The following is a 72089-nucleotide window of genomic DNA, read 5'->3' as shown; positions in this document are numbered from 1 at the left end:
GCCAAAATTAAGATTTCTGTTTAGTTGGCTTAAAGTAAGTGCTTTATTAAATTCTAAATGTAGTAGAAATTAACTCAGTGCCTTTCAAAGTAAACGAGATGTGAATTAACCTATGTTAAATGAAAACTTGTTTAAGTTTGTTGGTTTGATTGAAAATAGTCTTCTTGTCAGAGTTGTCGGTATTTGCATAGTATGCAGGCATTCATCCTGGGTTTACTAGTCACATAAGTTCACGTTGTCTGTTAAATTTGTCAGCAAAATAATAGCTGTAAACGATGACCAGTTTTTTCAAATGCCTCATGAGGTTTCCGTAGGTAATCTGAACATAATTGTCGGAAAAAAATGGTTTAAATACATAAAACTCACAATAACTTTTACAGTCTGTATACTTGGGGAAAAAAACAGCTTCGAAATTCTTTTTGGTAACAATCTTGAGTTTTGCCAAGTTAAGTTAAATGATAAAAATCTGAATACCTGGGTCATTTTTGGATAGGATGAAACACTGAAACATTATTAATAAACATAGCTAAGTTATCTGATTTTGGCTTCTTAGTGAAGAGGCTAAAAGCGTTTGGGTGTATTAAGAAGCATGCCTTGTGTTTTGTTGTAAAGTACCACGTTTCTAAATTTATGAAGTGTTTAGAATGCTGATATAAAAGACAATTCATAATTGTTTACATTTTTAGTGTTTACTAGGTCTGTTAAGGTTTAAATGTTCTAATTAACCTATGGAATTAAAGCTACTGGAAATTAATAAGTAAAAGAGCTGTGTATTCAAGGAAGTTAAAATGGATGTTTTCAGTAAAAAAGGTATAAAGAATGGAAATATTATTGTTTGATAGGTTAAGAAACATAAATTTGTCGTGATGTACTAGAAAGGAAAAAGAAAGACTTTGGGACAAAGTTGTAGAATGCTTGTGAAGGAGAAATTCTGAAAGGAGTTTTATGCCTGGTCAAGTAGACTTAAGTAAGTTCAATTAAGTGCATGAGTTTGAATGTTAAAAATAAGTACGTGCAGAAATTCAAATTAGGTTTTCTCTGAAAGGATACTTTTTCTTGAACTTTGGATCTGCTCTTGATAAAGAGATTATAAAAGCTATTCCTTTGAGTAATTCTACCTAAGAGACAAATCTGTTTTGTGAAAATAATGACTGAGGTCACTCTTAAGATTTTTCACTCTTTCTGTTATCACTTTGAATAGATAGCTGAGCATTGTTTCACAGTGAGTGTTGTTTCCTATTTGAAGAAGCATTTTAAAAACTTTGGGTATGTTTTGACAAGTTTCTCCCTCAAAAATATTCAAATCCTGAATGAAGGCTTTCTTTTGACCTGGTAGACAGAAGAAAAATTACTCTGAGGATTTTCAGAGGCCCCCTGAGTCGTCTCAAAGAAATTTTCTCTCTCTTCCTATACGGAGGAAAATACCAAACTAACTAGGCTTATTTGGTCTATTAAATTACATGGGAAACATTGGGAAATAAATGAAGATAGACTATCTTAGGTGGTATTAGATGGGTAAATGTTATTGATATAGATGTCTTAAAATTATATGGCATTCTTAAGATTCTGATCTGTCCTGGTTATCAGTCATAAGTCCAATTATTATCTGGAAGTGTTATATGTCACAGAAGTAGCCAAGTTTCTTTGGCAATTGCCCTTTGGAGTCCTTTGTCCATTTGCAGATAGCTGTTGTTTTACTCTGATGCTTTTTTCTTTTGCAAATATCTTTCATCTTCCGAGAAATTCCTGGAAAGGATTCTGACACAGAGGTTCTAAACTACACGTTTCTGATAAACTTTCAGATTGTAAAACTGAGCTGAGTAAGAAATTACAGAATTCTACCAGCAACTAAGTTCATCGATCTGCTGACAGAAGATTCAGCTCAAGAGTTGATTATACAGGACTGTGTGAACTGATGAGGATGATTATAATTTTTTAGGACTTCTGTTTGAAATATTGTTGAGTTTTGATGTTTTGTTTTCTCACAATGAAGGAAATATTTTTTCTTTTCTCTTATGCTAACTTTGACTTACAGCCATTTGGTGAAATTATGCCTTTATGAGAAAAACTGAAACATTTATCTTTTTCTCCCTACCTTATCCCTCTGGAATTGGGAAACCCTTTGTGACCGAGTATGGTTATGTAGTGGCAATATTTGCATAAGTTCCATAAGAATCTGTTCTCCTTATAACAGGACACATTGGTTATACTACCAAGGCTTTGACTGGAATGTCACATTTGAAACACACAGGCTCAGATATGACAAGACAGCATTTCAGGAACAAAGATTGGACTTTCTGGAATACAGCCACTTGGAAACATGGGCCTGGTACCTTGTTTACAGAGATTCTGGCAATCTTACCCAGTAAGTAAGGAAGCTTGCTTATCTGACAGGTGTAAGGAACTCCGAATATTTTGGGGGACCTCAAAGAGAACACCACTCAAATCTGTAAGTACTGCAGGCCAAATCTGATGGCAAGTCCTTGGCTTGGCTTTTCTGGCCTTGCAAGGCCTTCACAGTTGAATCTGAGATTCCTCATAAAAAAGTCCAGCAAAGCAGATTTTAAAAAGCCTGTATAAGCAATTACTATTCTTGTTCCTCTTATGTAAATAATTGGAGCAAGTTGTATTGAAGCTACACTTTATTTGCAAACCAGTTCATCCTAATTTGGCTATCTTTTGTAAAAATGAGGGTGATTTAAGAGAGAAAAAATACGTTTATGTAAAAGCTATAGTAGGTATTCCTGGATATTAGATTCTAGCTGTTTTCTTTTACAAGATTCATCTATTGCTAATCATAATGTCTCCTTGTGGCCATCTATCTCTGACACCTGGGAGTTCCCTGGCCACCATCAAACATTTTCCTTCAATACTACTGCCCGAATACTAAATACATTTGCTTTGTCACAGGTGGATCCTAAACAACATGTTCCAAATTTAAAGTCCCCAGCTTATCAAGACACAGGATGGACCATATCAAATTTGGAATGAATATATTTGGTTCACTCCTACTAGTGGTCAACCCAGTAAAAGATCACTCTCTGTTGGGAACAAACCAATCACACCTGTGATACATGGCCTAATAGCACTCGACTTATGGGGAAAATTCCCTGTTATTTGTGTTCTCGTATCATAGCCTTAAAAAAAATACTGACTGGTCTGGGACTGACTGGGATAGACGGCACAGCACGTTTTGGTTAGCCCCTAATGGTGCTCAGTGTCGATGTGGGTCCACTTTATGGCCTTGGCTGCCACCTGGATGGATTGGATGATGCACCCTAGGCTTTGTCTGCATGCAAGGTAGAACTACATTTAATATATCTCCTCCTGCTAACCTACCCAACTGCAACAGTGCTGGACCAGCTGTGTCTTCCACTGGTATTTCCATCTTTACTCAATTATCCTTCACCAATTAGGAATTGAAAATGCTGTCTTGCACATGGAAGTCCTAATCAAATTCAGTAGGAAGGCATTAAATGACGCACAACATAGCATTTCGCTGCTCAATTTAGAAGTATCCCAAATGTGTAAGGCAGTTCTCCAAATCCAAATGGCACTGGATGTCTTGACAGCAGCACCAGGGGGCACCTGTGCCGTTATAAAAAGTGAATGTTTTGCCCATATTCTTGACTACCATCAAAATATTTCTGGCTTCCTATCCCAGCCACCAAATTAAATCCATGTCTGACCAACCCTAACTCTAAACGATTGGTTGAACTCCCAGTCAGTACCAGGTTTCTGCACTACTTCAAAACCTTATTCATTGGGTTAAACATACTGCTTGTATTTCTACTTGTAGTTTGTTGTCTGTTTCGTTGTTTATCTTCTGCATGCCAAAATATTTCACCTCTTGGAGCACATCTCGTCAAATGATTCTCTCCTCTCCAGGGGCTCTGTATAACTTAGCCTTGGACTCCACAGGTGAAGACTTCTGGTCCACTGAACTTCTACCTGTGCCTATGGCCCCATTTAGGGACACCTCTACAACATTGTACAGCCAGAAGTATTTACAGAAGAGTGAACATCGTCCATATCCTCAAATATTTCCAGTCCAAATGGGTTCGAGGGGGGTTATGTCGTGGATTGAGGCTGCTCCAGCTAGAAAAGCCCAAGGTGACCTGGCCTACATGCCAATCTATATGACCCGGTGGAGTTTTTGTTGATATGAATTAGGGCTGTCCCATGGAGAGCATCTCAGGGCATACTAACCTACATGGTAATATATATGGGCAGATTCGTATCCAAAGTTATATGACCGCACAATAACCAGACCCCATCTGCACTGAAATCATTTAAAGACATTGAACATCATCATTTCTTTTTCCAGTAAAAACAAGTCATGTACCCAGTCCTTATAAAATTATCACTAACCCTCAACTGAGGGATGCAGCAGGAGCTCTGATTGCTCATGGGTCCCATCCCCAGGGAGCAGCAGCAGCTTTTCACTGCCCATGGGTGCTGTCCCCATGCCATCCCGTACTATTCTCTAAATAAAAGAGCACCAATGCCAGACCTTGAGAGTCCAAGAAATCTTATATTTGAGTCTTCAGCTCGCCGAGCCCATAACAACAATTATACCATGGAAAAGAGAAAACGGTCACAGAAAATGGAAGGCACACAGAAATCACATCTGAATAATCCACAATGAAACAATTAAGTTTTAGTCATACTCTGAACGTTCGAAAGTCAGAGAAAGTCACATCCACAAAAACTGGAGCAAATGTCAAACTTAGCCTAATTGGCAAAGGTGAGTTATCACACTGCTAACATCGGGCTCTGAAAACCTGTGTCAATGAAGTGTGCCAGGACAGCAGAGACAGAATTCTGACAAATCTTCTGACATCACAGTGGAGAAGAAAAATAAACTGGCCTCATCTACACAGTGCCACATTTGGCCCAAGTAGCCCATTCAAGTCACATTCCACTCAACTGCAGGTTGCCAATGGAACATGAAAGGTGCCGGCCAGTGGTGTAGTGGTGAACACTGCATGTTGTGGTCAGCAGCCCCGGGCAGGCCATGCGGAATCCTGGGGGTGAACCTCATCACAGCTGGTCCAGCCATTGTGGGGCAGGCGTCTGAGGTAGTGTAGAGGCAGATGGGAAGCAACGTCAGGCAGCGTCAATCTTCCTCAGAAAGTACAGCATCATCGCCAGCAGATGTGAGCACAGCCATGAACATCTGCCAAAACAAAACCAATGAAAAGTTGCATAGGATAGAAAAACTGAACCTCAGAAAGAAAAAACATGCACGTAAGAACAATAGGATTTCTAGGAATTAGCTTAGACAAACAGGTGCAAGCAATGGAAACCGAAAACTAGCAAAGCTTTGGCGAAAGCAATACCAGAAGACACAAGAAAACGGAAGGGTATTCCATGCTTTCGGAATGTAAGAACTGAAATGGCCGTAAAGGATAAATCAATCTCTAGATTCCATGCAATCCCAGTCAAAGTTGCAGCAATCTTTCCCACAGAAATAGAAGAGAGAATCCTAAAGTCTCTATACAGCAGCAAGAACCCTGAATACCCAAAGGAATCCTGAGGAAAAAAGCAGGACGAACAAAGCAGGATGTAAAACACTTTCTGATTACAACATGTAGGACGAAGAGCTAGGTACCGAAACATAGCCTGCTCCCAAAAACAGGCAAACAGACCAATGGAACAGAATCCAGAGCCCAGAGGTCAACTCACCCATATATGAACAACTCATTTGCAACGAGGAAGGCAAGAGGAGACAGTGGAGAAAGGTGAGTCTCTAAAAGAAACGGTGCTGGGAAGCCTGCACAGCCACATGTAACACAATGAGAGTAGACCATGATGTTACACCAGGCACACACCCCACCTCGAAATGGATTAAACCCTTCAACTTAAGACTTGAAACAGTGAAACTTCTAGAATAAAACCCAGGGAGCTTGCTCTTTGCCATCTGGCGTAGCCACCTATTTGGAAGAAGCACGTGTGACTAGTCAAGGTCAACAATGGAAACAAGAAACAAACGGGACTCCATCCAATGCAGTAGGTTCTGTCCAGCCAAGGAAACCATCGACTCAATGCAAGGACAGCACAACAGCAGGAAGAGAATATTTCAAACCGCACATCGGAGAAGGGCCGAATAGCCAAAAGATCCAATGACCTCACACGTCTCGACAAGAGAAAAAACAACAAGCCCATTAAAACCTGGGCAAAAGATGGAAACAGAGATTTACACCAAGAAGACAGAAAGGTTGCTAACAGCTTTATGAACTCATGTTCATCATCATGGAGTCTAAGGCCAATGCAAATCCAAACGGCAATGAGATAGCAGCTCACTGTGGTCAGAATGGCTATAAAGAACAAGACAGGAAACAACAAGTGTCGGAGGGGAGGCAGAGAGATGGGAAGAGTTCTGCACCGCTGGTGGGAGTGCAAACCGGTGAAGGCACTAGGCATAGCCTTGTGGAATTGCCTCAGAAATTTCAAAATACATCTACCATATGGTCCAGCTATTCCTCTGCGGCGTGTTTATCCAAAGAAATTGGGAACACTACTGCACAGAGATCCGTGCAGCGCTGTGTTCACCACAGCCTTCCTCCCGATATGCAAGACATGGAAGTTCCTCTGGTGCCCATCAAGGGACCCATGGAGAAGGAAGGTGGGCCATATCCACACAATGGCCTAGCACTCAGCTGTAAGAAAGGGTGCAGTCCAGCCATTTGTGACACCAGAATGGCTCCTGCGGGTATGAGGGGAACTGAAACAACCCCCAGGGAGAATGTCAAATACCAAAGGATCTCACTTACAAGGAGAAGATTAAAATAGGGACCAACAAACATGTAGAACATGACATGGGATTGGTGGTTCCCAGAGGTAACGGGTGGCAGGGGACGGTGGGAGAAAGAGTTGTTTAGGCACAATTTTGTAGTGTGGGCCTGTAATTAGGCTTACAGTGGGGAAGATGATGTACCATACACAGAAGTCTAAATCTATGAGGATGTAAATCTGAAAGCTATAGGATGTTATAATGAAGGGTTAGGGAAATCAATTCACCTAAAATCAAAACTCCTTAAATGCAAGCAGGTTTATGGCATAAAGATTGCAGGCTGAAAGAATTTAGAGAAGATGAACTTCCAAGGATTGATAATCACCTCCAAATGCTTAACGATGCTACAGAAAATTAGACCATTGCAAAGAGATGAAGAGGAACACAACCAACACAGCACGTTCTGTGCTAAACTCATGAGCCAACGGAAAATGTTACCGTCCACCATGTTTTTACTAATTACATTTATGAATAATCAATACAGGCCAACATCTTCCCAAGTTCAAGCCAAAGGTTGGTCCAAAAGTCCAATTCAGGTCCGGCATTGTAGTGTAGCTGGTAAGTGCCCATGTTTCACTGGGGCGGCCTAGGCTTGGCAGGGTGGCATCACGGGTCTGGATCAGATTAGGAGCAGTAGGAAATATGGATTTCAAGGTATGGTGCCAACAGAGATCATGAAGAAGTAGAAATTGTGAGGATACCTTATGAATACACACCAGCAAATGAACCATGAGAATATTACAATCTATGAAGACATCAGGTACACTTCCCCAAATGATGAAGGAAGGAAAACATGTGACCTGCCAAGGTGGAATTGCCAGACTACTATGAGATGACACGATCATTGCTCATCAGAGGATTGCCTGGGTAACTTCAACTTTGCAGGGACTCCAGGACTTTCTGTGGGGAAAGTCCAGACATTTGGCCACCTCCACAAAAGATAAGAGATAAATCCCAGGATGGTCTTAAAGGAAAGAAACCAGTGTCTAGAAGGAATGTAGTAGACCTTTCAAGGTTCGAGGAGAAAGTTAGAAACCGACAAGAAGTCCCGTAAAAGGAAAACTGTCCTACCTGGAAAGGGAGAGTAGTCAGACTGGTATGAGATGGGTCTTAAACACTGTGTGCATGGAGGTTTTCAGCACAACTTAGAATTCTGAGGGTGTTTATGACATCATGGTGACCATGTCACCCAAGATGGTCCCAGGTTTCCATCCCGAGGATTTGCCTAGGCTAGGATATTCAAGTGAGAGATTCCCAGAAACAGCTTTTCCAAACAGAAACCGGGCACAGAAACTTGAAGAGATCCAACAGATGCGTATTCAAGGGATGAGAAAGGAATCACTGAAATGAAGCGACAATAGAGGGACAAGCACTCAGACTAGAACATTGTCATCTACTCACGTAGATGGGGAGGCCATGCTGATTCAAGCTTGAAACTTGTTTTGAGAAAAGAGGCCGTACCTGGGGCTTATCAGACCTACATTGTCCTTCTGCCTTACCCATAACCCAAAGTCAAGAATGATTACTTGAGGACATTGAAGAGAAGAAGCGAGGCCACCTTTCTTAGGCCTCAGCAAACATTGAAGACAAGTCTCCCTTTCCATAGCTCTCAAGTCACGGGGGCCCACTGGGTACATGCCAATGTGTCAGAAGAGATCTCATTGAAGCCTGGAAAGAATGGCCCCCTGCCATGCTTGGGTATGTCGCTTGGTTTGGAAGGGCTCTAGAAGTGTGCTGAAAAGCACCTTTTCCAGAGAGCTTTGTTCCTTTGTGAAGGCTGCCCTCCCAGGCTAGAGTGTTCAGTTGGGATCAATGAGATTCTCTCCACCCTCTCTTGCCGTACAAGGAATATTGATTACGAGTTTCGATACCACACGTAAGGAGGTTTGCTGAAAATTAGAACATTACCATTATATTTAAAGAAAAATAAACTCGCCACAGCTGAGGAGGTAAATCAAACACATAACAAAACCTGTAGAAACAAAGTAAGCCAGTATCTAGCCATAATCTAGTGGAAAGTTCAAGCATCAAGGGTGAAGTTTGAAACTTCCCAAATCCAGAATAGAGACAGAAGGTCTCTCACCTGGACAGAGGAATTCATCAGATTCATCTAATTTGTTTCAGAAGCATTGGGTTCCTGAAGGTGGTTGCCAGGACAACGTCGTACCTGGAGTTTCTCATCTCACAATGTCAAACGAACCCAGATGACCACGCGAACTCAGTGCTCAGTTGCACCTAGACTAAGAGAGCAAAGACTCCCTCAAGTGACCGATGGAAATTCAAAGACGACACCCAGGAATCACGAAAGCACTCACACATCGGCCTACAGAACATATGGTGATTAAAGAAATACAAAATTCCTAACTTGGAATGAAGGAGAATGTACTGACAAGCATCTCGAAGGGACATACCTCAGAAAGACCATGACGATTAGACTATGGAAAAGAAAACAGGGTCCCAGAAAATGGAAGCCCAACAGAAATCACACCTGAATGATCCACAGTGCAATACGTCAGTCTTTAGACAGACTATGCTTGAACGTTGGAAAGACCGAGAAGGTCACAACCCCAAAACTTGCAATGAAGGTCAAACCTGGGCTAACTGGGAAGGGTGAGTTACGAGACTGCTCCAAGCGGGCTCTGAAACCCTGTGTCCATGAAGCTTGCTGGGACAGCAGAGACACAATTCTGACAAATCCTCTGACATCACAGTGGACCGGATAGAAAACCAGGCCTAGTCTACACAGGGCCAGATTTGGGCTTATGTAGCATATTTAATTCACATTTCACTCAACAGCAGGTTGGCAATGGAACATGAAAGGGGCCAGCCCGTGTTGTAGCAGTGAAGTCCGTGCATTCTGGGTTGGAAGCCCGTGCTAGGCCACGTGGATTCCTGGGGGTGAGCCTCCTCACCGTTGGCCCAGCCATTCTGGGGCAGGCGTCCGAGGTAGTGCAGAGGCAGATGGGAAGCAACGTTAGACAGGGCCACTCTTCTTTAGCAAATACAGCTGCAGTGTCAGCAGATGTGAGCACAGCCATAAACGTTTGCCAAAACAGAACCAATTAAAAGGTGCAAAGAACATAAATACTGAACCTCAAAAACAGAAGCATACCAGTAAGAAGAATAAGATATCTATGAATGACCTTAACCAAACGGGTGCATGCTATGTAACACGAAAGGGAAGAAAGCTTTTGGGAAATAAATTCCAGAAGAGAGAAGGAAACGGAAGGCTACACCGTGCTCTTGGAATGGAAGAACTAACACACTTGAAAAGTTCGTAACAGATAAAGCAATCTCTGGATTCCATGCAATCCCAGTCAAAGTTGTAGTAATTTTTCCCACAGAAATAGAAGAGAGAATCCTAAAGTCTCTATCCAGGCATAAGGGACACTGAATAGCCAACGGAATCCTGAGGAAAATGAACAAAGCTGGACGTACCCCCCTTTCTGATTTCACCATACAGGACGAAGCACTAGGTACTGAAACAGCACAGTCTGGGCCCCAAAACAGGCACCCAGACGAATAGAACACGATCAAGAGCACAGAGGTCTACTCACACAAATATGGACAGCTCATTTTCGACCAGAGGGACAAGAGAAGACAGCGGAGAAAGGAAAGTCTAGAGAAGAAAGGTTTCTTGGAAGACTGCACAACCACAGGTAACAAAATGAGAGTAGGACATGATGTTAAACGAGGCACATACCACCTCGAAATGGATTAAAGCCTTGAATGTAAGACTTCAGTCCATGGAACTTCTAGGAGAAAACCCAGGCAGCGTGCTCTTTACCATCTGGCTTAGCTGCCTATTTGGAAGAAGCATGTGTGACTGGGCAAGGGCAAGAAAGGAAACAAGAAGCAAACGGGACTCTATCCAACGCAGAAGGTTCTGCCCAGCCAAGGAAACCATAACTCAATGCAAAGACTGCACAGCAACTGGCAGTGGATGTTTGCAAACCACACATCAGAGAAGGGCTGAATAGCCAAACGATCCAATAACCTCACACGTCTCCACAAGAGGAAAAACAACAAACCCAGTAAAACCTGGGCAAAAGATGGAAACAGAGATTTCTCCCAAAGAGAGAAAGATGGGCAACAGCTGTATGGAAACATGTTCAGCATCATAAATTCTCAGGCCAGTGCAAATCCAAACGGCAATGGGATAACAGCTCCCTGTGGTCAGAATGGCTATAAGGAACAAGACAGGAAACAACAAGTGTCAGAGAGGAGGTGGAGACAAGGGAAGCCTCCTGCACCACTGGTGGGAATGTAAACCGGTGCAGCCAGTAGGAAAAGCAGTGTCGAATTGCCTCAGAAATTTCTACCATATGATCCAGCTATTCCTCAGCAGCTTGTCTATCCATAGAACTTGGAAACACTAATGCATAGAGATCCGTGCACCAATGTGTTCACCACAGCCTTACTCCCGAGATACAAGACTTGTAAGCCGCCCTGGTGCCCATCAAGGGACGAATGGAGAAGGAAGATGGGCTATATCCACACAATGGCATAGCACTCAGCTGTAGGAATGGATGCAGTCCAGTCATTTGTGACCACCAGAATGGCTCCTGAGGGTATGAGGGGAATTGAAACAAGCCCAGGGAGAAGGTCAAATACCATGCGATCTAAGTTACAAAGAGATATAGAAAAAAAGGACAAACAAGCTGGAATCACGTGAGATGGAACCGGTGGTTCCCAGAGGGAATGGGAGCCTGGGCCCGGAGGGAGACATAGTTGAATAGGCACAAGTGTGTGGTGAGGGCCTGTAATTAGGCTTATGGTGGTGAAGATGATGTAACCTACACAGAACTTTAAATCTGTGAGGATGTAAATGTGAAAGATATAGGATGTTATAATGCAGGGTTACGGCCACCAATTCACATAAAATCAAAACTCCAAAAAGGGGTGCAGATTTACGGCCTAAAGCTTTGGAGGCTGAAACAGATTACAGAGGATGACCTTCCAAGGATTGGTAATCACCTCAAAATGCTTAATGATGCTACAGAAAGGTAGACCTTTGCAAAGAGATGAAGAGGAATACTAGGAAGAGAACATCTTCCGTGCTAAACTCATGAACCAACGGAAAATGCTACCTTCCATGTTGTTACTACTGATTCCCTTCATGCATGAGCCAAGCAGGCCAACATCTTCCCAAGTTCAGGACAAAGTTTGGTCCAAAAGTCCAATTCAGGGCCTGCCCTGTATTGCAGCAGGTAAGTTCCCACGTTCCGCCTCGGTGGCCGGGGCTTCATTGGCTAGCATCACGTGTGTGGATCAGATTACTAGCATTAGGAAATCCAGATTTCATGGTCTCGTGGGCACAGAGATCATAAAGAAGTAGAAAGTGTGAGATGACCTTATCAATACTCACCAGAAAAAGAACCATGAGAATATTACAATCTATGAACGCGTCAACTACACTTGCCCAAATGATGAAGGAAACTAAACATGTGAGTTGCCAAGGTGGAATTGTCACACCGCTAGGAGATCACACGATCATTGTGCATCAGGGGATTGCCTGGACAACATCAACTTCTTACGGACTTCAGGACATTCTCTAAGGAAAGCCCACCCATTTGGCCATATCCACAAAAGATAAGAGATGAAACCAGGGATGATCTTTAAGGGAAGAAACCGGTGTCTAGAGGGAATATAGTAGACCTTTCAAAGTTCGAGGAGAAAGTTAGAAACTGACAAGAAATCCAGAACAAGGAAAACTATCCTACCTGGAAAGGGGGAATAGTCAGACTGGTATGAGATGGGTCTGAACCACTGCGTGCATGGAGGTTTTCAGGACAACTTAGAATTCTGAGGGTGTTTATGACATCGCGGTGAACATGTCACCCAAGATGGCCGCATGTTTCCAGTCCTAGCATTGGACTAGGCTAGGATAGTCAAGTGAGAGATACCCAGAAACAGCTTTTACAAACAGAAACCAGGCACAGAATCTTGAAGAGACCAAAGAGACGCTGGTTCAAGGGATAAGAAAGGAATCATTGTGATGATACGTCATGATTTCTTTGTTTTCCTCAGGAGTCCTTTGGTTCTTCAGGGTCTTTTGTTGCTGGAGAGAAACATTAGGATTCCCTCTTCAATTTCTGTGGGAAAGATTGCTGCAACGTTGACTGGGATTGCATGGAATCCAGAGATTGCTTTATCCAGTACGGACGTTTCAAATGTGTTACTTCTTCCATTCCAAGAGCACTGAATGCCCTTGCAGTTCCTTGTGTCTTGTGGAATTTCTTTCCTCAAAGCTTTGCTATTTCTCGGTTTACATAGCTTTCACCTGTTTGGCTCAGGTTATTCCTAGATACCTTAATCTTCTAAAGCATGCTTTTATTTTTTTTGAGGGTAAGTTTTTCTATCATTTGTAACTTTTAATTGCTTCTGTTTAGGCAGAAGTTTATCGCTGTGCTCACATCTGTTGGCAATGCTCCTGTATTTCCTGATGAAGAGGGCCCTGTCTAACGTCTCTTCCCATCTGCCTCTACACTACCTCGGACGCCTGTCCCAGAATGGCTGGACCAGCTGTGAGGAGGTTCACACCAGGATTCTATGCGGCCACTGCTGGCTGCCAAACCAGAGCACGTGGACGTCACCGCTGCACCACTGGCCGGCCCCTTTCATGTTCCATTGACAGCCTGCAGTTGAGTGGAAGGTGACTCGAGTATGCTACTTGAGCCCAACTCTGGCCCTGTGTAGATGAGGCCAGCTTGTTTATCTGGTCCAGTGTGATGTCAGAGGATCTGTCAGAATTGTGTCTCTGCTGTCCCGGCAAGCTTCATGGACACCGGCTTTCATAGCCCACTTGGAGCAAACTCGTAACTCACCCTTCCCAGGTAGCTCAGCGTTGACCTTCGCTGCAGTATTTGGGATTGTGAATTCCTCGGACTTTCAAACATTCCAGCAGAGTCTGTCTAATGAATGACATATTTCACAGTGGATTATTCAGGTGTGATTTCAGTTTGCCTTCCATTTCGGGGACCTTGGTTTCATTTCCATAGTCTAATCATCATGGTCTTTCTCAGCTATCTCCCTTACATGTGCTTATGAAGCCGTTCTCCTTCATTCCAAGTTATTAATTTTGTATTTTTTTAATCACCATATTTTCTGTAGGCCGAGGTGTGAGTCCTTTCGTGATTGTTGGGTGTTGTCTTGGAATTTCCATCTGTCACTTGAAGGAATCTCTGCTATCCTAGCCTAGGCCAAACTGAGCACTGAGAACACCAGGTCCTCTTGGATGGTTTGACATTCTGAGATCAGAAACTCCAGATTCATGGGTGTCCTGGCAACCACCTTCACGGAAATTATGTTTCCGAGACAAATTAGACAAATCTGATGAACTCCTCTCTCCAGGCAACAGATTTTTCTGTCTCTTTTCTGGATTTGGGAAGTTTCTAACTTGAGCCCTGATCCTTGAACATTCCACTAGCTTACGTCCAGATACTGGCTTGCTTTATTTCTATAGGATTTATTTGTTTGATTTACATCCTCAGATCTGGCATGTGTAGTTTTCTTTAAATGTCACTGTAATGTTTAATTTTCTACCAACTCCTTACATAAGGTGTCAAAACACATAATCAATACTCCTTCTAGGGTCATAGATATGGGGAGAGAACTTCATTAGAGTCCAATGGAGCAATCTAGCCTGGGAGGGCAGCCTTCACAAAGGAACGAAGCCCTCTGGAAAAGGGTGCATTTCAGCACACTTCTGGAGCCCTTCCAAACAAGGAGACATACCCCAAGCATGATAGGTGCCCACGCCTTCAGGGCTTCAAAGAGTACTCTTGTGAGACATAACCGTCTACCCAGTGGGCCCCCATGATGCCAGAGCTATGGAAAGGGAGACTTCTCCTCAAAGAATGCTAGGGGCCCAGGAAAGGAGGCATGGATTCTCCTCTTTGATGTCCTGAAGACTTCATTCTTGACTTTGGATTAAGATTAAGTCAGAAGGACAATGTCGGTCTGATAAGCCCCAAGTCTGGCCTCTTGTTTCCAATCAAGTTTCAAGCTTGAATCAGCATGGTCTCCCCATCTACTTGAGTAGATGACAATGTTCCCCTCTTGGTGCTTGTCCCTCTATTATCGCTTCTTCCCAATGATTCCTTTCTTATCCCTTGGGTCATAGTCTCTTTGATCTCTTCAAGATTCTGTGCCCAGTTTCTGTTTGTAACAGCTGTCTCTGGGTATCTCTCACTTGAATATCCTAGCCTAGTCCAACGCTCCGACTGGAAATATGCGGCGATCTTGGGTGACATGTTCACCGTGATATCATAAACACCCTGAAAGTTACAAGTTGTCCTGACAACCTCCCTGCACACCATGTTTCAGAGCCATCTCATACAAGTCTGACCACACACCTTTTCCAGGCAGGATAGTTTTCCTTTTTCTGGATTTCTTGTCGGTTTCCAACTTTATCCTCCAACTTTGAAAGGTGTACTACATTCTCTCTAGACACCGGTTTCTTTCCTTTAAGATTATCCTAGGTCATCTCTCATAATTTGTGGCTATGACCAAATGGGTGGACCTTCCCTATAGAAAGACCTGGAGTACTTCCCAAGTTGAGGTTGCCCAGGCAATCCTCTGATGTGCAATGATCGTTTCATCTCATAGCAGTCTCACAAGTCCACCTTGGCAGGTTAAAAGTTTTCCTTCCTTCTTCATTTGGCAAGTGTACCAGCTGCGTTCACACATTGTAGTACCCTCATGTTTCTTTTTCTGGTGCGTATTGCTAACACATCCTCACAATTTCTACTTCTTTATGGTCTCTGTCCACACCATACCGTGAAATCTACATTTCCGATTGCTACTAATCTGATCCCCACCCATGATGCGAACCACTGAAGCCCGGGCCGCCCAAGCGGAACGTGGGCACTTACCCCATACACCACAGGCCCGGCCCTGAATTGGACTTTTGGGCCAATCATTGGCCTGAACTTGGGAAGATGTTATCCTCCTTTGATTATGGGTGAATGGAATTACTAGCAACATCATGGACGGGAACATTTTCCGTTGGTGCGTGAGATTAGCACGGAACATGTTCTCTTGGTAGTATTCCTCATCATCTCGTTGCAATGGTCTAACTTTCTGTAGCACTATTAAGCATTTGGAGGTGATTGTCAATACTTGGAAGTTCATCTTCTCTCATCTCTTTCAGACTCCAAAGCTTTATGCCGTAAATCCACACGCCTTTCTGGATTTTGGATTTTATGTTAGTTTATTGTTGTAACCCTGCGTTATAACATCCTGTAGCTTTCAGATTTCCACCCCCAGAGATTTAGACTTCTGTGTAGGTTATATCATCCTCCCCTCCGCAAGCCTCATTACAGGCCTGAACCAAATGCTTGTGGCTAATCATCTCTTTCACCCTCCCTCTGCCCCCCAGTCCCCTTGGGAACCACCAATCCACTGTCCCATGGTACCTGTACATTAGCCCATGTTTTCCTGTTCTCCTTGTAAATGAGAACCTACGGGATTTGACTTTCTCCCTGTGAATGGTTTCACTTCCCATAAGACCCTCAGGAGCCATTCTGGAGGTCACAAAGGGCTGGATTACATCCTTACTTATAGCTGAGTAGTATGCCCTTGTGTCGCTATAGCCCATCTTCCTTCTCCATTGGTCCCTTGATGGGCACCAGGGCAGCTTCCAAGTCTTGGATATCAGGAGCAAGGCCGTGGTGAACACAGCGGTGCAGGGATCTCTATGCATTGGTGTTTCCAAGTTCTTTGGATAAGTACACCACCGAGGAAGAGCTGGATCATATGGTAGATGGAATCTTAAATTTCTGAGGCAAGTCCACACTGCTTTGTGGAGTGGAAGCATCAGTTTACACTACCACCAGCAGTGCTGGAGGCTTCACTTCTCTCCACCTCCTCTCAGACACTTGTTTCCTGGCTTGTTACTTAGGGCCATTGTGACCACAGTAAGCTGCTATCTCATTGAAGTTTGGATTTGCACTGGCATGGGACTTCCTGATGAGGAACATGTTTTCATACAGCCTATTGGCCATCTTTTTATCTTCTGGGGAGAAATCTCTGTTTGCATCTTCTGCCCAGGTTTTAGTGGGCTTGTTGCGTTTTCTCTTTTGGAGACGTATGAGGTCATTGGATCTTTTGGCTCTTAACCCCTTCTCTGATGTGTGTTTTGAAAACATCCTCTCCCAGTTGTTGTGCTGACGTTGCACTGAGTCGATGGTTTCCTTGTCTGAGCAGAAGCTTCTGCAGTGTATGAAGTCCCGTTTGTTTCTTGTTTCCTTTGTTGACCTTGACTAGTCAAACATGCTTCTTCCAAATAGGTGGCTAAGCCAGATGTCAAAGAGCAAGCTGCCTGGGTTGTCTCCTAGAGGATGCACGGTTTCAAGTCTTCCATTCAAGGCTTTAATCCATTTCGAGGTGGTGTGTGTGCCTGGTGTAACATCATGGTCTACTCTCATTGTGTTACATGTGGCTGTGCATTCTTCCATGCACCGTTGCTTGTCGAGACTCTCCTTTCTCCGCTGTCTCCTCTTGGTTCTATTGTCGTAAATGGGTTGTCCCTATGTACGTAAGTTGACCTCTGGGCTCTCGATTCTGTTCCATGTGTCTGTGTGCCTGTTTTTGGACCCAGACTGTGCCATTTCGGTTCATTGCGCTCTGTCCGACATGAGGAAATCAGACAGTGTGATATGTCATGCTTTGTTCGTTTTCCTCAGGATTCCTTTGGGTATTCAGATTCCTTTGCTGCTGGATAGAGGCTTTACTATCCTCTCTCTATTTCTGTGAGAAAGATTGCTGCAACTTGGACTGGGATTGCATGGAATCCACAGATTGCTTTATGGGGTATGGAGATTTCAAGTGTATTAGTTCTTCCATTCGAAGAGCATGAAATAGCCTTCCGTTTCCTTAGGTCTTCTGGAATTTCTTTCCGCAAAGCTTTGCCAGGTTTTGGTTTACATAGCTTGCATCTGTTTGGTGAAGCATAGTCTTAGATATCTTATTTCTCCTACTGGCATGCTTCCCTTTTTGAGGTTCATTATTTCTATTCTTTGCACCTTTTAATTGGTTCTGTTTTGGTAAACGTTTATTGCTATGCTCACATCTGCTGACAATGCTGCTGTACTTGCTGAGGATGAGTGGCACTGTCTAACGTCGTTTCCCAACTGCCTCTACACTACCTCGGACGCCTGCCCCAGATGGCTGTAACCACCATGAGGAGGATCACCCCAGGATTCCACGCTCCCGACCGCGGCCGGCCGACCAAGAACACGTGGACTTCACCCCTGCAACACTGGCCGGCCCTTTACATGTTCCATTGCCAACCTGTAGTTGAGTGGAATGTGACTTGAATATGCTACTTGAGCCCAACTCTGGCCCTGTGTCGACTAGGCCAGGTTGTTTTTCTGGTGCACTGTGATGACAGAGGATTTGTCAGAATTTTGTCTCTGCTGTCCCAGCAATTCATGGACACACGGTTTCAGAGCCCGTTTGGAGCAGTCTGAGAACTCCCCCTTCCCAGTTAGCCCAGGTTTGACCTTCACTGCAGGTTTTGGGGTTGTCACTTTCTCAGACTTTCCAACATTCAAGCAGAGTCTGTCTAAAGACTGACGTCTTTCACTGTGGATTATTGAGGTGTGATTTCTGTTGGCCTTCCATATTCTGGGACCATGTTTTCTTTTCCATAGTCTAATTGTCATGGTCCTTCTGAGCTATCTCCCTTTGACATGCTTATGATTGCATTCTCCCTCATTCCAAGTTAGGAATTTTGTATTTCTTTAATCACTGTATGTTCTGTAGGCTGGTGTGTGATTGCTTTTGTGATTGTTGGGTGTTATCTTTGAATTTCTATTGGTAACTTGAAGTAATCTTTGCTATGCTAGCCTAGGTGCAACTGGGCACTGAGTACATGTGGTCATCTTGGTTCGTTTGACATTGTGAGATGAGAAACTCCATGTTGTCCTGGCAACCACCTTCAAGGACCCAAGGGTTTCGAGACAAATTAGATGAATCTGATGAATTCCTCTCTCCAGGGGAGAGATCCTTCCATCCCTTTTCTGGATTTGGGTGGTTTCGTACTTCAGCCCTCATCCCTGAACGCTCCACTAGATTACGTGTAGATCATTTCTTACTTTATTTCTACAGGGGTTTTTTATTTGTTTGAGTTACATCCTCAGCTGTGGCATGTTTATTTTTCTTTAAATATAATGGAAATGTTCTACTTTTTCAGCCAACCTCCTTACATGTAGTTTGAAACACATAATCAACACTCCATCTAAGATAAGAGATGGGGGAGAGAATCTCATTGATCCCAACTGAGCACTCTAGCCTGGGATGGCTGCTATCACCAAGGAACGAAGCCCACTGGAAAAGGGTGCTTTTTAGCACACATCTAGAGCCTTTCCAAAGCAAGAAACACACCCAACCATGGCAGAGATCCATTCCTTCCAGGCTTCAATGAGATCTCTTGAGACACATTGGCATGTACCCAGTGGACCCCTGTGAAGCCAGAGCTATGGAAAGAGAGACTTGTCTTCAAGATGCTAGGGGCCTAGAAAAGGAGGTCTTGATTCTTCTCTTCAATGTCCTCAAGTGATCATTCTTGACTTTGGATTATGAATAAGGCAGAAGGACAATGTAGGTCTGATAAGCCCCAGGTCTGGCCTCTTTTTTCTAAACAAGTTTCAAGCTTGAATCAGCACAGTCTCCCCATCTACTTGAGTAGATGACACTGTTCTCCTCTCAGTGCTTGCCCCTCTAGTATTGCTTCTTCCCAATGATTCCTTTCTCAACTCTTGAATCAGCGTCTCTTTGATCGCTTCAAGATTCTGTGCCAGGATTCTGTTTGGAAAAGCTGTTTCTGGGTAACTGTCACTTGAATATACTGTCCTAGGCCTATCCTCGGGCTGGAAACCTCAGCCAACTTGGGTGACATGGTCACCATGATGTCATAAACACCCTCAGAATTCTAAGTTGTCCTGACAACCTCCATGCACACAGTGTCTCAGAGTGATCTCATACCAGTCTGACTACTCTCCCTTTCCAGGTAGTACAGTTTTCCTTTTTCTGGACTTGTTGTCAGTTTCTAACTTTCTCCTCGAACCTTGAAAGGTCTACTACATTCCTTCTAGACACTGGTTTCTTTCCTTTAAGATCGTCCTGGGATTTATCTCTTATCATTTGTGGATGTGGCCAAATGTGTGGACTTTCCCCAGAGAAAGTCCTGGAGTCCCTGCCAACCTTATGTTCCCAGCAATCCTCTGATGCACAATGATCGTGTCATCTCATAGCACTCTGGCAATTCCACCTTGGCTGGTCACATGTTTTAATTCCTTCATCATGTGGGGAAGTGTACCCGATGCGTTCATAGATTGTGATATTCTCATGGTTCTTTTTCTGGTGTGTATTCATAACGTATCCTCACAATTTCTACTTCTTCATGATCTCTGTCTGCATCATACCTTGAAATCTATATTTCCAAATGCTCCTAATCTGATCCGGACCTGTGATGCCGACCAGCAAAGCCCAGGCCGCCCAAGCAGAACATGGGCACTTACCCGTTACACCACTGGGCCGACCCTGAATAGGACTTTTGAACCAACATTTGTACTGAACTTTGGAAGATGTTGGCCTGCTTTGATTATTCGTAAAGGTTATTAGTAGTAACATCATAGACAGCTACATTTTCCGTTCTCTCATGAGCTTAGCATGGAACGTGTTCTCTTGGTAGTGTTCCTCTTCATCTCTTTGCAATGGTCTACCTTTCTGTAGCATCATTAAGCATTTGAAGGTGATTATCAATCCATGGAAGCCCATCTTCTCTAAACTCTTTCAGCCTGCAATCTTTATGCCATAAACCTGCTTGCCTTTATGGAGTTTTGATTTTATGTGAACTGGTTTCCGGAACCCTGCATTATAACATCCTATAACTTTCAGATTTACATCCTCATAGATTTAGACTTCTGTGTATGCTACGTCATCTTGACCACTCTAAGCTTAATTACAGGCCCACACCACACACTTGTGCCTAATCAACTGTTTCTCCCTCCGTCCCCTGCCACCTGTTACTTCTGGGAACAACCAATCCTCTGTCACATGCTACCTGTTTGTTGCTCCTTGTTTTAACCTTCTCCTTGTAAGTGAGATCCTATGGTATTTGACTTTCTCCCTGGGGATTGTTTCAGTTACCTTCATACACTCAGTAGCCAGTCTGGTGTCACAAATTGCTGGACTGCACACTTTCTTACAGCTGAGTGCTATGCCATTGTGTGGATATAGCCCATCATCCTTCTCCAATAGCCCTTGATGGGCACCAGGGAGGATTCCAAGTCTTGGATATCGGGAGTAAGGCTGTGGTGAACAAAGCAGTGCAGGGATCTCCATGCCTTAGTGATTCCAAGGTCTTTGGATAAACACGCCGGAGAGGAATAGCTGGATCATATGGTAGATGGATTCTGAAATTTTTGAGGTAATGTCACATGGCTTTACGTAGTGCCTGCACTGGTTTACACTCCCACAAGCTCTGCAGGACTCTTCCCTTCTCTCCACCTCCTCTCCAACACTTGTTGTTTCCTCTCTTGTTCCTTGTAGCCATTCTGAACACAATGTGCTGTTATCTCATTGCCATTTGGATTTGCATTGGCCTTAGACTTAACGATGATGAACATGTATTTATATAGCTATTTCCCAACCTTCTATCTTCTTGGGGTAAATTTCTATTTCCATCTTTTGCTCAGGTTTTAATGGGCTTGTTGTTTTTTCTCTTGTGGAGACCTGTGTGGCCATTGGATGTTTTGGCTATTCAGCCCTTCTCCGATGTGTGGTTTGAAACATCCTCTCCCTGTTGTTGTGCTGTCTTTGCATTGAGTAGATGGTTTCCTTGGCTGGACAGTAGGTTCTGCATTGGATGGAATCCCGTTTGTTTCTTGTTTCCTTTGTTGCCCTTGCCCAGTCACATATGCTTCTTCCAAATAGGCGGCTAAGCCAGATGGTAAAGAGCAGGCTGCCTGCGTTTCCTCCAGGAAGTTTCACGGTTTCAAGACTTCCGTTGAAGGCTTTAATCCATTTCGAGATGGTGTGTGTGCCTGGTGTAACATCATGGTCTACTCTCATTGTGTTACATGTGGCTCTGCAGTCTTCCCAGAACTGTTTCTGTTAGTCTCTCCTTTCTCCACTGTCTCCTCTTGCCTTCCTCGTTGCAAATGTGCTGTCCATATATGTGTGAGTTGAACTCTGGGCTCTGGATTCTGTTCCAGTGGTCTGTTTGCCTGTTTTTGAGACCAAACTGTGCCATTTCGGTACCTAGCACTTCGTTCTACATGTTGAAATCACAAAGTGTGATACCTCCTGCTTTGCTTGTTTCCCTCAGGATTCCTTTGGGTATTCAGTGTCCCTTTTCACTGGATGGAGACTTTAGGATTCTCTCTTCTATTTCTGTGGGAAAGATTCTGCAACTTTGACTTGGATTGCATGGAATCCAGAGATTGCTTTATCTATTACGGAAGTATCAAGTGTTTTACTTCTTACATTCCTAGAGCACGGAATACCCTTCCGTTTGCTTGTGTCTTCTGGAATTTCTTTCCACAAAGCTTAGCTAGCTTTCGGTTTCCATAGCTTGCAGCTGTTTGGCTAAGCTTATTACTAGAAATCTTTTTGTTCTTACTGGCATTTTTTTTTGAGGTTCAGTTTTTCTGTTCTTTGCAACTGTTCATTGATCTTGTTTTGGCATATGTTTATGTCTGTGCTCACATCTGCAGGCGATGCTGCTGTATTTTCTGAGGAAGAATGATGCTGTCTGACATCACTTCCCAGCTGCCTCAACACTACCTCAGACGCCTGCTGGAAAACGGCTGGACCAGCAGTGAGGAGGTTCACACCCAGGATACCACGTGTCCGGCCCCGGGCTGCCGACCCAGAACATGCGGACTTCACCACTGCGCCACTGGTGGCGCCTTTCATGTTTCATTGGCAACCTGCAGTTGAGTGGAATGTGACTTGAATATGCTACTTGAGCCCTACTCTGGCGCTGTGTAGATGAGCCCAGTTTGTTTTTCTTCTCCACTGTGATGTCAGAGGATTTGTCAGAATTGTGTCTCTGCTATTCCAGCAAACTTCATCGACACAGGTTTTCAGAGCCCGATTTTAGCAGTCTTGTAACTCACCCTTCCCAGTTAACCTAGGTTTGACCTTCAATGCAGTTTTTGGAGTTGTGACTTTCTCTGATTTTAGAACGTTCAGAGTATGTCCAAAATTGACGTCTTTCATTGTGCATTATTCAGGTGGGATTTCTGTGTGCCTTCCATTTTCTTGAACCATTTTTTCTTTTCCATGGTATAATCGTTGATAGGGGCTCGGCGAGCTGAAGACTCGAATGAAAGATTTCTTGGAATCTAAAGGTCTGGCATTGGTGCTCTTTTATTTAGAGAATAGTACGGGATAGCATGGGGACAGGACCCATGGGCAGTCAGAGCTCCTGCTGTTGCCCTGAGTTAAGGGTTACGGCAAATTTTATAAGGCATGGGTACATGACTTACTTTTACTGGAAAAAGAAATGATGATGTAAAATATCTTTAAATGATTTCAGTGCAGAATGGGTCTGGTTATTGTGCGGTCATATAACTTTAGATACAAATCTGGCAATATAGATCAGCATGTACGTGATGATGCCCTGGGCTTCTCTCCCTGGCTTCTCAGCCCTAATTCATACCATAAAGAAATCCACCTGGTCACATAGTTTGGCATGTAGGCCAGGTCACCTTGGGTTTCTCTAGCTGTGGCCGGCTTAATCCACATCATAAACCCCCCCTGAACCCATTTGGACCGGAAATCTTTGGGGATATGGACGATGGTCTGTCTTCTGTGACTACTTCTGGCTGTACAAGGTCATAGAGCTGTCCCTAAATGGGACCATAGGCACAGGTAGGAAGTTCAGTGGACCGTAAGGGTTCACCCATGGTGTTCAAGGCTGACAAGGTATACAGAGACTCTGGAGACAAGAGAATCATTTGATGAGAGGTGGTCCACGAGGTGAAACATTTTTGACATGCGGAAGACAAACAACGAAACAGATAAATTTTCATAAGAAATACAAGCAGTATGTTTAACCCAATGAATAAGGTTTTGAAGTAGTACAGAAAACTGATCCGGACTAGGAGTTCAACGAATCATTTAGAGTTAGGGTTGATAAGACATGGATTTAATTTGGTGGTGGGGATAGGAAGCCAGAAATATTTTGATGGTACTCAAGAATATGGACACAACATTCAGTTTTTATAATGGCACAGTGCTGCTCTTGTGCTGCTGTCAAGACATCCAGTGCCGTTTGTATTTGGAGGACTGCCTTTCACATTTGGAATACTTCTAAATTGAGCAGTGAAGTGCTATATTGAGTGTCATGTAATGCCTTCATAATAAATTTGTTTAGGACTTCCATGTGCAAGACGACATTTTGGATTCCTAATGAGGGAAGGAAAATTGAGGAAAGATGGTCACACCAGTGGAAGACACAGCTGGTTCAGTGTTGCTGCAAGTTGGGTAGGTTAGCAGGAGGAGATATAGTAGATCTCATTGTACCTTGCATCCAGACAAAGCCTAGGGTGCATCATCCAATCCATCCAGGTGGCAGCCAAGGCTGTAAATTGGAGCCACATAGCCACTGAGCACAATTAGGGGCTAACCAATGTGTGCGGGGCCATCTATCCCAGTCAGTCCCAAACCAATCAGTATTTTTTAAGCCTATGATATGAGAACACATATAACAGCGAATTTTTCCCATCGGTCAGGTGTTAATAGGCGATGTATCACAAGCGTGATTGGTTTGTTCCCAACAGAGAGTGACCTTTGACTGAGTTGACCACGAGTAGGAGTGAACCAAATATATTCATCCCAAATTTGATATTGTCCATCCTATGCGTATCGATAAGTTGGGGACTTTACATTTGGAACTTGTTGTTTAGGATCCACCTATGACAAGGCAAATCTAGTTAGTATTTGGGCAGTAGTATTGAAGGAAAATGTTTGATGATGTCCAGGGAACTCCCAGGTGTCAGACATAGATGGCAACAAATAGACATTACGATTAGTAATAGATGAATCTTGCCAAAGAAAACAGCTAGAATCTAGTATCCAGGAATGCCTATTATAGCTTCTACAGAAACATAATTTTTGTCTCTTAAATCACCCTCATTTTTACAAAAGATAGCCAAATTAGGATTAACTGGTTTTCAAATAAAGTGCAGTTTCAAGACAACTTTCTCCAATTATTTACATATCAGCAGCAAGAATAGTAATTGCTCATACAGGCTTTTTAAAATCTGCTTTGCTAGAATTTTTTTCTGACGAATCTCAGATTGAACTGTGAAGGCCTCTCGAGGCCAGAAAAGCCAAGCCAAGGACTTGTCATCAGATTTTGCCTGCAGTACTTACAGATTTGAGTGGAGTTCTCCTTGAGTTCCCCCAAAATATTCGGAGGTTCCTTACACCTGGCAGATAAACAAGCTTCCTTACTTACCGGGTGAGATTGCCAGAATCTCTGTAAATAAGGTACCAGGCCCATGTTTCCAAGTGGCTGTGTTCCAGAAAGTGCAATCTCTGTTCCGGAAATGCTGTCTTGTCATATCTGACCCTGTATGTTTCAAATATGACATTCCAGTCAAAGCCTTGGTAGTATAACCAATGTGTCCTGTTATAAGGAGAACAGATTCTTATGGAACTTATACAAATATTGCCACCAAATAACTATACTCAGTCACAAAGTGTTTCCCAATTCCGGAGTGATAAGTTAGGGAGGAAAAGATAAAAGTTTCAGTTTTGCTCATAAAGGTATAATTTCACCAAATTGCTGTAAGTCATAGCATAAGAGAAAAGAGAAAAAGATTTCCCTCATTATGAGAAAACAAAACGACACATCAAAACTCAACAATATTTCAAACAGAAGTCCTAAAAAATTATAATCATCCTCATCAGTTCACACAGTCCTGTATAATCAAGTCTTGAGCTGAATCTTCTGTCAGCAGATCGAGGAGCTTAGTTTCTGTTAGAATTCTGTAGTTTCTTACTCAGTTTAGTTTTACAATCTGAAAGTTTATCAGAAATCTGTAGATTAGATCCTCTGTGTCAGAATCCTTTCCAGAAATTTCTCGGAAGATGAAACATATTTGCTCAAGAAAAAAGCAGCAGAGTAAAACAAGAACTAACTGCAAATTTGCAAAGGAATCAAAAGGGCAATTGGCAAAGAAACTTGGCTACTCCTGTGACATATAACACTTGCAGATAATAATTGGACTTATGACTGATAACCAGGACAGATCAGAATTCTAGGAATGCTATATAATTTTAAGACATCTATATTAATAACATTTACCCATCTAATACCACCTAAGAAGATCTATCATCACTTATTTCCCAATGTTTCCCATGTAATTTAATAGACCAAATAAGCCTAATTAGTTTAGTATTTTCTTCCTTATAGGAAGAGAGAGCAAATTTCTTTGAGAAGTCTCAGGGGCCCTCTGAAAATCCTCAGAGTAATCATTCTTCTGTCTGCCATGTGAAAAGATAGCCTTCATTCAGGATTTGATTATTTTTGAGGGAGAAGCTTGTTAAAACATATCAATAGTTTTTAAAATGCTTCTTCAAATAGGAAACAATACTCACTGTGAAACAATGTTCAGGTATCTATTCAAAGTGATAACAGAAAGAGTCAAAAATATTAAGACTGACCTCAGTCATTATTTTCACAAAACAGATTTGTCTCTTGGGTAGACTTACTCAAAGGAACAGCTTTCATTACCTCCTTATCAAGAGCAGATCAAAGGTTCAAGAAAATTTATCCTTTTATAGAAAACCAAATTTGAATTTCTGCACCTACTTATTTTTAACATTCAAACTCATTCACTTAATTGAACTTACTTTAGTCTACGTGACCAGGCATAAAACTCCTTTCAGAATTTCTCCTTCACAAACCTTCTAAAACTTTCTTTTTTGGTTTCAGATTTTGTCCCAAACTCTTTCTTTTTTCCTTTCTAGTACATTAGGATGCATTTATCTTTCTTAACCCATCAAACAAAAATATTTCCATTCTTTATACCGTTTTTACTGAAAGCGTAGACTTTAACTTCCTTGAATATGAGCTCTTTTCCTTAGTAATTTCCAGTAGCTTTAATTCCATAGGTTAATTAGAACTTTTAACCCTTAACAGACGTAGTAAACACTAAAAAGGCAAACAGTTATGAATCGACTTTTATATCAGCATTCTAAACACTTCATAACTTTAGAAACACGCCAATTTACAATAAAACACAAGGCATGCTTTTTATACACCCAAATGCTTTTAGCCTCTTCAATAAGAAGCCAAAAGTAGATAACTTAGATATGTTTATTAATAATGTTTCAGTGTTACATCCAATCCAAAAACAACCCAGATACTCAGATTTTTATCATTTAACTTAACTTGGCATAACTTAAGATTGTTACCAAAAAGAATTTTGATGCTGTTTTTTTTCAACAAGTATACTGATCATGAAAGTTATTGTACTCATTTTTATGAGTTTTATGTATATAAACCATTTGTTTCCAACTATTATGTTCAGATTACCTACAGAAACCTCATGAGGCATTAGACAAAACTGGTCATCATTTAAAGCTATTATTTTGTTGACAAATTTAACAGACAACGTGAACTTATATGACTAGAAAACCCAGGCTGAATGCCTGCATGCTATGCAAATACCAACAACTCTGACAAAAAGACTATTTTCAATCCTTAATGCACATCAATCGTCTTTTTCTTTCTCAGCTCTCTCTCATAGGTATGCTTATCAGTCCATTCTCCTTCATTCCAAGTTATTAATTTTGTATTTCTTTAATCACCACATGTTCTGTAGGCCGATGCATGAGTGCTTTTGTGATTGTTATGTATTGTCTTTGAATTCCCATTGTTCACTAGAAGGAATCTTTGCTACCCTGGCCTAGATCCAACTGAGCACTGAGAACACACCGTCATCTCAGTTGGTTTGACATTCTGAGATCAGAAACTCCAAATGCTAGGTTGTCCAGCCAACCAACTTATGGACATAATGTTTCTGAGACAAATTAGACAAACCTGATGAATTCTTCTCTCCAGGTAAGATATTTTCATGTCTCTTTTCTGAATTTGGGAAGGCTCGAACTTGATCGTTAGAGTAGATTACGTCTAAGGACTGCTTTACTTTAATTCTGTAGGGATTGTTAGTTGTTTGATTCACATCCTCAGCACTGGCATGTTTATTTTTCTTTAAATATAAGTGTAATGTTTCAATTTTCAGCCAACTTCCTCACATATGTTTTCAAAACACATAATCAATACTCTTCCAAAAAGGCATGCAGATTTGCACCATGAAGCGTTTGAGGCTGAAAGACGTTAGAGAAGATGAACTTCCAAGGATTGTGAATCTCTTCCAAATGCTTAATGATGATACACAAAGGTAGACCATAGCAAATAGATTAAGAGGAATACAACGAAGAGAACGTGTTCCGTGCTAAGCTCATGAAGCAAGGGAAAATGTTACCATGAGTGAGGTTACTACTAATTACCTTCACGAATAATCACAGCAGGGCAGCTTCTCCCCAAGTTCAGGCAACAGATTGGTCCAAAAGTAAAATTCAGGTCCAGCCATGTGTTCTGGTGTGTAAGTGTCCACGTTCCTAGTGGACGACCTGGGATTCATGGATTCAATGATGGGTGCTGATCAGATTAGTAACATTAGGAAAGATAGATTTCATGGTATGGTGCAGACAGAGATCAAAAATAAATGGAAATTGTGAGCATACCTTATAGATACGCACAAGGAAATAAACATGAAAATATTGCAGTCTATGACACATCTGGTACACTTCTCTAAATACAAAATGAAGGAAGTGATGTGACCTGCATAGGTGGAATTGTCGGACTGCACGAGATGACATGATCATTGCACATCAGAGGATTGGCTGGGCAACTTCAACTTGGGAGGGACTCGAGGACTTTCTCTGGGGAAAGTCTACACATTTGGCCATATCTACAAAATGTAACAGCTAAAACCCAGGATAAACTTAAAGTAAAGAAACTAGTGTCTAGAGAGAATGTACTAGACGTTTAAAAGTTCAAGGATAAAGTTAGAAACCGACAAGAAATCTAGGAAATGGAAAACTATTCTGGCTGGAAAGCGTGAGTAGTCAGACTGGTATGAGATCGCTCTGAAATGCTGTGTGCATGTAAGATGCCAGGACAACTGAGAAGTTTGAGGGTGTTTAGGACATCACAGTGAACATGTCACCCAAGATGGCCTCATGTTGATAGTCCGAGGATGGTCTTAGGCTACTGATACTCAAGGGAGAGATACCCAGAAGAGAATTTAAAAACAGAAACCAGGCACTGAAACTTGAAGAGATAGAATAGACGCTGATTAAAGGGATAAGGAAGAAGTCATTGTGAAGATACAATAATAGAGGGACAATCACTGAGTGGAGACCACTGTGATCTACTCAAGTATAGGGGGAGGTCATGGAGATTCAAGCTTGAAACTTGATTTGAAACCAGAGGCTGGACTTGGGTCTTATCAGGCCTACATTTTCCTTCTGTGTTAATCATCATCCAAAATCAAGAGTGATCTCCTGAGGACATTGTAGAGAATGATTGATGCTTCCTTTCCTATGCCACTTGCATTCATTGAAGAGAAGTATCACTTTCCATAGCTCTTTCATTACGGAGCTCCAAAGGGTACATGCTAATGTGTCACAAGATATCTCTTTGAACCCTTGAAGGAATGGACCCCGTCATGCTTTGCGTATGTCTCATTGTTTGGCAGGGCTTCAGAAATGTGCTGAGAAGCACCCTTTTCCAGAGGGCTTCGTTGCTTTGTGAGGGCCACTGTAACAGGCTAGTGTGCTCGGTTAGGGTCCAATGAAGTTCTATCCCCATATCTCTTGGAGTAGAATGATTATTGATGACGTGTATTGACACCATATGTAAATAGTTTGGCTGAAAATTAGAACATTACAATTATCTTTATAGAAAATAAACTTGCCAGAGCTGAGGATGTAAATCAAACAAATAACACACCCTATAGAAATAAAGTAAGCCAGTATCTAGACGTAATCTAGAGGAACGTTCAAGGATGGGGGTCAAGATTGAAACTTCCCAAATCCAGAAATGAGACAGAAAAGTATCTTATTTGGAGCGGAATTCAGCAGATTTGCCGAATTTGTTTCGGCTACATTATGTTCATGAAGGAGGTTGCCATGCCTACCTAGAATTTGGAGGTTAAGATCTCAGAATGTCAGACCAACCAAGATGAACACGTGTTCTCAGTGCTCATCTTCACCAAGGCTAGCATGGCAAAGATGGCTACACGGGACCATGTAAATTCAAAGACAACACCCAACAATGAAAAGCACTCACACGTAGGTCTATAGAACATAGGGTGGTTAAAGAAATAGAAAATTGATACCTTGGGATGAAGGACAACCGACTGACAAGCATACCAAAGGGGGAAATCTGAGAACGACCATGATGATTATACTATGGAAAAACAAAATGTGCTCAGAAAAGGGAATGCAAACACAAATAACACCTGAATAATCCACAACGAAAGATGTCAGACTTTAGACAGACTCTGCTTGAACTTTTGAATGTCAGAAAGTCACAAACCAAAAAACTGCAGTGAGGTAAAACCTGGGCTACCTTGAAAGGGTGAGTCTGAGATTGCTCCAAACCTGCTCTGAAACTCTGTGTCCATGATGCTTGCCTGGACAGCAGAGACACAATTATGACAAATTCTCTGACATCACAGTTGAGCAAAAATACAAACCGTCTACATCAACTCAGTGCCAGAATTGGGCTGAAGTAGCCTATTTAAGTCACATTCCACACAACTGCAGGTTGCAAGGGAACTTGAAAGGGGTCGGGCAGTGGAGAACTGGGGAAGTCCGCGGGTTTTGGGTCGGCAGCCTGCACTTGGCTGGGTGGAATCCTGGGGGCAGACCTCCTCACCGCTGGTGCAGCCATTCTGGGGCAGGCGTGGGAGGGAGTGTAGAGGCAGATGAGAAGCGACGTGAGACAGGGCCACTCTTCCTCAGCAAATACAGGAGCACTTCCAGCAGATGTGAGCCCAGCAATAAACCTCTGTCAAAAGGAAACAAATTAAAAGTTGCAATCAATAGGAAAATTGAACCTCAAAAAAAATGCCAATAAGAATAATAGGATACCTACGAATAACCTCACCCCAACAGGTGAAAGCTCTGTAAATCGATAACTAGCAAACCTTTGTAGAAGAAAAAGGGGAGAAGACACAAGGAGGCGGAAGGATATTGCATGCTCTTGAAATGGAAGAATGAACACACTGGAAACCTCCACACCGGCTAAAGCAATCTCTAGATTACATGAAATCCCAGTCAAAGTTGCAGCTATATTTCTCACAGCGATAGAAGCGAGCATCCTAAAGTTTACATCCAGCAAAAAAAGGCCCCAAATAAAGGAAGGAATCCTGAGGAAAAAGAACAAAGCTCAATGTATCACATTTTCTGATCTGAATATAGAGGACGAAGAACTAGGAATGGAAACGGCACAGTCTGGGATGCAAAACAGACACACAGAACCATGGAACAGAATCAAGAGCCCAGAGGTATATGCACACCTATACAGACAGCCCATTTTCGACCACGGCGCCAAGAGGAGACAGGGGAGAAAGGAAAGTCTCTACAATAAATGGTGCTGGGAGGACTGCAGAGCCTCACCTAAGACAAGGAGAATAGAGCACAGTGTTACACCAGGCACAAACACCAACTCAAAATGGATTAAAGTCTTGAATGTAAGACTGGAAACCATGAGAGTTCTGGAAGAAAACGCAGGCAGCTTGCTCTTTGTCATCTGTCTTAGCCTCCTATTTGGAGGAAGCCTTTCTGTCTGGGCAAGGGCAATAAAGGAAACAAGAAACAAATGGGACTACATCAAACGCAAAAGCTTCTGCCCAGCCAAGGAAACCATCGACTCAATGCAAAGACAGTACAACCACTGGGAGAGGATGTTGAAAACCACACATCGGTGAATGGGTGAATAGCCAAAAGATGCAGTGAACTCATATGGGTCCAAAAGAGAAAAAAAAATAAGCCCATTAAAACCTGGGCAGTAGGTGGAAACAGAGATTTCGCTCAAGAAGAGATAGAGATGGTCAACAGGTGTATGAAAACATGTTCATCATCATTAAGACTCAGAGCAGTTGAAATCCAAACGGCAGGGAGATAGCAGCTCACTGTGGTCTGAATGACTATAGGTAAAAAGTCAGGAAACAAGTGTCAGAGAGGAGCTGCAGAGATGGGAAGACTCCTACAGTGCTGCTGTGAGTGTAAGCTGGTGCAGCCACGATGCAAATCAGTGTGGAATTGCCTCAGATATGTCAGAATCCATCTACTATATGATCCAGCTATTATTCAGTGGCGTGTTTATCCAAAGATCTTGGAAAAAGTCGTGCACTGATATATGTGCACCGCTGTGTTCACCCTGGCCTTACTCCCGTTATCCAAGACTTGAAAGCTGCCCTGATGCCCATCAAGGCAGAAGGAAGAATAGATAGGGAAGATTGGAGAAGGAAGCTCGGCTTTATGAACACAATGGCATATCACTGAGCCATAACAAAGTAGAGAATCCAGCCATTAGTGACCAGAAGGATGTCTCCTGAGGGTTTCATTGGAAGTGAAACAACTCGCAGGGAGAAAGTCAAATACCGTAGGAGCTCACTTACAAGGAGAAGAGACAAACAAGGACCAACAAACTGGAAAGCTTTGCGGAAAGAAATTAAAGAAGACACAAGGAAACGGAAGTCTATTCACCGCTCTTTGAATGGAAGAACGAACACACTTGAAACGTCCGTACTGGATAAAGCAATCTCTGGATTTCACGCAAGCCCCATCGAAGTTTCAGCAATCTTTCCCACAGAAATAGAAGAGAGAATCCTAAAGTTTCTATACAGCAACAAAGGAGCAGGAACGGCCAAAGGAATCCTGAGGAAAATGAACAAGGCAGCAAGTACCACATTTTCGAATTTCCACATGTAGGACGAACAGCTAGGTACCGAAACGGCAAAGGCTGGCCACAAAAAGAGGGACATAGACACAAGGAACAGAATCGAGAGCCCAGAGGTCAACTCCCACATATATGGACAGCCCATTTTAGACCAAGGAGCCAAGAGGAGACAGCGGAGAAAGGAGAGTCTCGACAAGAAACGGTGCTGGGAAGACTGCACAGCCACATGTAACACAATGAGAGTAGACCATAATGTTACACCAGCCACACACACCACCTCAAAATGGATTAAGGCCTTGAATGGAAGACTTGAAATGGTGCAACTTGTAAGAGAAAACGCAAGCAGCTTGCTATTTGCCATTTGGCTTAGCCGATTATTTGGAAGAAGCGTGTGTGACTGGGCAAGGGCAACAAAGGAAACAAGAAACAAGCAGGACTCCATCCAACGCAGAAGCTTCTGAACAGCCAACGACTCCATCGACTCAATGCAAAGACAGCACAACTGCGAGTGGATGTTTGCAAACCACACATCGGAGAAGGGGTGATTAGCCAAAATATCCAATGAACTCATATGTCTCCACAGTAAAAAAACAACGATCCCCATAAAACCTGGGCAAAAGATGGAAAGAGATATTTCTCCCAGGAAGATAAAAGATGGCCAACAGGCTGCATGAAAACATGTTCATCATCATTAAGTCTTTGGCAATGCAAATACGAACGGCAATGAGACAGCAGCTCACAGTGGTCAGAATGGCTATAGGGATGAAGACAGGGAACAAGTCTCGGAGAGGAGGTGGAGAGAAGTGAAGCCTCCTGCACTGCTGGGGGGAGTGTAATCAGGTGCAGCCACTACCCAAAGTGCTGTGGAATTGCCTTAGAATTTTCAGAATCCATCTACCATATGATCCAGCTATTCCTCTGTGGCATATATATCCAAAGAACTTGGAAACACTAACGCTCAGAGATCCATGCAGCACTGTGTTCACCACAGCCTTATTCCCAATATCCAAGACTTGGAAGCCTACGTGGTGCCCATCAAGTGACGAATGGAGAAGGAGGATGATCTATAGCCACACAATGGCCAATCTTCGGACTGTATAGATGTGGCCATCTTGGGTGACATGTTCATAAACACCCTCAGAATTCTAAGTTGTCCTGACAACCTCCATGCACACAGTGTTTCAGAGCCATCGAATACCAGTCTGACCACTCCCCATTTCCAGGTAGGATAGTTTTCCTTGTTCTGGATTTCTTGTCAGTTTCTAACTTTCTCCTCAAACTTTGAAAGGTCTACTACATTCCCTCTACACACCAGTCTTTTTCTGTTAAGATTATCAAAGATTTTATCTCGTATGTTTTGTGGATATGGTGAAATGGGTGGACTTTCCCCAGAGAAAGTCCTGGACTCCCTCCCAAGTTGAAGTTGCCCAGGCAATCACCTGATGCACACTTATCGTGTCATCTCCTAGCAGTCTGACAATTCCACCAGGCAAGTCACATGTTTCCTTCCTTCATCATTTGGGGAAGTGTAGCTGATGCGTTCATAGATTGTAATATTCTCATGGTTTTTTTCTGGTGTGTATTGCTCAGTTTCCCTCACCATTTCTACTTCTTTATGATCTCTGTGCCCACCAGACCGTGACATCTGGATTTCCTAATGCTAGTAATCTGATCCACAACCGTGGTGCTATCCTGTGAAGCTCAGGCCGCCCAAGCGGACCGCAGACACTTACCTGCTACATCACAGGTCCGCCAATGAATTGGACTTCTGGACCAACTTTTGGCCTGATCGTGGGAGGATGTTAGCCTGCTTCGATTATTCGTGAAGGGAATCAGTAGTAACATGAATGACGGTAACATTTACCTTTGGTTGATGAGTTTAGCAAGGAACATATTCTCTTGCTAGTATTCCGCTTCATCTCTTTGCTAAGGTCTACCTTTCTGTAGCATCATTAAGCATTTGGAGGTGATTACTAATCCTTGGAAGTTCATCTTCTCTAATCTCTTTCAGCCTCCAAAGCTTAGGCCGTAAATCTGCACCGTTTTTTGGAGTTTTGATTTTATGTGAATTGATTGCCGTAACCCAGCATTATAACATCCTATAGCTTTTCACATCTACAATCTCATAGATTTAGACTTCTGTGTAGGTTACATCATCTTCACCACTGTAAGCCTAATTACAGGCCCTCACCACACACTTGTGCCTAATCAACTCTTTCTCCCTCAGACCCCCGCATCCATTTCCCTTTGGGAACTACCAATCCCATGTCACGTCCTACCTTTTTGTTGCTCCGTTTTTCCTCTTCTCCTTGTACATGAGATCCTGTGGTATTCAACTTTATCCCTGGGCCTTGCTTCAGTTCCCATAAGACCCTCAGGAGCCATTCTGGTGGTCACAAATGGCTGGACTGCATCCATTCCTACAGCTGAGAGCTATACCATCGTGTGGCTATAGCCGATCTTCCTTCTCCATTCATCTCTTGATGGTCACCACTGACGCTTCCAAGTCTTGGATATCGGGAGTAAGGCTGTGGTGAACACAGCAGTGCATCGATCTCTGTGCATTAGTGTTTCCATGATGTTTGGATATATACGCCACAGAGGAATAGATGGATCATGTGGTAGGTGGATTCTGAAATTTTTGAGGCAATTCCACACCACTTTGTGTAGTGGCCGCACAGGTTCACATTCCTACCAGCAGTGCAGGAGGCTTCCTTTCTCTCCACCTCCTCTGTGAAACTTATTGTTTCCCGTCTTCATCCTTATAGCCATTCTGACCACTGTGTGTTGCTATCTCATTGCCGTTCGGATTTGCATTGACCAGAGACTTAATGATGATGAACATGTTTTCATACAGCCTGTTGGCTATCTTCCTATCCCCCTGGGAGAAATGTCTGTTTCCATCTTTTTCCCAGGTTCTATTGGGCTCGTTGTTTTTATCCCTGTGAAGACGTATGAGTTCATTGGATCTTTTAGCTACTCACCCCTTCTCCAATGTGTGGTTTGCAAACAGCCTGTCACAGTTGTGCTGTCTTTGCATTGAGTCAATGGAGTCGTTGGCTGGGCAGAAGCTTCTGCATTGGATGGAGTCCCGCTTGTTTTTTGTTTCCTGTGTTGCCTTTGCCCACTGACACATGCTTCTTCCAAATAGGCAGCCAAGCCAGAATGCAAAGAGTAAGCTGCCTGGGTTGTCTCCTAGAAGTTGCAGGATTTCAAGTATTCCATTCAAGGCTTTAATCCATTTCGAGGTCGTGTGTATGTCTGGTGTAACATCATGGTCTACTCTCATTGTGTTACCTGTTGGTGTGCAGTCTTCTCAGCACCGTTTCTTGTGGAGACTCTCCTTTCTCCACTTTCTCCTCTAGGCTCACTGTTCGAAAATGCGCTGTCAGTAGATGTCTGAGTTGACCTCCAGTCTCTCGTTCTGTTGCATGAGTCTGTGTGCCTATTTTGGGGGCCAGGCTGTGCTGTTTCCGTACCTAGGGCTTCGTCCTATATGTTGAAATCAGAAAGTGTGATACTTGCTGCTTTGTTCGTTTTCCTGAGGATTCCTCTGGCTATTCCGGGTCCTTTGTTGCTGGATAGAAACTTTAGGATTCTGTGTTGTATTTCTGTGGGAATGATTGTTGCAACTTTGACTGGGACTGCATGCAATGCAGACACTGCTTTATGCGGTATGGACGTTTGAAGTGTGTTCATTCTTCCATTGGAAGAGCACGGAATAGCCTTCCGTTCCCTTGTGTCTTCTGTAATATCTTCGCCCAAACCTTTGCAAGTTTTCTGTTTCCATAGCTTTCTGCTGTTTGGCCACGTTTATTCCTAGATATCTTTTTCTTCCTACTGGCATGCTTTCTTTTTTTGAGGTTCAGTTTTTCTATTCTTTGCAACTTTCAATTGGTTTTGTTTTGACAGAAGTTTATAGCTGTGCTCACATCTGCTGGCCATGCTGCTGCATTTCCTGAGGAAGAATGGCGATATCTATTGTCGCTTCCCATCTGCCTCTACACTACCTCAGATGCCTTCCCCAGACTGGCTGGACGAGCGGTGAGGTGGCTCACCCCCAGGATTCAACATCGCCCATCCTGGGCTGCTGAACCAGAATGTGCAGACTACACCACGGCCCCACTGGCTGGCCCTTTTCATGTTCCATTGGCAACCTGCAGTTGAGTGGATTGTGACTTGAATATGCTACTTGAGCCCAACTCTGGCCCTGTGTAGATGAGGCCAGCTTGCTTTTCTGGCCCACTGTGATGTTGGGTGATTTGTCAGAATCGTGACTCTGCTGTCCGGTCTAGCTTCGTGGACACAGGGTTTCAGAGCCCTCGGGGAGCAATCTCATAACTCACCCTTCTCATTTAGGCCAGGTTTGACCTTTGCTGCTGTTTTTGGCGTTGTGACTTTCTCTGACTTTCAAACGTTCAAACAGAGTGTGTCTAATGACTGACGACTTTCACTGTGGATTAGTCAGCTTTGATTTCTGTTGGCCTCCATATTCCGGGATCCTTTTTTCTTTTCTATAGTCTAATTGTTATGGTCTTGCTGCGATATCTCCGTTCGATTTGCTTATCAGTGTGTTCTCCTTCTTTCCAAGTTAGGAGTTTTGTATGTCTTTAATTACCATAGGTTCTGTAGCCCGAGGTGTGAGTCATCTCATGATTGTTGGGTGTGGTCTTGGAATTTCCATCGGTCACTTGTAGGAATCTTTGCTATCCCGGCCCAGGTGACACTTAGCCCTGAGAACACATGGTCGTCTTGGTAGGTTTGAGATTCTCAGATCAGAAACTCCAGATTCGAGGTTGTCCCGACAACCACCTTCACAGACATTATGTTTTCGAGAGAAATGAGAGAAATCTGATGAATTCCTCCCTCCAGGTAAGTGATTTGTCTGTCTCTTTTCTGGATTTGGGAAGTTTCAAACTTGACCCCTGATCATTGAATGCTCCACAAGATTACATCTGGATACTTGGCTTTTTATTTCTACATGATTTCCTATTGGTTTGATTTTCATTCTGAACTTTGGCAGGTGTATTTTTATTTAAATATAATGGCAATGTGCTAATTTTCAGCAAACCTCCTTCCATATGTTGTCAGAACAAGGAATCAATACTGTTTCCATGGCAAGAGGTGGGGGAGAGAATTTCATTGGAGCCCAACTGAGCACTGTAGCCTGGAAGGGCAGCCTTCACACAGGAACAAAGCCCTCTCGAAAAGGGTGCTTTTAAGCACACTTCTACAGCCCTCCAAACCAAAGGACACACCCCAAGCATGACAATCATCCATTCCTTTAAGTCTTCACAGAGATGTCTTGGGACACATTAGCATGTACCCAGTGGGACCCCGTGACGCCAGAGCTATGCAAAGGGAGACCTCTCTTCAAAGAATTCTAGGAGCTTAGTAAAGGAGGCCTCAATTCTTTTCTTCAATGTCCTCAAGAGATCATTCTTGACTTGGGATTATGAGTAAGGCAGAAGGACAACGTAGTTCTGATAAGCCCCAAGTCCAGCCTCTTGTTTCAAATCAAGTTGCAAGCTTCGATCCGCACGGCCTCCACATCTACTTGAGTAGATAACAATGTTCTCCTCTCAGTGCTTGCCCCTCTAGTGTCCCTTCTTCCCAATGATTCCTTTCTTATCCCTTGAATCAGTGCCTCTTTGCTCTCTTCAAGTTTCTGTGTGCGGTTTCTGTTTGGAAAAGCTGTTTCTGGATATCTCTCACGTGGGTATCCTAGCCACGGCAATCCTCGGACTCTAAACTTGCTGCCATCTTGGGTGACACGTTCACCGTGACGTCAAAACACCCTCAGAATTCTAAGTTGTCCTGAAAACCTCCAGGCACACAGTGTTTCAGAGCCATCTCATATCAGTCTGACGACTCCACCTTTCCAGGTAGGATAGTTTTCCTTGTTCTGGATTTCTTTTCAGTTTCTAACTTTCTCGTGGAACTTGAAAGGTATGCTACATTCCCTCTACCCACCAGTTTCTTTCCTTTAAGATTATCCCTTGTTTTATATCTTATCCATTGTGTATATGGCCAATTGGGTGGACTTTCCTCAGAGAAAGTCCTAGAGGCCCTCCCAATTGGAAGTTGCCCAGGCACTCCCCTGATGCACAATGATCGTGTGATCTCCTAGCAGTCTAAAAATTCCACTTGGCAGGTTACATGTTTTCCTTTCTTCATCATTTGGGGAAGTGTTCCTGATGCGTTCATAGATTGTCATATACTCATGGTTCTTTTTCTGGTGCATATTGTTAAGGTCTCGTGACAATTTCTCCTTCTTTATGATCTCTGTGCCCACCATGCCTTGAAATCTGTATTTCCTAATGCTAGTAATCTTATCCGCACCCCTGATGCTAGCTGGTGAAGCCCGGGCCGCCCAAGTGGAACGTAGGAACCTACCTGCTACATCACAGGGCTGGCCCTGAATTGGACTTTTGGACCAACCTTTGACCTGACCTGTGAAGATGTTGGCCTGCTTCGATCATTCGTGAAGGAATCAGTAGTAACATCATGAACGGTGACGTTTTCTGTTGGTTCATGAGTTTAGCACGGAACATGTTCTCTTGGTAGTATTCCTCTTCATCTCTTTGCAAAGGTCTACCTTTCTGTAGCATCATTGAGCATGTTGAGGTGATTACCAATACTTGGAAGTTCACCTTCTCTAACCTCTTTCTGTCTCCAAAGCTTCCGGTTGTAAATCTGCGTCCCTTTAGGAGTTCTGGTTTTATGTGAATTGATTGCCATAACCCAACATTATAATGACCTATAGCTTTCAGATCTACATCCACATAGATTTAGACTTCAGAGTAGGTTACATCATCTTCACCAACGTAAGCCTAATTACTGTCCCTAACCACACACCTGTGCCTAATCAACTCTTTCTCTCTGGCCACTGCCCCACTTTCCCTCTGGGAAATGCCAATCCATTGTCATGTGATACCTCTTTGTTGGTCCATTCTTGCTCTTCTCCTTGTGCATGAGATCCAGTGGTATTTGACCATACCCCTGGGGCTTGTTTCAGTTCCCCTAAAACCGTCAGGAGCCATTCTGGTGATCACAAATGGCTGGCCTGAATCCGTTCCTATAGCTGAGTGCTATGCCTTTGTGTGGCTATAGCCCATCTTCCTTCTCCATTCATCCCTTGATGGGCACCAGGCAGGCTTCCAAGTCTTGGATATCGGGAATAAGGCCAGGGTAAATAGAGGTGTGCACCGATCTCTGTGTATGAGTGTTTCCAAGTTCTTTCGATAAACACACCACAGTGGAATAGCTGGATCATATGGTCGATGTATTCTGAAATGTCTAAGGCATTTCCACACCGTTTTGTGTTGTGGCTGCACATGTTAAACTCCCTCCAGCAGTGCAGGAGGCTTCTCTTCTCTCCACCTCCTCTCCGAACCTTATTTCCTGTCTTCATCCTTATAGCCATTCTGACTGCCGTGAGCTGCTATCTCATTGCCTTTCAGATTTGCACTGACCAGAGACTTAATGATGATGAACATGTTTTCATACAGCCTGGTGACCATCTTTCTATCTTCCTGGGAGAAATGTCTGTTTCCAGCTTTTGCCCAGATTTTAATGGGGCTTGTTTTTTTTTTTTTTTTTCTTGTGGAGCCGTATGAGTTTATTGGATCTTTTGGCTATTCACCCCTTCACCAATGTGTGGTTTGCAAACATCCTCTCCCAGTTGTTGTGCTGTCTTTGCATTGAATCAATGATTTCCTTGGCTATGCAAAAGCTTTTGTGTTTGATGTAGTCCCATTTGTTTCTTGTTTCCTTTATTGCCCTTTCCCAGACAGATATGCTTCTTCCAAATATGAGGCTAAGAAAAATGACAAAGAGCACCCTACCTACGTTATCTTCCAGAAGTCTCATGGTTTCCAGTATTACATTCTAGACTTTAATCCATTTCGAGTTGGTGTTTGTGCCTGGTGTAACACCATGGTCTACTCTCCTTGTCTTACATGAGACTCTGCACTCTTCCCAACACCATTCATTGTAGAGAATTTCCTTTCTCCACTGTCTCCTCTTGGTGCCGTGATCGAAAACGGGCTGTCCATATATGTGTCCCTATACCTCTGGGCTCTTGATTCTGTTCCATGGTTCTGTTTCTCTGTTTTGCATCCCAGCCTGCGCTTCTTCCATTTCAATTTCTTCGTCCTATATGTTGAAATCAGAAGGTGTGATACATTGAGCTTTGTTCTTTTTCCTCAGGATTCCTTTGGCTATTCGGGGTCTTTTGTTGCTGGATGTAAACTTTAGGATGCTCCCTTCTATCTCTGTGAGATATATTGCTGCAACTTTGACTGGCACTGCATGGAATCAAGAGATTTCTCTATGCGGTGTGGACATTTCAAGTGTGTTAATTCTTCCATTTCAATAGCATGGAATATCCTTCCGCTTCCTTGTGTCTTCTCCCATTTCTTTCTGCAAAGGCTTGCTAGTTTTCTGTTTACAGAGCTTTCACCTGTTGGGGTGAGGTTATTCCTAGGTATCTTATTCTTCTTACTGGCATCCTTTTCCTTTTTTATTGAGGTTCAATTTTCCTATTCTTTGCAACTTTTAATTTGTTTCCTTTTGAAAGAGATTTATCACTGTGCTCACATCTGCTGGAAATGCTCCTGTATTTGCTGAGGAAGAGTGGCTCTGTGTAATGTCGTTTCTCATCTGCCTCTACATTACCTCCCACTCCCACTCAAGAATGGCTGTACCAGCGGTGAGGAGGTTTACCCCCAGGATTCTACCCTGCCAACTCCTGGCTGCCAACTCAGAGTGCGTGGACTTCCCCGATTCTTTACTGACCAGCCCCACTCATGTTCCCTCGGCAACCTGCATTTGAGGGGAATGTGACTTAAATAGGCTACTTCAGCCCAACTCTGGCACTGAGTAGATGTAGCCAGTTTGTATTTTTGGTCAACTGCGATGTCAGAGAATTTGTCATAATTGTGTCTCTGCTCTCCTGGCAAGCTTCATGGACACAGGGTTTCATAGGACGTTTGGAGGAGTCTCATACGCACCCTTTCCAGGTAGCCCAGGTTTTACCTTGCTGCAGTTTTTTGGTTTGTGTCACTTTCTGACTTTCAAAAGTTCAAGCAGAGTCTGTCTAAAGTCTGACACCTTTCGTTGTGGATTATTCAGGTGTTATTTGCGTTTGCCTTCCTTCTTTTGAGCCCGTTTTGTTTTTCCATAGCATAATCATGGTGGTCTTTCTCAGATTTCCCCCTTTGGTATGCTTGTCAGCCAGTTCTCCTTCATCCCAAGGTATCAATTTTCTATTTCTTTAACCACCCTATGTTCTATAGGCCTACGTGTGAGTGCTTTTCATTGTTGGGTGTTGTCTTTGAATTTACATTGGTCACTTGTAGCAATCTTTTCCATGCTAGCCTTCGTCAAAATGAGCACTGTGAACACGTGTTCATCTTGGTTGTTCTGACGTTCTGACATCTTAAACTCCAAATTCTAGTTTGTCATGTTAACCTTCTTCCTGAACATAATGTACCCGAGACAAATTAGACAGATGTGATGAATTCCGTTCCAGGTAAGATACTTTTCTGTCTCATTCCTGGATTTGGGAAGTTTCAATCTAGATCCCCGATCCTTGAACGTTCCACTAGCTTACGTCTAGATACTGGCTTACTGTATTTCTATAAGGTGTGTTATTTGATTGATTTACAACCTCATGTTTATTTTTCTATAAAGATAATTGTAATGCTCTAATTTTCAGACAACCTCCTTTCACATGGTGTCAATACATGTCATCAGTAATCATTCTACTCCAAGAGATGGGGGAGAGTATTTCATTGGAGCCAAACTGAGCACACTAGCCTGGTAGGGCATCCCTCACAAAGCAATGAAGCCCTCTGGAAAAGGGTGATTCTCAGCACACTTCTGGAGCCCTGCCAAACAATGCGACATACTTGGAGCATGACGGGGTTCTAGTCCTTCAAGGGTTCAAAGAGACGTATTGTGACAAATTAGCATGTACCCAGTGGGCCTCCTTAAAGCCAGAGCTATGGAAAGTGAGACTTCTCTTCAATGAGTGCTAGGGGCATAGGAAGGGAAGCATGGACCCTTCTCTACAATGTCCTCAGGAGATCTGTCTTGATTTGGGATTATGATTAAGGCAGAAGGACAACGTAGGTCTGATAAGACCCAAGTCCAGCCTCTGGTTTCAAATCAAGTTGCAAGCTTCAATCAGCACGGCCTCCACATCTACTTGAGTAGATAACAATGTTCTCCACTCAGTGCTTGTCTCTCTGTTATTTATTGCTTCTCCACAATGACTTCTTTCTTATCCCTTTCATCAGTGGCAATTCTAACTCTTCAAGATTCAGTGCTGGTTTCTGTTTTTAAATTCTTTTCAGGGTATCTCTCACTTGAGTATTAGCCTAGGACAATCCTCAGACTATAAACATGAGGCCATCTTGGGTGACATGTTCACTGTGATGTCATAAACACCCTCAAACTTCTCAGTTGTCCCGGCGTCTTCCATGCACACAGTATTTCAGAGCCATCTGATACCAGTCTGATAGTTTTCCATTTCCTTGATTTCTTGTCTGTTTATAACTTTATCTTTGGACTTTTAAATGTCTACTACATTCTCTCTAGACACTGAATTCTTTACTTTAAGTTTATCCTTGGTTTTATCTGTCACATTTTGTGGATATGGCCAAATATGTAGACTTTCCCCAGAAAAAGTCCACGAGTCCCTCCCAAGTTGAAGTTGCCCAGCCAATCCTCTGATGTTCAATGATCGTGTCATCCTGTGCAGTCCGACAATTCCACCTATGCAAGTCACATCACTTCCTCCATTCTGTATTTGAGAAGTCTACCTGATGCGTCATAGATTGCAATATTTTCATGTTGTTTTCCTGGTGCATATGTATAAGGTCTGCTCACAATTTCCACTTATGTATGATCTCTGCCCGCACCATACCATGAAATCTATCTCTCCTGATGTTACTAATCTGATCAGCACCTGTGATGCGAATCCATGAGTCCCAGGCCACAGACTAGGAACGTGGGCTCTTACACACCAGAACACATGACTGGCCCTGAATTTTACTTTTGGACCAATCTTTTGCCTGAACTTGGGAAGAAGCTGGCCTGCTGTGATTATTCGTGAAGGTAATGAGTAGTAACCTCACAGAAGGTAACATTTTTCCCTTGGTTCATGCGTTTAGCATGGAACACGTTGTCTTTGTAGTATTCTTCTTAATTTATTTGCAATGGTCTACCTGTCTGTAGCATCATTAAGCATTTGGAGGAGATTCACAATCCTTGAACGTTTATCTTCTCTAATCTCTTTCAGCCTCAAAAGCTTTATGCTGGAAATCTGCACAGCTTTTTGGATTTTTTCTTTCCCTCTGGGAACCACCAATCCAAAGTGAAGGCTGGCATCAAAGCTAAAATGCTCCGTTTGGCCCCAATGAAATTCTCTCCCCCGTCTCTTGACATAGAAGAGCATTGATTATGTTGTTTGCCACCGTATGTGAGGAAGTTGGCTGAATATTAGAACATTACACTTATATTTAACGAAAAATAAACATGCCAGAGCTGAGGATGTAAACCAAACAACTAGCAAAGCCTACAGAAATAAAGTAAACCAGTATCTAGACGTAATCTACTGGCACAATGAAGGATCCGAAGTCAAGGTCTAGCCTACCCAAATTCAGAACAAAAGACATAAAAATATCTTACCTGGAGAGAGGAATTCATCAGATTTGTCTAATTTGTCTCGGAAACATTATGTCCATAAGGTGGTTGCCAGGACAAACTAAAATTTGGCGTTTCTGATCTCAAAATGTCAGACCAACCAAGATGACCTCGTGTTCTCAGTGCTCAGTTGGACCTAGGCTAGGATAGCCAAGATTCCTTCAAGTGAACGATGGAAATTCAAAGACAAAACCCAACAATCACGAAAGCACTCACATCGGCCTAGAGAACATATGGTGATTAAAGAAATACAAAATTCCTCACTTGGAATGAAGGAGAACACACTGATGAGCATATCTATGGGAGACAGCTGTGAAAGACCATGAGGATTGATGTGGATTAAGGCTGCCCCCACTCGAAAGCCCAAGGTTAGCTAGTGAACATGCAGAACTATAGTACCCGTTGAATTTCTTTTGGTATGAATTAGAGGTGCCCCAGTGAGAGAAGCCCAGGTCATGCTCACCTACATGCCTATCTATGGGGCCAGTTTCGTATCTAGTGTTATATGACCACACAATATCCAGAACCCATCTGAACTGAAATCATTTAATTACTTTTTACATCATCTTTTCTTTTTCCAGGAAAAATAAGTCACGTAACCATGCCTGAGAAAATTAGTCCTTAACCTGAACTCCGGGCAGCAGCAGGAGCTGTGACTACCCATGGGTCCTTTCCCAATGCAGCAGCAGCAGCAGCTCTTCACTGCCCATGGGTCCTGTCCCCATGCATGCAGCTCTTCACTGCCCATAGGTCCTGTCCCCATGCTATCCTGTATTATTCTCTAAATAAAAGAGCACCACTGCCAGACCTTGAGGGTCCAAGAAATCTTATTTTCAACTCTTGAGCTTGCCGACCCCACATCATATCTCGTGGCCCATATTGGGAACGCGCTTCATTGGTTTGTGAGCTCGAATTCTGGTAAGTGCCCTTTCCTTCCTTGTGCCTCTCTCTTTTTCGAGGATGGATCTAAATTCACTTCTCCATCAGGAACTGTCTTGAATAGCTGTATGAATTCATGTTTGCTGCCCATGGCTACTCTATGGTGCAAATCTGGCATTCAGCTTGAAGAGAATCAGTACCTTAAGCCTAAGAGTGATGTAGAATGAATTAATCCATTCCTTACTGACCCTATCTCTAATACATAAATTTTACGTGGGAACGGGTCAGCCATTTAAGTCATTAGGATGGTTGGCAATCTCCAAGACTCTTGTGGAAGGTTTCTATCCCTAAAGCTGGATTGGGATACCTCCCATGCACTTGACCATCTGAACTGTGTGAATGTCCCAATCGGGACTTCAGTTCAGGGAAAGTACCAACGTCTAACCTTTGGCTGAGTATTGGAAACCCTTCTTTGGAGAATCGCTCCAACACGCAATTGGGTAGAATGACCCCAGCGTGGTGGAAACTTCTTCACTATTTTTCTCCATCATGTTCTCTCTTAAACTTCTCCTTTTCTCTTGGGGACCACTCACCAGGCACCTATTACTTCCAGGCAGAATAGGAAAGATGTTCACCAGGCACCTGTTACTGCTAGGCATAGCAGGGAAGGTATCCAAGGGATGCAATTCTGGGGGACACCCCCATCACCCCTTGCTATAGGCACCCCACAGTAGGAACAACAGGTAGGATGCTTCCCTAGGTTCAGGGGGGATTTTCAAGGTAATGGGCCTGTCTCTTTCATCTTTCTTAGAGTTACAATGGCCAATTTCGTCTCCTTTTGAGCTTTGCAACCGGGAAACAAAGAAATCTTTCAACAGTCAAGTCCTCCAACACTGGGAGCCCCAACTTTGGATTTCTGGGTCTGATCACCCCGGTGATGCCAAGTAGGGTGCCCCCTGTTGGCGGTTGACTCATTGAGTATTTTAGTCACCTACTGAATTGGCTATGAGGTTAGGAGACCTGTGATTTATTCTGTGAACTGTAATGCTAAGGTAGTGTGCCCCAGCATTGGAACTGTTGTGTGACTTTTATCATGATAACCCTCTGGGAATGGCCATGAGGGTGAGGTCTGGTGTCTTCTTTTAATTTCTTTGTTTTGCTCATCATGTCCTCTGTTGTCACCAAGTCAAGCTTAAGTTCAGGCTGGACTTGACCAGAAACTGGACATTCTGTAAAATTGAAAAAGTTGAAAATATTTTGCAATGGTCTTAATTGTCAACCCGGGTACTGGGGGCCCCGGCCTCCAGCATGTTCCAGGCCTTTGTAGGCACTGCACCCTTGTCCAGTTCACTGTCAGTCCGACACTGGCTTTACTGCCATGGGGAATGACGTAAGCATCCCAAGAGACTCACCACTTAGGGTCATTCTAACTAATTACAAACACTTTCAATTGTATGGGTATGCCCCAGAAACTTCATCTGGGAGAAAATTTGTGATGTATCTCTGTGCCTTTCTGGTGCAGTTGGACAGGAAGATCAACTTAGAATGTCCTTCAAGTTTCAGTCCAGTTTCTGAGAAATCAAGAGCAACTGTCCTTACGAAATCCTTGCAAGACTGGAAAGACAGCTCTAGAGGCAGTTCAGATTCCACCTACTTCTTTTATCATGAAAAGGATTCTCATTCCCCCTCTGAAGGAACTGCTATGTAGCCCATCACTCATTCTTAAGACTGAAAAAAAAAAAGGAGGGGAAAGGATAAATGGTCATAAGTGCACCCTTGCAAAAAGTCTACCATCTCGAGGGTCTTCTCCATAAGTATTAGTAAAAAGGCTCAAAACAAAGTGTGGATTCATAACTGGTGAGCTTTATATTATTGTACCTGACTCACTGGAGTAGTTTTTAAAACAATGGTTGTACAGTCTCTGTGTATGTGTGTCTATGTGTACATTATACGTGTGATATTTTTACCCCTGGATGGTATGGCCAAAATTAAGATCTCTGTTTAGTTGGCTTAAAGAAAGTGCTTACATAAATTCTAAATGTAGTAGAAATTAACTCAGTGCCTTTCAAAGTTAACGTGATGTGAATTAACCTTTGGTAAATGAAAGCTTGTTAAAGTTTGTTGGTTTGATTGAAAATTATCTTGTTGTCAGAGTTGTTGGTATTTGCATAGGATGCAGGCATTCAGCCTGGGTTATCTAGTCATATAAGTTCACTTTCTTAAATTTGTCAGTAAAATAATAGCTTTAAATGATGACCAGTTTTGTCTAATTCCTCATGAGGTTTCCATAGGTAATCTGAACATGGTTGTTGGAAAGAAATGGTTTAAATACATAAAACTCATAAAGGTGAGTACAATAACTTTTATGGTCAGTATACTTGTTGAAACAAAACAGCTTCAAAATTTTTCTGTGTAACAATCTTGACTTTTGAAAAGTTAAGTTAAATGATAAAAAGATGAATATATGGGTCATTTTTGGATAGGATGAAACACTGAACCATTATTAATAAACATATCTAAGTTATCTACTTTGGGCTTCTTCTTGAAGAGGCTAAAAGCGTGTGGGTGTATCAAAAAGCATGCCTTGTGTTTTATTGTAAAGCAGCATGTTTCTAAATTTATGAAGTGTTTAGACTGCTGATATAAAAGACAATTCATAATTGCTTACTTTTTAGTGTTTAGTAGATCTGTTAAGCCGTAAAAGTTCTAATTAACTTATGGAATTAAAGCTACAGGAAATTAATAAGGAAAAGAGCTCTGTATTCAGGGAAAGTTAAAATGTATGCTTTCAGTAAAAAAGGTATAAAGAATGGAAATATTTTTGTTTGATGGGTGAAAAAAGGTAAATTTGTCCTAATGTACTAGAAAGGAAAAAAGAAAGAGTTGTTGACACATTCTGAAAACGAAAAAGAAAGTTGTAGAAGGCTTGTGAAGTAGAAATTCTGAAAAGAGTTTTATGCCTACTCAAGTAGACTAAAGTAAGTTCAATTAAGTGAATGAGTTTGAATGTTCAAAATAAGTAGGTGCAGAAATTGAAATTTGGTTTTCTCTAAAAGGATACTTTTTCTTGAACTTTGTATCTGCTCTTGATAAAGACGTTATAAAAGCTGTTACTTTGAGTAAGTCTACCCAAGAGAGAAATGTGTTTTGTGAAAACAATGACTGAGGTCACTCTTAAGATTTTTGACTCTTTCTGTCATCACTTTGAATAGATACCTGAGCATTGTTTCACAGTGAGTGTTGTTTCCTATTTGAACAAGCATTTTAAAAACTTTCGATATGTTTTGACAAGCTTCTCCCTTTGACTGGAATGTCTTATTTGAAACATACAGGGTCAGATATAACAAGACAGCATTTGAGGAACAAAGATTGGACTTTCTGGAATACGGCCACTCGGAAACACCGGCCTGGTACCTTGTTTACAGAGATTCTAGCAATCTTACCCGTTAAGTAAGGAAACGTGCTTCTCTGGCAGGTGCAAGTAACCTCCAAATACTTTGGGGGACCTGAAAGAGAACTCCACTCAAATCTGTAAGTACTGCAGGCAAAATCTGATGGCAAATCCTTGGCTTGGCTTTTCTGGCCTCTAGAGGCTTTCACAGTACAATCTGTGATTCCTCATAAAAATTTCCAGCAAAATATACTTAAAAAAGCCTGTATAAACAATTGCTATTCTTGTAGCTGTTATGTAAATAATTGGAGCAAGTTGTATTGAAAGTACACTTTACTTGCAAACCTGTTAATCCTGATTAGGCTATCTTTTGTAAAAATGAGGGTGATTTAAGAGAGAAAAAATTATGTTTCTGTAGAAGCTATAGTAGGCATTCATGGATATTAGATTCTAGCTCTTTTCATCCACAAGATTCATCTATTACTAACCGTAATGTCTCCTTGTGCTCATCTATGTCTGACACGTGCGAGTTCCCTGGCCACAATCAAACATTTTCCTTTAAAACTACTCCCCAAATACTAACTAGATTTGCCTTGTCACAGGTGGATCCGAAACAACAAGTTCCAAAGGTAAAGTCCCCAACTTATGGATACACACAGGATGGACCATATGAAATTAGGGATGAATGTATTTGGTTCACTCCTACTAGTGGTCAACTCAGTAAAAGGTCACTCTCTGTTGGGAACAAACCAAACACACTTGTGATACATGGCCTAATAACAGCCGACCTATGGGAAAAATTCGCTGTTATATGTGTTCTCATATCATAGTCTTAAAAAAGTACTGATTGGTTTGGGACTGACTGGGATAGACAGCCCAGCACGCTTTGGTTAGTCTCTAATGGTGCTCAGTGGCTATGCGGCTCCAATTTATGGCCTTTGCTGCCACCTAAGTGGATTGCACGATGCACACTAGGCTTTAGCTGGATGCAGGGTAGAACTACATTTACTACATCTCCTCCTGCTATCCTACCCAACCTGCAGCAGCGCTGAACCAGGTCTGTCTTCCACTGGTATGAAAATCTTTCCGCAATTTTCCTTACCTAATTAGGAATCGAAAGTGTCGTCTTGCACATGGAAGTCCTAAACAAATTTATTATGAAGGCATTAAATGATGCACAACATAGCATTTCGCTGCTCAATTTAGAAGTATCCCAAATGTGTAAGGCAGTCCTCCAAATCCAAATGGCACTGGATGTCTTGACAGCAACACAAGGGGGCACCTATGCCATTATAAAAACTGAATGTTGTGTCTATATTCCTGACTACCGTCAAAATATTTCTGGCTTCCTATCCCAACCACCAAATTAAATCCATGTCTTATCAACCCTAACTCTAAACGATTGGTTGAACTCCCAGTCAGGACCAGGTTTCTGCACTACTTCCATACGTTATACATTGGGTTAAACATACTGCTTGTATTTCTTATTATAGTTTGTTGTCTGTTTCATTGTCTGTCTTCCGCATGTGAAAAAAGTTTCACCTCCTGGACCACCTCTCGTCAAATGATTCTCCCGTCTCCAGAGGCTCTGTATACCTTGTCAGCCTTGAACTCCACAGGTGAAGCCTTCCAGTCCACTGAACTTCCTACCTGTACCTATGACCCCATTTAGGGACAGCTCTGCACCCTTGTACAGCCATAAGTGGTTACAGAAGACTGACCATCGTCCATATCCCCAAACCTCTCCAGTCCAAATGGGTTCAGGGGGTGTTTATGATATGGATTAAGGCTGCCCCAGCTAGGGAAGCCCAAGGTGATCTGGCCTACATGCCAAACTATATGAGCAGGTAGAATAGGGCTGACTCAGGGTGAGAAGCTCAGCTCATCCTCACCTACATGCTGATCTACAGGGCCAGATCCGTATCTAAAGTTAAATGACTGCACAATAACCAGACCCCGTCTGCACTGAAATCATTTAAAGACATTTTACCACATCATTTCTTTTTCCAGTAAAAATAAATCATGTACCCATGACTTATAAAACTAGCCCTACCCCTCAACTCAGGGCAGCAGCAGGAGCTTTGAGTGCTCATGGGTCCCATCCCCAAGGAGCAGCAGCAACTCTTCACTACCCATGGGTCCTGTCCCCATGCTATCCCATACTATTCTCGAAATAAAAGAGCACCAGTGCCAGACATTCAATGTCCGAGAAATCTTTCATTCGAGTCTTCAGCTCACTGAGCCTATATCAACAATTATAACATGGAAAACAAAAAACCGTCCCAGAAAATGGAAGGCACACAGAAATCACACCTGAATAATCCACAATGAAAGATGTCCGTTTTAGACATTCCCTGAACGTTCGAAAGACAGAGAAAGTCACAAACCCAAAAACTGTAGCAAATGTCAAACCTAGGCTAACTGGTCAGGGTGAGTTATGAGACTGTTAAAATCTGGCTCTGAAAACCTGTGTCGATGCAGTTTGCCGTGATAGCAGAGACACAATTCTGAGAAATCCTCTGACATCACAGTGGAGAAGAAAAACAAACTGGCCTCGTCTACACAGTGCAAGATTTGTCCCAAATAGCATATTCAACTCACATTCCACATCAAATGCAGGTTTCCAATGGAACATGAAAGGTGCTGGCCAGTGGTGCAGTGGTGAAGTCCACAAATTCTGGGTCGGCACCCAGGGCAGACCATGCAGAATCCTGGAGGTGAACCTCCTCACCGATGGTCCAGATATTCTGGGGCAGGCGTCCAAGGTAGTGTAGAGGCAGATGGGAAGCAACGTCAGACAGCGTTATTCTTGCCCAGCTAATACAGCAGCATCACCACCAGATGTGAGCACAGCCATAAACATCTGCCAAAACAAAAGCAATGAAAAGTTTCAAAGAATAGAAAAACTGAACCTCTGGAAAAAAAACATGCAAGTAAGAAGAATAAGATTTCTAGGAATAACCTTAGACAAAAAGGTGCAAACTATGGAAACCAAAAAGTAGCAAAGCTTGAGGGAAAGAAATTCCAGAAAACACAAAGAAACAGAAGGGTATTCTGTGCTCTAGGAATGTAAGATCTGAAACACCTGAAACGTCCGCAATGGATAAAGCAATCTATGGGTTGCATGAAATCCCAGTCAAATTTGCAGCAATCTTTCCCACAGAAATAGAAGAGAAAATCCTAAAGTCTCTATCCAGCAACAAGGGACCCAGAATACCCAAAGGTATTCTGAGGAGAACGAACAAAGGAGGACGTATCACACTTTGATTTCAACATGTAGGACGAAGCGCTTGGTACCAAACCAGCACAGCCTGGTCCCCAAAACAGGCACAAACCCCAATGGAACAGAATGAAGAACACAAGGGTCAACTCACTCATATATGGACAGCGCATTTGCAATGAGGAAGGCAAGAGGAGACAGTGGAGAAAGGAGAGTCTCTAAAATAAATGATGCTGGGAAGACTGCACAGCCACATGTAACACAATAAAAGTAGATCATGATGTTACACCAGGCACACACACCACCTCGAAATGGATTAAAGCCTTCAACGGAAGTCTTGAAACAGTGAAACTTCTAGGAGAAAACACAGGCAGCTTGCTCTTTGCCATCTGGGGTAGCCGCCTGTTTGGAAGAAGCATGTGTGACTGGGCAAGGGCAACAAAGAAAAGAAGAAAGAAGCAGGACTCCATCCAACGTAGAAGCTTCTGTCCAGCCGGGGAAACCGTCCACTCAATGCAAAGACAGCACAACAACAGAGAGAGGATGTTTCAAACCACACATCTGAGAAGGGCTGAATAGCCAAAAGACCCAATGACCACACACGTCTCCACAAGAGAAAAAACAACAAGCCCATTAAAACCTGGGCAGAAGATGGAAACAGAGATTTACCCCAAGAAGACAGAAAGGTGGCCAACAGCTGTATGAACACATGTTCAACACCCTTAAGTATAAGGCCAACGCAAATCCTCACGGCAATGAGATGACAGCTCCCTGTGTTCTGAATGGCTATAAGGAACAAAACAGGAAACAACAAGTGTCAGAGAGAAGGTGGAGAGTAGGGAAGAGTCCTGCACCTCTGGTGGGAGTGCGAACCGGTGAGGCCACTAGGCATAGCCATGTGAAATTGCCTCAGAAATTTCCAAATCCATCTACCATATGATCCAGCTATTCCTCTCCAGCGTGTTTATCCAAAGAAATGCGAAACACTAATGCACACAGATCCGTGTCCCACTGTGTTCACCACAGCCTTATTCCAGATATCCAAGACTTGGAAGCCGCCCTGGTGCCCATCAAAGGACCAATGGAGAAGGAAGTTGGGCTATATCCACACAAAGGCAAAACACTCAGCTGTAAGAAAGAGTGCAGTCCAGCGATTTGTGACAGCAGAATCACTCCTGAGGGTGGGAGGGAACCTGAAACAAGCCCAAGGGAGAAATCAAATACCATCGCATCTCACTTACAAGCAGAAGATTAAAATAAGGACCAACAAACAGGTAGAACATGATATGGGATTGGTGGTTCCCAGAGGGAACGGGTGGCAGTGGACGGCGGGAGAAAGAGTTGAGTAGGCACAAGTGTGGGGTGTGCGCCTGTAATTAGGCTTACTGTGGGGAAGAAGATGTAGCATACACAGAAGTCTAAATCTATGAGGATGTAAATCTGAAAGCTATAGGAATTTCTAATGCTAGGTTATGGAAATCAATTCACCTAAAATCAAAACTCCATAAAGGCAAGCAGGTTTAAGGGATAAAGTTTGCAGGCTGAAAGAGTTTAGAGATTATGAACATCAAAGGATTGACAATCACCTTGAAATGCCTAATGATGCAACATAAATGTAGACGATTGCAAAGAGATGAAGAGGAACAGAACCAACAGAACATGACCCGTGCTAAACTCCTGAGCCAACTGAAAATGTTGCTGTCCACGATGTTACTGCTAAATACCTTTACGAATAATCAATGCAGACCATCTCCCCAAGTTCAAGCCAAAGGTTGGTCCAAAAGTCCAATTCAGGGCCAGCCCTCTGGTGTAGTGGGTAAGTGTCCATGTTCCACTTGGGCGGCCTGGGACTGGCAGGCTGGCATCTCAGGTGCAGATCCGATTTGGAGCATTAGGAAATATAGATTTCAAGGTATGGTGCCGACTGAGATCATGAAGAAGTAGAAATTGTGAGGATACCTTATGAATACACACCAGGAAAAGACACATGAGAATATTACAATCTATGAACACATCAGGTACACTTCCCCAAATGATGAAGGAAGGAAAACATCTGACCTGCCAAGGTGCAAACACCAGACTGCTATGAGTTGACATGATCATTGCTCATCAGAGGATTGCTTGGGTAACTTCAGCTTCACAGGGACTCCAGGACTTTCTGTGGGGAAAGTCCACACATTTGGCCACATCCACAAAAGATAAGAGAAAAATCCCAGGACTATCTTAAAGGAAAAAAACCACTGTCTAGAAGGAATGTAGTAGAACTTTCAAGGTTCGAGGATAAAGTTAGAAACCGACAAGAAGTCCAGAAAAAGGAAAACTATCGCACCTGGAAAGGGGGAGTCGTCAGACTGGTATGAGATGGCTCTGAAACACTGTGTGCATGGAGGTTGTCAGGACAACTTAGAATTCTGAGCGTGTTTATGACATCACGGTGACCATGTCACCAAAGTTGGCCATAGGTTTCCAGCTCTAGGATTGGCCTGGGCTAGGATATTCAAGTGAGAGGTACACAGAAACAGCTTTTCCAAACACAAACCGGGCACAGAAACTTGAAGACATCAAAGAGACGCTAATTCAAGGGATGAGAAAGGAATCATTGGGAAGAAGAGACAATAGAGGGTCAAGTACTCAGAGGACAACAATGACATCTACGGAAGTCTGGGGAGGCCATGCTGATTCAAGCTGGAAATGTGTTCTGAAAAACCAGGCCGGACCCGGGGCTTATCAGACCTACGTTGTCCTTCTGCCTTACCCATAATACAAAGTCAAGAGTGATCAATTGAGGACATTGAAGAGAAGAATCGAGGCCTCCTTTCCTAGGCCCCTAGCATTCTTGAAGAGAATTCTCACTTTCCACAGCTCTCAAGTCTTGGGGGCCCACTGGGTATATGCCAATATGTCACAAGAGAGCTCATTGATGCCTTGAAGGAATGGACCCCTGCCATGCTTGGGTATGTCTCTTGGTTTGGAAGGGCTCTAGAAGTGTGCTGAAAAGTACCCTTTTGCAGAGGGCTTCCATCCTTTGTGAAGGCTGGCCTCCCAGGTTACAGGGCTCAGTGGGATCAGTGAGATTCTCTCCCCATATCTCTTACCGTAGAAGGAGTATTGATAATGTGTTTCGAAACCACACGTAGAGAGGATGGCAGAAAATTAGAACATTACCATTATACTTAAAGAAAAATAAACATGCCACAGCTGAGGATGTAAATCAAACAAATAACAAACCCTGTAGAAATAAAGTAAGCCAGTATCTAGACGTAATCTAGTGGAAAGTTCAAGGATCAGTGGTCAAGCTCGAAACTTCCCAAATCCAGAGAAGGGACAGAAGGTCTCTCACCTGCAGAGAGGAATTCATCAGATTCATCTAATTTGTGTCGGAACCATTGGGCCCATGAAAGTGGTTGCCAGGATAACCTTGAACCTGGAGTTTATCATCTCACAATGTCAAACAAACCAAGATGACCACGTGTAGTCAGTGCTCAGTTGGATCTAGGCTGGGATAGCAAAGATACCCTCAAGTGAACGATGAAAGTTCCAGGACAACACCCAACAATCACGAAAGGACTCACATCTTGGCCTACAGAACATATGGTGATTAAAGAAATACAAAATTCCTAAAATGGAGTGAAGGAGAACGCACTGATAAGCATGTCAAAGCACAAGCTCATAAAGAACATGATGATTAGAACATGGAAAAGCAAACAGGGTCCCATAAAATGGAAGGCCAACAGAAATCACACCTCAATAATCCACAGTGAAAGATGTCAGTCTTTAGACAGACTCTGCTTGAACGATTGAAAGTCCGGGAAAGTCACAACCCCAAAAACTGCAGGGAAGGTCTAACCTGGCCTAACTGGGAAGGGTGAGTTATGAGACTGCTCCACGCATGCTCTGAAACCCTGTGTCCACCAAGCTAGACTGGACAGCAGAGACACGATTCTGACAAATCACCCAACATCACAGTGGGCCAGAGAAACAAACTGGCCTCATCTACACAGGGCCAGAGTTGGGTTCAAGTAGCATATTTTAGTCACATTCCACTCAACCGCACGTTGCCAATGCAGCACAAAAGGGTCCAGAAAGTGGGCCAGTGGTGAAGTCCACGTGTTCTGGGTCGGCAGGCCAGGGTCGGCCGCGTGGAATCCCGGGGGTGAGCCTCCTCAACGCTCGTCCAGCCATTCTGGGTCAGGCGTCGGAGCTAGTGTAGAGGCAGATGGGAAGTGATGTTAGACAGTGCCACTCTTCCTCGGCAAAGAGAGCAGCACGGCCAGCAGATTTGAGCACAGCCATAAACTTCTGCCAAACAAAACTCATTAAAAGTTGCAAAGAATAGAAAAGCTGAACCTCAAAAAAAACCCATGCCAGTGAGAAGAAAATGATACCTGCGAATAACCTTGGACAAACAGGAGAAAGCGATGGGAACCAAAAACTAGCAAAGTTTTGGGGAAAGAAATTCCACAAGTCACAAGGAAACGCAAGGCTATTCCGTGCCCTTCTAATGCAACAACGGACACACTTGAAACGTCCATACGGCATAAAGTTCAAATAAAAATGGGAAGCAATTGGATATATTGGACTATATGAGAAAGCCATTTGGTATAGACCTAATTCGGCCTGATTTTGTTTTCTCCAAAAGGGCCTGACTATGGATATTTAGCACGCATTGCATATCTGCTTAGACATTTCCTATGGCCCTTGAGATAAAGGTGCAACTTCCCCCCACATTAGCCTTTCTTTAGGGATAAGCATTTCTCCCTAGGCTAGGAACTGATTGCTGCACTCACCTTTGACCATCCAGCTCACCTGTGACCAGTCAGCTGGAGACAACAGACTGCCACCCTACTGTGTTCACTGAGACAGAAGACCTACCTGCTATTTCCATCAATCGCTGTGCCAACAGAGCAGTCTTGCGACTATTGTAAATGGGACATTTCAATCCTATGTGAAACATCCTCTATGATGGGAATACAACCAGTCTGTGCACCCCACTTCTCTGATGCTCTTTCTTCCTTTGGGTAGAAAGGCCCTGGGTTATAATCCTCAGATTGAAGCTCAGAATAAACTCTCCCAAATTTTCATTTACAGATTGGTTACGGATTATTTTGTCGACAAAGCAATGTCTGGATTCCATGCAGTCCCAGTCAAAGTTGCAGCAATCTTTCCCACAGAAATAGAAGAGAGAATCCTAAAGTTTCTATCCAGCAACAAAGGACCCTGAATAGCAAAAGGAATCCTGGGGAAAACGAACAAAGCAGCAATTATCACACTTTCTTACTGCCACATATAGGACGAAGAGCTAGGTACCAAAACAGCACAGCCTGGCCTGCAAAGGAGGCACACAGATGCATGGAACAGAATCGAGAGCCCAGAAATCAACTCACACATCTATGGACAGCCCATTTTCGACCAGGGAGCCAAGAGGAGAAAGCGGAGAAAAGAGACTCTAGACAGGAAATGGTGCTGGAAAGACTGCACAGCCAGATGTAACACAATGAGAGTAGACCGTGATGTTACACCAGGCACACACACCACCTAGAAATGGATTAAAGCCTTGAATGGAAGACTTGAAACCGTGACACTTCGAGGACAAAACGCAGGCAGCTTGCTCTTTGCCATCTGTCTTGGCCGCCTATTTGGAAGAAGCATGTGTGACTGGGCAAGGGCAACAAAGGAAACAAGAAACAAGCGGGACTCCATCCAACAAAGAAGCTTCTGCCCAGCCAATGACACCATCGACTCAGTGCAATGACGTCACAACTGCGACAGCAGGTTTGCAAACCACACATCAGAGAAGGGGTGAATAGCCAAAAGATCCAATGAAGTCATATGTCTCCACAGGAGAAAAATCAACGAGCCAAATAAATCCTGGACAAAAGATGGAAACAGACAGCTCTCCCAGGAAGATAGAAAGATGGACAACACGCTGTATGAAAACATGCTCATCATCATTAAGTCTCTGCTCAATGCAAATATGAACGGCACTGATATAGCAGCTCACAATGGTCAGAATGGCTATAAGGATGAAGACAGGAACCAACAAGTTTCAGAGAGGAGGTGGAGAGAAGGGAAGCCTCCTGCACTGCTGGTGGGAGTGTAAACCGGTGCAGCCACTATGCGAAGTGGTGTGGAACTGCCTCAGAATTTTCAGAATCCATCTACCACATGATCCAGGTACTCCTCTGTTGCATATATATCCAAAGAACTTGCAAACGCTAATGCACAGAGATCCGTGCACTGCTGTGCTCACCACAGCCTTACTCCCGATATCGAAGACAGGGAAGCCTCCCTGGTGCCCATCAAGGGACAAGAAAGATGGGCTATAGCCACACAACGGCATAGCACTCAGCTGCAGGAACAGATGCCTTCCAGCCATTTGTGACCAACAGAATGGCTCCTGAGGGTTTTAGGGGCATGGAAACAAGCCCCAGAGGGAAGGTCAAATACCATAGGGTCTCACTAACAAGGAGAAGAGGAAAAAAAGGACCAAGAAACAGGTAGCACGTGACATGGGATTTCTGGTTCCCAGAGGGAAAGGTGGCGGGGCCCAGAGGGAGAAATACTTGATTTGACACAAGTGTGTGGTGAGGGCCTGTAATTAGGCTTACGGTGGTGAAGATGATGTAACGTACACAGAAGTCTAAATCTATGAGGATGTAGATCTGAAAGGTATAGGATGTTATAATGCTGGGTTATGGCAAACAATTAAAGTAAAATCAAAACTCCCAACAGACGTTAAGGTTCACGGCTTAAAGCTTTGGAGTCTGTAAGAAATTAGAGAAGATGAACTTCGAAGGATTGGTAATCACCTCAAAATGCTTAATGACGCTACAGAAAGGTAGACCATTGCAAGGAGATGAAGAGGAACACTACCAAGAGAACGTGTTCCATGCTAAACTCGTGAACCAGCGGAAAATGCTACCGTCCATAATGTTACTAACTGCCTTTATGAATGATCGAAGCAGGCCAACATCTTCCCAAGATCAGGCCAAAGGTTTGTCCAAAAGCCCAATTCAGGGTCGGCCCTGTGGTGTAGCAGGTAAGTGCCCAAGTTCTGATTGGGCGGCCCGGGCTTCACCTGCTATCATCAGGGTTGCAGATCAGATTACTAGCATTAGGAAATACAGATTTCACAGTATGGTGGGCACAGAGATCATAAAGAAGTAGAAATTCTGAGGAGACATTTTCAATACACACCAGAAAATGAACGCTGAGAATATTACAACCTATGAATGCATAAGGTACAATTTCCCAAATGATGAAGGAAGGAAAACATGTGACCTGCCCAGGTGGAATTGTCAGACTCCTAGGAGATGACATGCTCATTGCGCATCAGAGAATTGCCTGGGTAAATTCAACTTGGGAGGAGCTCCAGGAATTTCTCTGGGGAAGGTCCACCCGTTTGACCACATCCACAAAAGATAAGAGAGAAAACCGGGGATAATCTTCATGGAAAGAAACCCGTGTCTAGAGGGAATGTTGTAGACCTTTCAAAGTTTGAGGAGAAAGTTAGAAACCGACAAGAAATCCAGAACTGGGAAAACTATCCTACTTGGAAAACGGGAGTAGTCAGACTGGTATGAGATGGCTCTGAAACACTGTGTGAATGGAGGTTGTCAGTACAAATTAGAATTCTGAGGGTGTTTATGATATCACGGTGAACATGTCACCCAAGATGGCCACATGTTTACAGTCCAAGGATTGGCCTAGGCTAGGAGAATCAAGTGAGAGATACCCAGAAACAGCTTTTCCAAACAGAAACCGGGCACAGAAACTTGAAGAGACCAAAGAGACGCTGATCCAAGGCATGAGAAAGGAATCATTGTGATGATACCTCATGCTTTCTTCGTTTTCTTCCATTCCAAGAGCACTGAATTCCCTTCCGTTTCCTTGTGTCCTCTGGAATTTCTTTCCCAAAGGTTTCCTATTTCTCGGTTTACATAGCTTTCACCTGTTTTGTGCAGGTTATCCCTAGATTACTTGTTTTTCTTTCTAGCATGCTTTTTTTTTTGAGGTTCAGTTTTTCTATCATTTGCAACTTTTAATTGGTTTTGTTTAGGCAGATGTTTGCTGCTGTGCTCATATCTGCTGGCAACGCTGCCATATTTGCTGAGGAAGACTGGCCCTGTCTAACACGCTTCCCAACTGCCTCTACACTACCTCGGACGCCTGCCCCAGAAAGGCTGCACGAGCGGTGAGGAGGCTCACCCCCAGAATTCCACGCAGCCAACCACACGCTGCCGACACAGAACACGCGGACGTCACCTATGCAACACTGGCCGGCCCCTTTCGTGTTCCATTGGCAACCTGCAGTTGAGTGGAATGGGACTTGAATATGCTACTTGAGCCAAAATCTGGTCCAGTGTAGACGAGGCCAGGTGGTTTTTACGGGCCACTGGTATTTGTCAGAATTGGGTCTCTGCTGTCCCAGCAAGCATCATGGACACAGGGTTTCAGAGCCAGCTTGGAGCAGTCTGAGAACTCACCCTTCCCAGTTAGCCCAGGTTTGACATTCACTGCAAATTTGGGGGTTGTGACTTTCTCGGACTTTCAAACGTTCAAGCAGACTCTTTGTAAACACTGACTTCATTCACTGTGGAGTATTCAGGTGTGATTTCTGCTTGCCTTCCATTTTCTGGGAGCTTGTTTTCTTTCCTTAGTCTAATCGTAGTGGTCTTTCTGATCTCTCTCCCTTCGATATGCTTATCAGTGGTTTCTCCTTCATTCTAGGTTAGGAATTCTGTATCTTTTTAATCACCATATGTTCTGTGGGCCGACGTGTGGGTGCTTTGGTGATTGTTGGATGTTGTCTTTGAATTTCCATCTGTCAGTTGAAGGAATCTTTGCTATCCTAGCTTACGTCCAACTGAGAACTGAGGACACGTGTCCATCTTGCTTCATTTGACATTGTGAGATGAGAAACTCCAGGTTAGACGTTGTCCTGGCAACCACCTCCACGGACACAATGGTTCCGAGACAAATTCGATGAGTCTGATGAATTCCTCTCTCCAGTTGAGAAATCCTTCCGTCTCTTTCCCTGGATTTGGGAAGTTTTGATGTTCAGCCCTGAACCTTGAACGCTCCCCTAGATTACATCTAGATACTGGCTTACTTTATTTCTACAGAGTCTGTTACTGTTTGATTGACATCCTCAGCTCTGGCATGTGTATTTTTCTTTAAATATCATGGTAATGTTCTAGTTTTCAGTCAACCTCCTTCCATATGGTGTCAAAACACAGAATCAGTACGCCTTCTACGGCAAGAGATGGGGGAGTTAATTTCAGTGGAGGCCAACTGAGCACTGTAGCCTGGGAGGGCAGCCTTCACACAGGAATGAAGCCCTCTGGAAAAGGGTGCTTTTCAGCACACTTCTAGAGCCCTTCCAAACAAAGCTACATACCCCAAGCATGACAGGCGTCCATGCCTTCAAGGATTCAAAGAGATCTCTTGGGAAACATTAGCATGTAGCCAGTGGGCCCCCATGAGGCCAGAGCTATGCAAAGGTAGAGTCCTCTTCAAAGGATGTTAGGGGCCTACGAAAGGAGTCCTCGATTCTTCTCTTCAACGTCCCCAAGAGATCATTCTGTACTTTGGAATATGAGTAAGGCAGAAGGACAACGTAGGTCTGATAAGCCCAAAGTCTGGCCTCTTGTTTCAAATCAAGTTCCAAGATTGAATCTGCACGACCTCACCATCTACTTGAGTAGGTGACAATGTTCTCCTCTCTGTGCTTGTCCATCTATTATCGCTTGTTCCCAATGATTTCTTTCTTCTCCCTTGAATCAGAGTCTGTTTGATCCTTTCAAGTTTTTGTTTGGAAAAGCTGTTTCTGGGTATCTCTCACTTGAGTGTCCTAGACTAGGCCAATCCTCGGACTGTAAACATGTGGCCATCTTGGGTGACATGTTCACCGTGATGTCATAAACACCCTCAGATTCTAAGTTGTCCTGACAACCTCAATGCACACAGTGTTTCAGAGCCGTCTCATCCCAATCTGACTAGTCCCCCTTTCCAGGTAGGATAGTTTTCCTTGCTCTGGGTTTCTTGTCGGTTTCTAACTTTCTCCAAGGACTTGAAGGGTCTACTAAGTTCCCTCTAGACACCGGTTTCTTTCCTTTAAGCTTATCCCGGGTTTTATCTCTTATCTTTTGTGGATATGGCCAAATGGGTGGACTTTCCCCAGAGAACGTCCGGGAAGCCCTCTCATGTTGAAGTTGCCCAGGCATTCCCCTGATGCACACTGATCGTGTGATCTCCTAGCAGTCTGATAATTCCACCTTGGCAGGTCCCATGTTTTCCTTCCTTCATCATTTGGGGAACTGTTCCTTATGCGTTCATAGATTGTAATATTCTCCTGGATCTTTTTCTGGTGCGTACTGATAAGGTCTCCTCACCATTTCTACTTCTTTATGATCTCTGTGACCACCAGACCTTGAAATCTGTATTTCCTAATGCTAGTAATCTGATCCCCAAGCGTGATGCTAGCCGGTGAAGCCCGGGCCGCCCAAGCGGATGTGGGCACTTACCTGCTACACCACAGCCCGGCCCCAAATTGGGCTTTTGGACCAACCTTTGGCCTGAATTTGGGAAGATGTTGGCCTGTTTCGATCATTCATGAAGGGAAGCAGTAGTAACATTAGTGTCGGTAACATTTGCCGTTGATTCATGATTTGGCTCGGACCATGTTCTCTTGGTAGTATTCCTCTTCATCTCTTTGCAAAGGTCTACCTTTCTGTCTCATCATTAAGCATTTGGAGGCGATTGCTAATCCTTGGATGTTCATCTTCTCTAATCTCTTTCAGCCTCCAAAGCTTTAGGCCGTAAATCTGCACCCCTTTTTGGAGTTTTGATTTTATGTGAATTGTCTTCCGTAACCCTGCATTCTAACATCCTATAGCTTTCAAATCTACATCCTCATAGATTTAGACTTCTCTGTAGGCTACATCATCTTCACCAGCGTAAGCCTCATTCCAGGCCCTCACCACACACTTGTGCCTAATCAACTCTTTGTCCCTCCGCCCCCCACCCCCCTTTCCCTCTGGGAACTGCCAATCCTATGTCACGTGCTACCTGTTTCTTGGTCCATTTTTCCTCTTCTCCTTGTATGTGAGATCCTGTGGTATTTGGGCTTACCCCAGGGCTTGTTTCAGTTCCCCTGATACCCTCAGGAGCCATTCAGGTGGTCACAAATGGCTGCACTGCATCTGTTCCTACAGCTGAGTGCTATGCCATTTTGTGGATATAGCCCATCTTCCTTCTCCATTCGTCCCTTGATGGGCATCAGGGAGGCTTCCAAGTGTTGCATATCGGGAGTAAGGCTGTGGGTAATACAGCGATGCACGGATCTCTGTGCATTAGTGTTTCCAAGATCTTTGGATATATACGCCACAGAGGAATACCTGGATCATGTGGTAAATGGATTCTGAAAATTCTAAGGCAATTCCACACCACTTCGCGTAGTGGCTGCACCGGTTTACACTCCCACCAGCAGTGCAGGAGGCTTCCCTTCTCTCCACATCCTCTTTGAAACTTGTTGGTTCCTGTCTTCATCCTTATAGCCATTCTGACCACTGTGAGCTGCTATCTCAGTGCCGTTCATATTTGCATTCAGCAGAGACTTACTGTTGATGAGCATGTTTTCATACAGCCTGTTGGCCATCTTTCTATCTTCCTGGGAGAGCTGTCTGTTTCCATCTTTTGCCCTGGTTTTATTGGGCTCGCTGTTTCTTTTCCTGTGAAGACGTATGAGTTCATTGGATCTTATGGCTGTTCACCCCTTCTCTGATGTGCGGTTTGCAAACATCTGCTGTCAGTTGTTGCACAGTCTTTGCATTCAGTCGATGGTGTCATTGGCTGTGCAGAAGCTTCTGCATTGCATGGAGTCCCCCTTGTTTCTTGTTTCCTTCGTTTCCCTTGCCCCGTCACACATGCTTCTTCCAAACAGGTGGCTAAGCCAGATGGCAAAGAGCAAGCTGCCTGCTTTTTCTCCTAGAAGCTGCACGTTTTCAAGTCTTCCGTTCAAGGCTTTAATCCATTTCGAGGTGGTGTGTGTCCCTGGTGTAACATCACGGTCTACTCTCACTGTGTTCCATGTGGCTGTGCTGTCTTCCCAGCACCATTTCTTGTCGAGACTCTCCTTTCTCTGCTGTCTCCTCTTGGCTCCCTGGTCGAAAATGGGCTGTCCATATGTGTGTCAGTTGACCTCTGGGCTCTCGATTCTGTTCCATGGGTCTGTGTGCCTCTTTTGGGCACCAGGCTGTGCTGTTTCCGTACCTAGCACTTCATCCTATATCTGAAAATCAATAAGTGTGATGCCTGCTGCTTTGTCCGTTTTCCTCAGTATTCCTTTGGCTATTCAGTGTCCTTTGTTGCTGGATAGAAACTCTAGGATTCTCTCTTCCATTTCTGTGGGAAATAGTGCTGCGACTTTGACTGGGACTGCATGGAATCCAGACATGGCTTTATGCGGTATGGACGCTTCAAGTGTGTTAGTTCTTCCATTCGAAGAACACGGAATAGCCTTCCGTCTCCTTGTGTCTTCTGGAGTTTCTTCCCCAGAATCTTTGCTGGATTTCGGTTTCCATAGCTTTCTCCTGTTTGGCCAAGGATATTGCTAGATATCTTTTACTTCTTACTGGCATGCTTTCTTTTTTGAGGTTCAATTTTTCAATTCTTTGCAACTTTCGATTGGCTTTGTTTTGGCAGAAGTTTATGGCTGCGCTCACATCTGCGGGCCATGCTGCTGTATTTGCTGTGGAAGAGTGGAGCTGTCTAATGTCACTTCTCATCTACCTCTACACTACCTCACACATCTGCCCCAGAATGGCTGGACGAGCGGTGAGGATGCTCACCTGCAGGATTCCATGTCTCCAAAGCCAGGATCCCAAACCAGAATGTGCGGACTTCACCACTTCCCCACTGGCCGGCCCCTTTCGTGTTCCATTGGCAACCTGCAGTTGAGTGGGATGTGACTTGAATATGCTATTTGAGCGCACCTCTGGCCCTGTGTAGATGAGGCCAGCTTCTTTTTCTGGCCCTCTGTGACGTTGGAGGATTTGTCAGAATCGTGTGTCTGCTGTCCTGTCTAGCTTCGTGGATGCAGGCTTTCAGAGCCCGCGTGGAGCAGTCCCATAACTCACCCTTCCAGTTAGTCCAAGTTTGACCTTCGCTGCAGTTTTTGGCTTTGTGACTTTCTCGGAATTTCAAACGTCCAGTCAGAGTCTAATGACTGAAGTCTTTCACTGTGGATTATTCAGATGTGATTTCTATTGGCCTTAAATTTTCAGGGATTTTTTTCTCTTTTCCAAAGTCTAATCATTACAGTCTTTCTGACCTATCTCTCTTCGATATGCTTATCAGTCCGTTCTCCTTATTTGCAAGCTATGACTTTTGTATTTCTGTAATCACCATATGTTCTGTATGCCGAGGTCTGAGTCTTTAGGTGATTGTTGCATGTTGTCTTGGAATTTCCATCGGTCACCTGTAGAAAACTCCTATCCTGGCCGAGGTGACACTGAGCCCTGAGAACACGTGGTCGTCTTGGTTGCTTTGACATTCTGAGATAAGAAACTCCAGATTCGAGGTTGTGCTGGCAACCGCCTTCACGGACATTATGTTTCCGAGACATATTAGAGAAATCTGATGAACTCCGCTCCAGGTAAGATACTTTTCTGTCTCATTTCTGGATTTGGGAAGTTTCGAACTTTACTCCCGATCCTTGAGTGTTCCACTAGATTACGTCTAGATACTGGCTTACTATATTTCTATAGAGTGTTTTACTTGTTCGATTTACATCCTCAGCTCTGGCATGTTTATTTTTCTATAAACATAATTGTAATGTTCTAATTTTGAGCCAACCTCCTTACATATGCTGTCAATACACGATATTAATAATCATTCTACTTCAAGAGATACGGGGAGAGAATTTCATTGAAGCCAAACCAAGCATACTAGCCTGGTAGGGCAGCCCTCACAAAGCAACGAAGCCGTCTGGAATAGGGTGCTTCTCAGCACAATTCTGGAGCCCTGTCAAACAATGGGACATGCACGAAGCATGAAGGGGGTCCATTCCTTCAAGGGTTCAAAGAGATATCTTGTGACACATTAGCATGTACCCAATGGGCCTCTGTAATGCCAGAGCTATGGAAAGTGAGACTTCTCTTCAATGAATGCTAGGGGCATAGGAAAGGAAGCATCAATCATTGTCTACCGTGTCCTCAGGAGATCATTCTTAATTTTGGATTATGATTAAGGCAGAAGGACAATGTAGGTCTGATAAGCCCCAAGTCCAGCCTCTGGTTTCAAATCAAGCTTCAAGCTTGCATCAGCATGGCCTCCCCATACACTTGAGTAGATTACAATGTTCTCCACTCAGCGCTTGTCCCCCTATTATTGCTTCCTCACAATGACTTCTTTCTTACCCCTTTAATCAGCGTGTATTCTCTCTCTTCAAGTTTCAGTGCCTGGTTTCTGTTTTTAAATTCTCTTCTGGGTATCTCTACCTTGAGTATCGTAGCCTAGGACAATCCTCAGACTATAACCATGAGGCCATCTTGGGTGACATGTTCACTGTGATGTCATAAACTCCCTCAAACTTCTAAGTTCTCCCAGCATCTTCTATGCACATGACTACTCTCCCTTTCCAGCTTGAATAGTTTTCCATTTCCTGGATTTCTTGTGTGTTTCTAACTTTACCCTTGAACTTTTAAATGTCTACTACATTCTCTCTAGACATGGTTTCTTTACTTTAAGTTTATCCTGGGTTTTATCTGTTACATTTTGTGAATATGGCCGAATGTGTAGACTTTCCCCAGTGAAAGTCCTGGAGTCCATCCAAAGTTGAATTTGCCCACTCAAGCCTCTGATGTGCAATGATCGTGTCATCTCATGCAGTCCGCCAATTCTACCTATGCAGGTCACATCACTTCCTTCAGTCTGTATTTAGGGATGTGTACCAGATGTGTCATAGATTGCAATATTTTCATGTTTTTTTCCTATTGCCTATCTCTAACGTATGCTCACAATTTCGACTTCTTTGTGATCTCTGTACACACCATACCATGAAATCTATCTTTCCCAACGTTACTAATCTGATCAGTACCAGTGATGCGAATCCATGAATCCTAGGCCACCCAATAGGAATGTGGGCACTTACACTCCTGAACACATGGCTGGCCCTGAATTTTACTTGTGGACCAATATTTTTCCTGAACTTGGGAAGAAGATGGCCTGCTGTGATTATTCGTGAATGTAATTACTCATAACATCATAGACGGTAACATTTTCCCTTGGTTCATCTGTTTAGCACGGAACACATTCTCTTCATAGTATTCCCCATAATCTATTTGCAATGGTCTACTTTCTGTGGCATCATTAAGCATTTGGAGGAGATTCACAGTCCTTGGAAGTTCATCTTCTCTAATCTCTTTCAGCCTCAAATCCTTTATGCCCCAAATCAGCATGCCTTTTTGGATTTTTTCATTCCCTCTGGGAATCACCAATCCAAAGTGAAGGCTGACATCCAAAGCTAGAATGCTCAGTTTGGCACCAGTGAAATTCTCTCCCATCTCTGGCTGTAGAAGATTATTGACTATGTGTTTTGACAGCATATGTGAGGAAGTTGGCTGAAAATTAGAACATTACACTTATATTTAATGAAAAATAAACATGCCAGAGCTTAGGGTGTAAATCAAACAACTTACAAACCCTACAGAAATAAAGTAAAGCAGTATCTACATGTAATCTACTAGAAGGACCATGGATCCAGGGTCAAGTTCCAGCCTTCCCAAATTTAGAAAAGAGACATAAAAATATCTTACCTGTAGACAGGAATTCATCAGATTTCTCTAATTTGTCTCAGAAACATTATGTCCATAAGGTGGTTGCCTGGACAACATAGAATTTGGAGTTTCTGATCTCAGAATGTCAAACCAACCAACATGACCTCGTGTTCTCAGTGCTCAGTTGGACCTAGGCAGGATAGAAAAGATTCCTTCAAGTGAACGATGGAAATTCAAAGGCAATGCCCAACAATCATGAAAACACTCACACATCAGCCTAGAGAACATATGGTGATTAAAGAATCACAAAATTCATAACTTGGAATGAAGGAGAACGGACTGATAAGCGTATCTATGGGAGATAGCTGAGAAAGACAATGACGATTGATGTGGATTAAGGCTGCCCCAGCTCGAAAAGCCCAAGGTTACCTGGCCTACATGTCAAAGCATATGAGCCGGTGAAGTTTTTTTGGTATGAATTAGAGGTGCCCCAGTGAGAGAAGCCCAGGAGATGCTCACCTACATGCCTATCTATATGGCCAAATTCGTATCTAATGTTATACGACCACACAATAATCAGACTCCATCTGTACTGAAGTCATTTAATGGCTTTTTACATCATCTTTTCTTTTTCCAGTAAAAATGTCACGTACCCATGCCTTATAAAATTTGCCCTTACCCTCAACTCAGGGCAGCAGCAGGACATCTGACTGCCCATGGCTCCTTTCCCCATGCAGCAGCAGCAGCTATTCAATGCCCATGGGTCCAGTTCACATGCCTGCAGCTCTTCAATACCCATAGGTCCTGTCCCCATGAAGCAACTCTTTACTCCCCATGGGTCCTGTCCCTACGTTATCCTGTACCATTCTCTAAATAAAAGAGCACCTCTGCCAGGCCTTGAGAGACCAAGAAATCTTTCTTCCGACTCATCAGCTCGCTGACCCACCATCATATATTGTGGCCCCCCTACCGGGAACTTGCTTCATCGGTTTCTGAGCTCAACTTCTGGTAAGTGCCCTTTTCTTCCTTGTGCCTCTCTCTGTTTCGAGGATGAATCTAAATTCACTTCTCCATCAGCAACTGTCTTGGATAGCTATATGAATCCACGTTTGCTGCCCATGGCTACTCTATGTGGCAAATCATGGCATTCAGCTTGAAGAGAATCAGTACCTTAAGCCTAAGGGCGATGTAGAGTGAATTACTCCATTCCTTCCTGACTCTGTCGCTAATATACTAATTTTAGGTGGGCACGTGTCAGCCACTTAAGTCATTAGGATGGTCAGCAATCTGCAAGACTCCCCTGTAAGGTTTCTTTTCCTAAGGTTGGATTGGGATAACTCCCATGGCACCTGACCATGCTCTGAACTGTGTGAATGTCCCAATTGGGACTCCAGTTCAAGGAAAGTACCAAAGTCTAAGCTTTGGTTGCGTATGGGAAGCCCTTCTCGGAGAATGCCTCCAACACGAAATTGGGTAGAATGCCCCCAGAGCGGCGGAAAATTCCTCACTAATTTTCTCCATCCTGTTCTCTCTTGAGCTTCTCCCTTTCTATTGGGGACCATTCACCAGGCACCTGTTACTGCCAGGCAGAATAGGAAAGATGTTCACCAGGCACCTGTAACTTCCAGGCATACCAGGGAAGATATGCAATGGATGCAATGCTGGGGGACACCCCCATCACCCCTTGTTATAGGATCCTCACAGTAGGATTGACAGGTAGGATGCTGCCCCAGGTTCCGGGGGGATTTTCAAGCTAATGGACCTGTCTCTTTCATCTTTCTTAGAGTTGCAATGGCGTTTTGCGTCTCCTTTGGAGCTTTACAACAGGGAAGCAAAGAAATCGGTGAACAGTCATGGCTTCCAACCCTGGGAGCCCAAACTTGGCATTTCTGGGCCTGATCACCCCGGAAAGCCCAAGTAGGGTGCTCTCTCTTGGGGGTTGACTCATTGAGTGTTTAATCACCTACTGAGTTGGCTATGAGGGTAGCAGACCTGTGATTTATTCTGTGAAGTGTCATGCTACAGTAGTGCGCCCCAGCATGGGAACTATTGAGTGAGTCTTCTCTTGAGAACCCTCTTTGAGCGGCCATGAGGGTGAGGTCTGATGTCTTCATTTCCTTTCTTTGTTTTGCTCATCATGTCCTCTGTTTTCACCAAGTCTGGGTTAAGTTCAGGGTGGACTGGACCAGAACCTGGAACTTCTGTAAAATCGAAAAACTTGAAAACATTTTGCAAGGAACTTCATTCTCAACCCGGGTACTTGGAGCCCCGGCCTCCATGCAGTTCAAGCCCTTTGCATGCACTCCACCCTTCTCCACTTCACTGTCAGTTGGACACTGGCTTTACTGCTGTGGAGAATGAGATAAGCATCCCTTAAGACTCATCACTCAGGGTCATTCTAACTAATTAGAAACACTTTCAATTGTATGGGTTATGCCCCAGAAACTCCAGCTGGTAGAAAATGTGTGATGTTTCTCTCTGCCTTTCTGGTGCAGTTGGACAGGTAGATCAACCTATAACGTCCTTCAAGTTACAGTCAAGTTTCTCAGAAATCAAGAGCAACCATCCTTAGAAAATCCTTGCAAGACTGGAAATACACTTCTAGAGGCAGTTCAGATTCCACCTTGTTCCTTTACCATGAAAAGGATTATCTTCCCCCCTCTCCAGGAACTACTATCTAGCATATCACTCATTCTTAAGACTGAAAAAAAAAGGAGGGGAAAGGATAAATGGCCATGAGTATGCCCTTGCAAAAAGTCTAGCATCTTGAGGGTCTTCTCCATAAGTATTAGGAAAAAGGCTCAAAACAAAGTGTTGATTTGTAATTGGTGAGATTTATATTATTGTACCTGATTCATGGCAGTAGTTTTTAAAACAATAGTTGTACAGTCTCTGTGTATATGTGTCTATGTGTACATTATACGTGTGATATTTTAACCCCTGGATGGTCTGGCCAAAATTAAGATCTCTGTTTAGTTGGCTTAAAGTAAGTGCTTTCTTAAATTCTAAATGTAGTCAAAATTAACAGAGTGACTTTCAAAGTTAACGTGATGTGAATTAACCTTTGATAAATGAAAGCTTCTTTAAGTTTGTTGGTTTCATTGAAAATTGTCTTCTTGTCAGAGTTGTCAGTATTTGCATAGGATGCAGGCATTCACACTCGGTTTACTAGTCATATAAGTCCACGTTGTCTGTTAAATTTGTCAGCAAAATAATAGCTTTAAATGATGACCAGTTTTGTCTAATGCCTCATGAGGTTTCCGTAGTAATGTGAACATAATTGTTGGAAACAAATGGTTTAAATACATAAAACTCATAAAAGTGAGTACAATAACTTTTATGGTCTGTATACTTGGGGAAAAAAACAGCTTCAAAATCCTTTTTGGTAACAATCTTGAGTTTTGCCAAGTTAAGTTAAATGATAAAAAGTTGAATATGCGGGTCACTTTTGGATAGAAAGGAACACTCACACATTATTGTTAAACATATCTAAGTTATCTACTTTTGGCTTCTTATGGAAGAGGCTAAAAGCGTTTGGGTGTATCAAAAAGCATGCCCTGTGTTTTATTGCGAAGTGGCATGTTTCTTAAGTTGTGAAGTGTTTAGAATGCTGATATAAAAGACATTTCATAATTGTTTACCTTTTTAGTGTTTACTATGTCCGTTAAGCGTTAAAGGTTCTAACTAACCTATGGAATTAAAGCTACTGGAAATTACTAAGGAAAAGAGCTCTGTATTCAAGGAAATTAAAATGTATGTTTTCAGTAAAAAAGGTATAAAGAATGGAAATATTTTTGTTTGATGGGTTAAGAAAGATAAATTGCTCCTGATGTACTAGAAAGGAAAAAAGAAAGACTTTGGGACAAGTACTGAAAATGAAAAAGAAAGATGTAGAAGGTTTGTGAAGGAGGAATTCTGAAATGAGTTTTATGCCTGGTCAAGTAGACTAAAGTAAGTTCAATTAAGTGAATGAGTTTGAATGTGAAACATAAGTAGGTGCAGAAATTCAAATTTGGTTTTCTCTAAAAGGATACATTTTCTTGAACTTTTGATCTGCTCTTGGTAAAGAGGATGTAAGAGCTGTTCCTTTGAGTACGTCTACCTAAGAGACAAATCAGTTTTGTGAAAATAATGGCTGAGGTTACTCTTAATATTTTTGACTCTTTCTGTTATCACTTTGAATGGATACCTGAGCATTGTTTCACAGTGAGTGTTGTTTGCTATTTGAACATTTTAAAAACTTTTGATATGTTGTGACAAGCTTCTCACTCAAAAATATTCAAATCCTGAATGAAGGCATTCTTTAG

Source organism: Equus asinus, chromosome 27, assembly GCF_041296235.1.
Source record: "Equus asinus isolate D_3611 breed Donkey chromosome 27, EquAss-T2T_v2, whole genome shotgun sequence".
In the NCBI taxonomy this organism is placed as follows: Eukaryota; Metazoa; Chordata; class Mammalia; order Perissodactyla; family Equidae; genus Equus; species Equus asinus.
Note: the sequence above shows the minus strand (reverse complement) of the source record.